We start from the raw sequence: 72,089 nt of genomic DNA, 5'->3' as shown, positions 1-72,089 counted from the left end.
CTAAAAATTTCAAGCCTATCAGATAAAGCGTTCCCAAGTTAATGCACAGAAACACAGAAAAACTGGAAGGGAAAAAGAATAATTTAAACTTAACTAAAGTTTGCAGTGCACTAATATCCAGGCAGAGAAAAATATGTAGGAAGAAACTCAAGCTTTTCTGAAAAAAAGTTCTAAGAATACTCGAAGGTTAGATATTGATAGATATTGATATCAGTTGCATGTCAGTTCCAAATTTTTAGGTCAGTTTTCATATCATTATTCCCGATTTATGCAAGTTATTTCTGTATTCATGCAAGTTATTTTTATATTTATGCAAGTTATTTTTGTATTTATGCAAGTTATTTTTGTATTATGTAAGTTATTTTTTGTATTTATGTAAGTTATTTTTGTATTTATGTAAGTTATTTTTGTATTTATGTAAGTTATTTTTGTATTTATGCAAGTTATTTTTGTATTTATGTAAGTTATTTTTGTATTTATGCAAGTTATTTTCGTATTTGAAGTCAATATTATTTTGTAAACCGATATATGACATCAGAGAGATGCTGATCGAGATACTTGTGCAAAAATTGTGTATCTACATTGTAGAAACGTTTCCCCAACCAGTGGCTTCCTCAGTCCAGTACAAAGAAGAATGGTGGAAAATCAGAAGGAGTTTGAGTGAACCTTGGCCTACTGCCTCTGAAGTATCACCTTTCAGCGAATATATTTAACTCAGATTTGGAAATGTAAATCACACGACTTTTTGGGTCGTTTAGGATTATTATAAAGCCGCTACTTGATAATGGGTCTATATGGCCCGAAAAAGTCATATTGTCATGAGTGCTCTTAGAGCCGTGATTCATGCACGACTAACGATTAAGAATCGTAGCAGTTGTTACACATTAAGCAGCAGGTGTTGCCAGACATTACGTTCGAGACCGAACGAACTCAGGTATTAATAAGTCAATATGTTTATTTTTGCAGGTTTCGAGCGTCAGGTACCGGGGTACCCGAGGTACACCTACTCAGGTGACCCGGCGCTTGGAGAGCATCACCTGGTCATCAGCGGAATCACTATTACTGAGGACGGAGAGTATCAGTGCCAGGTGGGACCCACCCAGACTAACCCACCCATCTGGGCTGCTGCCAACGTTACTGTGTTGGGTGAGTTGTGCTGGAGAGAGATAGATGAAGGGTGGAGAGGGATACTGAGAGCGAGTATCAGTGTCAGGTGGAAACATCATAGATAGACTCATCTATCTGGACAGCACGATCATTCCACCAGTGTACTGTGGTAGAATGGGGGACTATGAGAGTGTCAGCTCGGGAAGATGATTCAGAGTAAGGGAGAGTAATGGAAAGCGAAGGCAAGCATGAGTCAAAGTTAATGTGGTAAGTGCATAAAATCCTTGTAACTAACACACACACACACACACACACACACACATACACATATATATATATATATATATATATATATATATATATATATATATATATATATATATATATATATATATACTATATATATATATATATATATATATATATATATATATATATATATATATATATGTCGTGCCGAATATGTAAAACTGGTCAATTAGCAAGAACTCATTTAGAATTAAGTCGTTTCTAAATTTTCTCTTATACGTTTAAAGATATATTTTTTTCATTAATGTTGATGTAATAATTTATAAGTTTGTACCAAAAGGAACTTAGAAAACTTACCTAACCTTATTATAACAAGCGCAATTTATTTTAGCCTAACCTAACTGAATATATTTTAGATTTGTTTACAGTAATTTAATACTAAACAAACACTGTGAAATATATTTTTTTCGTTAGGTTCAGAATGATTTTGGCGAAATTATTACATACACAAATTTTCACTTGTCCTATATGGCAAGATGAACGTTGCTATTTAAGCCAAGATCGCAAGTTCTGCCTATTCTGCACGACATATATATATATATATATATATATATATATATATATATATATATATATATATATATATATATATATATATATATATATATATATGTCGTGCCGAATATGTAAAACTGGTCAATTACCAAGAACTCATTTAAAATTAAGTCCTTTCTGAAATTTTCTCTTATACGTTGTTTAAAGATATATTTTTTTTCATTAATGTTAATGTAAAAAAAATTAAATTTGCACCAAAAGAATCTTAGAAAACTTACCTAACCTTATTATAACAAGAGCAATTTATTTTAGCCTAACCCAACTAAATATATTTTAAATACGTTTACAGTAATTTAGTACTAAACAAACATAATCAAATATATTTTTTTCGTTAGGTTCAGAATGATTTTGGTGAAATTATTGCATACACAAATTTTCACTTGTCCTATATGGCAAGATGAGCGTTGCTATTTAAGCCAAGATCGCAAGTTCTGCCTATTCGGCACGACATATATATATATATATATATATATATATATATATATATATATATATATATATATATATATATATATATATATATATATATATATATAATGTTGGAGTATCTATCAGTGTAAGGCTGATGAGTCTAGCAGATGGATGCCAACCAGAAGGAAGCAAGCAGCCAGGGAAATGGCACGGCTGGCAATACTAGGAGAGGCAAGTGTCGATCATGCTTACAGCTTCGTTGTCTCAACTCTAATGGTTTCCTCCGCAAACACGTTAGTTGCCCTGGTTCAAGATGTCCTCCTGTGGAAAGTGATGATCCAGAGCCACCTCAGGCACCTGAACCTACTCCAACAGATTTCATCTCATCAGACAATCTCTTGGAATCAATTAAAGCAACAGGTACCAGGACACTCACACATATTCCCAAAGCAGCCCGTCCACACGCAGCTGGGAAACTTACAGACCTCCTGAAAAAAGTAAACGATGGTTCCACTATCTTAAATGCTCCACCAACCATCAAGGCATGGCACAACTTGCTACTTTTTGGCAATGTCTGCTGAGCTGTGCCAGAAAGAAGGGGAAAGAGGCTAGTCTCAATGATAATTAAATCTTTAAGAGATTTTCCTAGAGTTGATAACCTCATTCCTTCCCCGTCAACACAAAAAAGGGAGAGGCAGAACCCCCACTCACTCTATTGACAGTGAAAAAGTCAGAGTCCAGGTGAGCAAGAAAATTGAAGAGGGCAACACAGTGGGGGCAATCAGAATTATTACCAGTGAAGATACAGTTGCTCCCAGGGATGCTTACACAGCTGAAGCACTTAGAGGAAAGCACCCTGCCAGGGAAACCAGTGGCACCAACAGTTCCAACACCTCTGTCCCCACTATGGAACCATTGATTGTGGAAGACTCAGACATTTACAAAGCAATAATGTCATTCCCATCTGGCTCTGCTGGGGGTTACACTGGAATAAGGCCACAGCATTTAAAGGAAATGGTTAGTCCAGTTATTGGGGAAATTGCAGAGACACTGCTTTCAGAGATCACAAGGTTCGTCAACAATTCCTTGGCTGGTCTGATTCCTGATGAAATTAGACCTTTCTTTTTTGGTGCAACACTTTGTGCACTTAAAAAGAAGGATGGAGGAATTCGGCCAATTGCAGTAGGCAACACGTTACGCCTCCTCGTATCCAAAGCTGCTGTCCGAAGTATTCGTGCACAGGCAGCCATGATGCTTCAACCAAACCAGCTTGGCTTTGGGGTCTCTCAAGGAAGTGAAGCAGCGGTTCATGCAACAAGGGCGTATATCAGCAACCTGCCTGAGGACAATGCAGTGGTAAATTTAGATTTCAAGAATGCATTCAATTACCTGAAAAGAGACGTGGTATTAGCAGCAGTACAAGAACATTTCCCTGGTCTCTTCCCTTTTGTTTCAGCTGGGTATAGCAAGGAATCAATGCTTCTCTTTGGAGAGCATGAAATCACATAATCGGAGGGTGTTAAACGAGGAGATCCTCTTGCACCATTTCTCTTCTGTATAGCAGTTAGGGAAATCACAGTCAGACTGACCAGTGAGCTAAACATCTGGTTCCTAGATGATGGCACACTAGCAGGTACAAAGGAGTCCCTCCTACATTACCTTACACAGATAATGACACGGGGACAGGAAATGGGTCTTGTCCTGAATCCATCCAAATGTGAAATCATCTCAGTCAGTCAACAAGTGATAAATGCAGTGAGATCAAAACCACCAGGAGCAGCAGTCATTGCCTCCACAAATAGTATCTTGCTAGGAACACCTCTGGGAAGCAATGCCATTGACACAATTCTCAGGAAGAAATTGGAAGAGTTAAGGAGAATGGAACAACGAATAGGCAATCTGGACACCCACGATGCCTTGTACCTTCTCACAAAGTGCTTGAGTCTGCCCAGGTTGACATATTTCCTAAGATGTGCACCTTCATATAATAACCCTATACTGCATGAATATGACAGTATTCTGAGGCAGATTTTTACGAAAGTACTTAACCTTACTCTAGAAGACGGGCAGTGGAACCAAGCTACACTTCCAGTCAGACTAGGAGGCATTGGTGTCCGCAAGTCATCACAGATTGCGTTACCTGTTTTTCTGTCCTCGTGTATTGCATCCAGAGAGCTTGTAGCAGCGATTCTCCCTGAACATCTTAGGGACAAGATTGGAGTCCAGGACCAAAAATTCATTGACGGAGCAATGATCTGGGATAATCTAACGGGCTCTGAAACCAGACCTGCTCCCCCAACAACTACAAACAATCGCACTGGGATGGTCCAATAGTGGAAAATATAGCCTCAACAATGCTTCAGAGTGTGTCAGGGTAGGATAGAGCCCGCCTCCTGGCAGTGAGAGCCCCTCATGCTGGGGACTTTCTGTTGGCTGTTCCCAACTCCAGCCTTGGCACACGCCTCGACCCACAGACCATCCGCATCGGTGTTGCCCTTCGATATCCGCCCCTATTCTCGCCGAACACAGGTGTATTTGTGGCAGTGAAGCAGCAGACCGATTCGGGTACCATGGTCTTGTGTGCCGTAAATCCGAGGGAAAGATTGCAAGACATGAGGAGGTTAATAACATTATCAAGAGGAGCCTTACAACAGCTGGATGCCCAGCAGTAAGGGAGCCACCCCAACTATGCAGATCTGATGGCAGCCAGAAGCGTCCAGATGGTATCACCCTTCAAGCCTGGACAGGTGGTGTGGGACTATACATGTGCATCTACCTTGGCTGATACCTATCTCCAATACACCAGGGAGGAAAGAGGGGCAGCTGCCAGCTTCAGGGAGTCCCAAAAGTCTAGAAAATATGGAGAACTTGCCCATCATTATATGTTTGTTTCCATAGGCTCAGAGACCCTTGGCTCATGGGGAAAGAGTGCATCTAAATTCCTTAAGGAGCTGGGAAAAAGACACGTCAGGGTAACTAGGGATCCCAGGGCAGCTAGTTTTATGTTCCAGCGGCTCAGTGCGGCTGTTCAAAGGGGTAATGCCTGCTGTATTTTGGGCACACGCCCCAGCTCTGAGTAGCTGGATGAGATTTTCGCCTTATAATCAGTGATACACACATAATAACATGTACCTTATATGCCACCTTTATATCAACAATGTATCTCTTAAATCTTCTGTACCATATTATGTAATAAAATATTCCTATTGGTAAAAAAAAATATATATTAAAAGATGGGGTGGTAGGGGAAGTGGAATATTCAAACGGCTTCAGGAAGAAATCCAAATATTCTTCCTTGAAGCCTTTTTATCCACTTCTCCGAGGCTATGGGTCCCACAATTTACACCAGAGGTGGGCCCCATCATATATATATATATATATATATATATATATATATATATATATATATATATATATATATATATATATATATATGTGTGTGTGTGTGTGTGTGTCGTGCCGAATAGGCAGAACTTGCGATCTTGGCTTAAATAGCAACGCTCATCTTGCCATATAGGACAAGTGAAAATTTGTGTATGCAATAATTTTGCCAAAATCATCCTGAACCTAAAGAAAAAAATATATTTAACTGTGTTTGTTTAGAATTAAATTATTGTAAACAAATCTAAATTATATTTAGTTGGGTTAGGCTAAAATAAATTGCGCTTGTTATAATAAGGTTAGGTAAGTTTTCTAAGTTCCTTTTGGTGCAAAATTATAAATTTTTACATCAACATTAATGAAAAAAATATATCTTTAAACGTACAAGAGAAAATTTTAGAAATGACTTAATTTTAAATGAGTTCTTGCTAATTGACCAGTTTTACATATTCGGCACATGTATATATATATATATATATATATATATATATATATATATATATATATATATATATATATATATATATATACATATATATATATATATATATATATATACATATATATATATATATATATATATATATATATATATATATATATATATATATATATATATATACATATATATATATATATATATATATATATATATATATATATATATATATATATATATATATATATATATATATATATGTCGTGCCGAATATGTAAAACTGGTCAATTAGCAAGAACTCATTTAAAATTAAGTCCTTTCTGAAATTTTCTCTTATACGTTTAAAGATATATTTTTTTCATTAATGTTAATGTAAAAAATTTTAATTTTACTCCAAAAGAATCTTAGAAAACTTACCTAAGCTCATTATAACAAGAACAATTTATTTTAGCCTAACCCAACTAAATATATTTTAGATTTGTTTACAATAATTTAATACAAAACAAACAAAATGAAATATATTTTTTTCTTTAGGTTCATAATGATTTTGGCGAAATTATTGCATACACAAATTTTTGCTTGTCCTATATAGCAAGATGAGCGTTGCTATTAAAGCCAAGATCGCAAGTTCTGCCTATTCGGCACGATATATATATGCTCTAAAGAGTGAGGATAGTGAGGCTCAGGTTAGGGTGTGTAGAAGAGAGGGAGACTACTTCCAGGTAAAAGTAGGTCTTAGACAGGGATGTGTAATGTCATCATGGTTGTTTAATATATTTATAGATGGGGTTGTAAGAGAAGTAAATGCTAGGGTGTTTGGGAGAGGGGTGGGATTAAATTATGGAGAATCAAATACAAAATGGTAAGTGACACAGTTACTTTTTGCTGATGATACTGTGCTTATGGGAGGTTCTAAAGAAAAATTGCAAAGGTTAGTGGACGAATTTGGGAGTGTTTGTAAAGGTAGAAAGTTGAAAGCGAACATAGAAAAGAGTAAGGTGATGAGGGTATCAAATAATTCAGATAAAGAAAAATTGGATATCAAAATCGGTAGGAGGAGTATGGAAGAAGTGAATGTTTTCAGATATTTGGGAATTGACGTGTCATCGGATGGATTTATGAAGGATGAGATTAATCTTAAAATTGATGAAGGAATAAAGGTGAGTGGTGCGTTGAGGTATATGTGGAGGCAAAAAATGCTATCTATGGAGACAAAGAAGGGAATGTATGAAAGTACAGTAGTACCAACACTCTTATATGGGTGTGAAGCTTGAGTTGTAAATGCTGCAGCGACGAGGCGGTTGGAGGCAGTGGAGATGTCCTGTCTAAGGGTAATGTGTGGTGTAAATATTATGCAGAAAATTCGGTGTGGAAATTAGGAGAAGGTGTGGAGTTAATAAAAGTATTAATCAAAGGGCGGAAGAGGGTTTGTTGAGGTGGTTTGGTCATTTAGAGAGAATGGATCAAAGTAGAGTGACATGGAGAGCGTATAAATCTGTAGGGGAAGGAAGGCGGGGTAGGGGTCGTCCTCGAAAAGGTTGGAGGGAGGGGGTGAAGGAGGTGTTGTGGGCGAGGGGTTTGGACTTCCAGCAAGCGTGCGTGAGCGTGTTAGATAGGAGTGAATGGAGACAAATGGTATTTGGGACCTGACGAGCTGTTGGAGTGTGAGCAGGGTAATAATTAGTGAAGGGATTCAGGGAAACCGGTTATTTTATATAACCGGACCTGAGTCCTGGAAATGGGAAGTACAATGCCTGGGCTCTAAAGGAGGCGTTTGGGATATTGGCAGTTTGGAGGGATATATTGTGTATTTTTATACGTATATACTTCTAAACTGTTGTATTCTGGGCACCTCTGCAAAAACAGTGATCATGTGAGAGTGAGGTGAAAGTGTTGAATGATGTTGAAAGTATTTTATTTTTGGGATTTTCTTTCTTTTTGGGTCACTCTGCCTCGGTGGGAGACGGCTGACTTGTTGAAAAAAAATGCCTTGGTGAATAGGTAAAACTGATCAATTAGCAAGAACTCATTTAAAATTAAATCCTTTCTAAAATTTTCTATTATACAATTAAAGATACATTTTTTTAGTTTATGTTCATGTAAAAAATAATGATTTTGTACCAGAAGAACTTTAGGAAACTTACCTAACCTTATTATAACAAACGCAATTTAATTTAGCTTACTCCACTTAAATATATTTTATATAAGTTTACAATAATTTGATAATAAACAAACACATTGATATATATTTTTTTCGTTAGATTCAGAATGATTTTATGTGAAATTATTGCATACACAAATTTTCACTTGCCTTATTCGGCAGGAAGAGTGTTGCCATTTAAACCAAAATCACAAGTTTTACCCATTCGGCACAACATTATAATATATATATTTTTTTATTTTTTATTAACACACTGGCCGATTCCCACCAAGGCAGGGTGGCCCGAAAAAGAAAAACTTTCACCTCATTCACTCTATCACTGTCTTGCCAGAAGGGTGCTTTACACTACAGTTTTTAAACTGCAACATTAACACCCCTCCTTCAGAGTGCAGGCACTGTACTTCCCATCTCCAGGACTCAAGTCCGGCCTGCCGGTTTCCTTGAATCCCTTCATAAATGTTACTTTTCTCACACTCAAACAGCACGTCAAGTATTAAAAACCATTTGTCTCCATTCACTCCTATCAAACACGCTCACGCATGCCTGCTGGAAGTCCAAGCCCCTCGCACACAAAACCTCCTTTACCCCCTCCCTCCAACCTTTCCTAGGCCGACATCTGCCCCGCCTTCCACTACAGACTGATACAATCATGAAGTCATTCTGTTTCGCTCCATTCTCTCTACATGTCCGAACCACCTCAACAACCCTTCCTCAGCTCTCTGGACAACAGTTTTGGCAATCCCCGGACCTCCTCCTAACTTCCAAACTACGAATTCTCTGCATTATATTCACACCACACATTGCCCTCAGACATGACTTCTGCACTGCCTCCAGCCTTCTCCTCGCTGCAACATTCGTCACCCATGCTTCACACCCATATAAGAGCATTGGCAAAACTATACTCTCATACATTCCCCTCTTTGCCTCCAAGGACAAAGTTCTTTGTCTCCACAGACTCCTAAGTGCACCACTCACTCTTTTTCCCTCATCAATTTTATAATTCACCTCATCTTTCATAGACCCAACCGCTGACACATCCACTCCCAAGTATGTGAATACGTTCACCTCCTCCATACTCTCTCCCTCCAATCTGATATCCAATCTTTCATCACCTAATCTTTTTGTTATCCTCATAACCTTACTCTTTCCTGTATTCACTTTTAGTTTTCTTCTTTTGCACACCCTACCAAATTCATCCACCAACCTGTGCAACTTCTCTTCAGAATCTCCCAAGAGCACAGTGTCATCAGCAAAGAGCAGCTGTGACAACTCCCACTTTATGTGTGATTCTTTATCTTTTAACTCCACGCCTCTTGCCAAGACCCTCGCATTTACTTCTCTTTCAACCCCATCTATAAATATATGAAACAACCACGGTTACATCACACATCCTTGTCTAAGGCCTACTTTTAATGGGAAATAATCTCCCTCTTTCCTACATACTCTAACTTGAGCCTCACTGTCCTCGTAAAAACTCTTCACTGCTTTCAGTAACCTACCTCTTATACCATACACCTGCAACATCTGCCACATTGCCCCCATATCCACCATGTCATACGCCTTTTCCAAATCCATAAATGCCACAAAAACCTCTTTAGCCTTATCTAAATACTGTTCACTTATATGTTTCACTGTAAACACCTGGTCCACACACCCTCTACCCTTCCCAAAGCCTCCTTGTTCATTTGCTATCCTATTCTCCGTCTTACTCTTAATTCTTTCAATAATAACTCTACCATACACTTTACCAGGTGTACTCAACAGACTTATCCCCCTATAATTTTTGCACTCTCTTTTGTCCTCTTTGTCTTTATACAAAGGAACTATGCATGCTCTCTGTCAATCCCTAGGTACCTTACCCTCTCCAAAACTATATCTCCACCTGCTTTTAACATTTCTATCTTTATCCCATCAATCCCAGCTGCCTTACACCCTTTCATTTTACCTACTGCCTCACGAACTTCCCCCAAACTCACAACTGGCTCTTCCTCACTCCTACAAGATGTTATTCCTCCTTGGCCTATACACGAAATCACAGCTTCCCTATTTTCATCAACATTTAACAATTCATCAAATTATTCCCTCCATCTTCCCAATACCTCTAACTCTCCATTTAATAACTCTCCTCTCCTATTTTTAACTGACAAATGCATTTGTTCTCTAGGCTTCCTTAACTTGTTAATCTCACTCCAAAACTTTTTCTTATTTTCAACAAAATTTGTTGATAACATCTTTTTTTTTTTTTTTTTTTTTTTTTACACAGGGTTTGACAAGGTTAAGGATCCCTAGCTTTATTGACAGCTATTTACAGGTTAAGGATTCCTAACTTTATTGGCAAGCTAAGAGCTGTTACCTACATCAGCTCATTTGAAAGCATTTTTATTGTTATGAGACATACAAGTAGGGAACAGGATGAAGTTGGAGCCATCTGTGGGCACTCACTCTCTCATTTGCTCTCTTTTTACATTGCTTCACCACTCTCTTAACCTCTCTCTTTTTCTCCATTGCATCACTTCTACTCTGTAAAAACTTCTCATATGTTAACTTTGTCTCCCTTACTACTCTCTTTACATCATCATTCCACCAATTGCTCCTCTTCCCTCCCGCACCCACTTTCCTGTAACCACAAACTTCTGCTGAACACTCTAACACTACATTTTTAAACCTACCCCATACTTCTTCGACCCCATTGCCTATGCTCTCATTAGCCCATCTATCCTCCAATAGCTGTTTATATCTTACTCTAACTGCCTCCTATTTTAGTTTATAAACCTTCACCTCTCTCTTCCCTGATGCTTCTGGGTTTACAAGGTCCCATGTACTTAGTGTCCTCTCTCATATATCGGTCAAACAGGTAAATTTCTGGAAACCAGGATTGCCCAGCATAAATACTCAGTCAGGACAGGGCACGTAATCACCCACCGGGGTGGGATGCTGCCCAGATTAAAGTACCAAACAGCTCTGTCCTGGAAAGAAACATAATTGAATCTTCCCTCTTGAAACATGAAAGGAATATAGTATACAACTCAAATTATGGGTTATACAAGAACAATGCCATACAAAATCACAGGATTGTTCATTATGTCAGGTGGGTTGATGAATTGGTGACGCCCGACCAGTGTCTACGTACCAAAACTTCACACCACGTCAGTATTGATGGTTATATAACTCCTGTAGCTATTAATGTACCATACAGCGACAAGCACACAAGATAACGTGATAACGTAAGATAGATTAAAGGGTATTACTAGAATTTAGATTATAGAAATATTATCGGATAGGCATAGAAGTCCCCATGTATGGCATATTAACAGACACTAAGAAAATAGTAGACAATATTAAGGAAGAGATACTTCTCAGTACATCGGTAGAACTTTCGACCACCCCAGAGCAGGACATTTAAACGGACAAAGAACACATTGTAATTCTTTCTTTCATTATTTGAAAAGGTCACACAGAATAATAGCTGTCCACGTCTACAGTATCTAACGAGAAACTTATTTTCTCAAACCACATGACCTGTTATAAACGATTACAAAAAGCTTAAGGCTGACTTTTTATATCTTCTAATTTCATACTTGACATCTCAGAAACCCTCCTACCCCATATGGGTAGTAGGGGAATGATGGTAGGGTGGGGTTGGCACCGACTACTAACTCAGTCTAAGGGTAACCGTGGCCGGTGACACCTACGCTAGTCTGAGACCTCTCTCCCTGCTTTGGTTGCTCCCTTGCAACATTGTACAGCTCATGATGACTCACTGAGAAGTGTGAAAGTACTTGAGCTAAAGATTTCCACCCCCCGTGGCTTGTCCTGCATAATTAAGATCGCCAGTCTGCGATTGTTTGCATATATATATATATATATATATATATATATATATATATATATATATATATATATATATATATATATATATATATATATATATATATATATATATCAAAGAAAGTAAATAATCCAACTCTTCCTCTAAAAATATGCAAGAAAATTATCATTAATTAAAAACCTCAGGAGAATGAAAGTTCAAGCAAAATATCTTTTATTCAGTCACATATGTATCATTATAGTGGCTTCAATCTGTATATTTTTAACAGCCTTGTGTCCGTCCCTCACCACTATACGTGAATTAAAAACACGTATCGAGAATTGATACAACTAATGAATGTCTTTTTAGGTAGTAGTAGTTATTGGTCTCTCTTATTCGGCTTGCAGTCCAGCAGGAAATCTGATAATGGAGGTAAATCTTATGAAGCCTTATTTATAATGAATATTAGACGTTGAAGCTCAGGCATCTAAATAACCTTCGGTTTCAGGTACTCACTATAATATGAGATTTTCTGAATACTGAGAACAAGTTAGTATTCTAAGTATAAAAATTACATTTTCACGTGTGCTTCTTAATTATTTTTATATAATATTTCCTTTGTTTTATAATAACAACAACAACAACAACACCAATAATAATAATAATAATAATAATAATAATAATAATAATAATAATAATATTAATATTAATATTAATATTAATAATAATACTAATTACTAATTCTTATTTTATATTACCATTATTATAATTGGATTAAGTGGTGTAATGCCAACAATAGTGGAAAAAAATAAAAGCTTGCAGAAACAGCCTTTATAACTCTATTATTATTATTATTATTATTATTATTATTATTATTATTATTATTATTATTATGATTATAGCAGAAAGGGCTGAAATGGGTGAAATTTTAAGACCTTCTTTTCAAATCTGACTGGAAATACGATAAAAGGGGTCGGGAAGGATGATACCGCAACACATTAAATATGATCTGTCTCCACAGTGGCTCCAACTGGCATCACCATTCTTGGGTGGGAGGACGGGGCGGTGGTGGAGATGGTAGCTGGTGCTTCTCTGGTGCTCGAGTGCCTGGTGACCGATGCTCGACCTGCAGCCATCATCATGTGGCACAAGGATGGTCTTCTTCTGGACCAAGGTGTGTGTGTGTACTGACCTATTTATACTAACCTATTTGTGGTTGCAGGGGTCGATTTGTAGCCCCACCTTTTCGCTGGTCGCTACTAGGAGCACTCTCTACCTGCTTCAAGAGTTTTATCGTACCTCTTCATGAAGGTGTGTGTGTGTTTGTGTGTGTGTGTGTGTGTGTGTGTGTGTGTGTGTGTGTGTGTGTGTGTGTGTGTGTGTGTGTGTGACTGTATGTGTAAGATCCTATTTGTGATTACTGTTTGTAGCAACTGGTGCAGAATTAAACTCGTAATTTTTTTTAAATTACCTCTAACTTATTTTAAATTACCAATAATTATAGCAATTACTGCTTCCTCTTTCAGCGCATTCAGTTTGTCACCCATACTAAGAACAAAAAATTTCTAATATCCCTTCCGTTAAATTTTTTTCTTCAGTTTACAACTGTGTCTTCTTGTTATTCCAGTTGCTGGTAGTACGAAATCTTCAATTTACAACTTTGTCTTCTTGTTATTCCAGTTGCTGGTGGTACGAAATCTTCAATTTACAACTGTGTCTTCTTGTTATTCCAGTTGCTGGTGGTACGAAATCTTCAATTTACAACTGTGTCTTCTTGTTATTCCAGTTGCTGGTGGTACGAAATCTTCAATTTACAACTGTGTCTTCTTGTTATTCCAGTTGCTGGTAGTACGAAATCTTCAATTTACAACTGTGTCTTCTTGTTATTCCAGTTGCTGGTGGTACGAAATCTTCAATTTACAACTGTGTCTTCTTGTTATTCCAGTTGCTGGTGGTACGAAATCTTCAATTTACAACTGTGTCTTCTTCTTATTCCAGTTGCTGGTAGTACGAAATCTTCAATTTACAACTGTGTCTTCTTGTTATTCCAGTTGCTGGTAGTACGAAATCTTCAATTTACAACTGTGTCTTCTTGTTATTCAAGTTGCTGGTAGTACGAAATCTTCAATTAACAACTGTGTCTTCTTGTTATTCAAGTTGCTGGTAGTATGAAATCTTCAGTTTACAACTGTGTCTTCTTGTTATTCCAGTTGCTGGTAGTACGAAATCTTCAATTTACAACTGTGTCTTCTTGTTATTCCAGTTGCTGGTAGTACGAAATCTTCAATTTACAACTGTGTCTTCTTGTTATTCAAGTTGCTGGTAGTACGAAATCTTCAGTTTACAACTGTGTCTTCTTGTTATTCCAGTTGCTGGTAGCATGAAATCTTTTCATCTACTCATTAAGATTTTTTTTATCTTAATGTGGTTATCATGTCTCTTCTTTTCCTCGTCTCAGCCAACGAGGAAATCATTTATAATTTTAGCCTGTCATCGTAAATCATCTTTTAAACTCAAATATCAGTTCTGTGGCGCATTCTTTTTTTTCAGATGCGGCACAACGCACCTACTGCACTTTCCAGTTTTGTAACAGTGAAATTTATAAGCACCTTTCTTAGCGTATCACTATAAATATATGTGAAAGCAGTCATATAATTCACCAATGAAGCCTCGAGTTTCGCAAAATTTCATTTATATGATCTGGAGAATTTTTTTCTTGTTAGATCTGCTGCTTAAAATTTTTTGTCACAAAGACTATTAATAATATTACCTGATTTCGTATTCTCCCATTTCCTTTCCACTTACTGGAGGTTCCTTGACGCTGGTGAGGGCTCTTGATCTAGGGAATTGGATCTGTGCTCCGGTTCCCTGAATTGAGCCTGAATGCCTTACACCCCCCCCCACGCGCTCCCCATGATTATAATAATAATAATAATAATAATAATAATAATAATAATAATAATAATCCCATTTCCTTTAGATCACATCTAGTTATATTAAATTTCATCGGTGATCTGTCCCTCCATTACCTCAGTTTACTCAGATCATCTTTTAAGGATTTATTGTACATTCCTTCTTGTAAATCACTCACATAAATTAAAAACATTGTTAGGGCAAGTACAGATCCTTGTGGCATGCCACCACGCACACATTTTACCTGTTATAATTGTTTGAATTTTTTTCTCTCAAATAATGTTGATCATCCAACGTAATAATATAGTATTATTTCTTCTGTAAAGTGCAGTTTCCATATTTGTCTTTCATGGAGAACTCTTTCGAATATTTTCATAGCATATTTTTATTCACTAAATGTTGAATCAACTTTTCGCCAAAACCTTTTTGCAATATTTTTTTTAACAAACTAGTTAACGAAACCAGCTTGTAGTTGAATATGTCTTAACTGTCTCCTTAAATTACTGGCACAATGTTTACTGCCTTTTATTTTTCTTCTGGTTTACCTTCTTGCAATGAAATCTTACAAAATTTCGCAAGTGGGTAGTGTAACTCCTCTACACATTCATTTAATTATCAAGGTGCTGAAACATTTGATTTGATTTTGATTTTTTATCAGCACCTAGTTGCATTTTTACTTCGTTTTCAGTTATTTAATTATCTTACAATTCAACTGGCTGTCAGGTATTAAATTCCACATATTGAAAGTATTCTTTGTTAACACGCTTTGAAACTTTCTATTTAATGCCTCACACACTTCCTTCTCTTTGTCAGTGATTTTTTTTTTACCATCATCGTCCAGCCATTGTACTTTGTCTTTAACGCTTAATTTACTTCTTACAAAAATAAAAGATATGGTTCTGCCTTGCTATTGTCTACCTATCTTTTTCATACTTTCTATCTTTCTCTTCACTGAACATTTGTAAATTCATTTCTGGCATCCATGAAACTGTGATAAGTTTTTTGATTGGCTGGCTTCCTATATTGCTTCCAAGCCTTTAATTTTTTTTTTAAATCTTCATCATTTTTAATTAAATCATTTTTGTACATTCATTGTACAGATTATTTATTTGGTCCTTTGATATAAGATGTTCTATTTAATTTATTTTATATATACTTTTAATACATTATAATTCTCTTCCCTATAATCTTGTCGTTCCTGCTCATAAATTTCTTTTCTTATCTCACATAATTTTCCCTACATATGCTGTCACTTCCTTTATATATTTATAGAGAAAAAACTCACATTATATTAAGGGAATTTATTAACTATTTATTTACAGTTCCTGCTTCTTTTCTTTCATTATAGCTAAAAATTTAAGTTACTAAAGTTTTCTCCTTATCACTATCATTCTTTATCAACTTTATAATACTGAATATTGTTCATAATCTTAAAGCTAAAAATATCTTTCCAAAAATACATTCATAATCACTGTCTTTGCAGAGGACCTCAGATACGACAGTTCAGATGTCCCTCCAAACTTCCAATATCTTAAACTCTTCCTTTAAAGTTCAGGCACTGTATTTCCCATTTCTAGGACTCAAGTTCGGCTAACCGGTTTCCCTAAATCCCTTAAAAAAATATTACCGTGCTCACACTCCAACAGCTCGCCAGGTCTTAAAATCCATTTGTCTTCATTCAGTCCTAACACGCTCAAGCATGCTTGCTGGAAGTCCAAACCCCTCACCCACAAGCTTTCTTTACCCCCTCCCTCCAACCTTTTCGGGGACAACCCCTACCCCGCCTCCCTTCCATAGTAGATTTACATACTCTCCACTTTGATCCACTCTCTCTATATGACCAAACCTCCTCACCAACCCTTCTTCAGCCCTCTGACTAAAACTTTTATTAACTCCACACCTTCTCCTAATTTCCACACTACGAATTCTCTGCATAATATTTACACCACACATTGCCCTTAGACACGACATTTCCACTGCCTCCAACCGCCTCCTCGCCGCAGCATTTACAATCCATGCTTCACACCCATATAAGAGTGTTGGTATCACTATACTCTCGTATATTTCCTTCTTTGTCTCCACAGATACCTCAACACACCACTCACCTTTTTTCCTTCATCAGTTTTATGGTTTACTTTATTCTTCATGAACCCATCCTTCCATCATGTCTATACCTTTCCTAGCATACCTATTCATAAAGCTGTGAATGATGTAGTGGATGAAGCATTTTCAACACTGACTGGTGATCTCCACCACCACAGGACTGGTGGAGGAGAGAGTGGAGGCGTCGTCACAGCCTCGACGCTGGAGCGTCAGGAGTCGCTTATCTGTGACGGCAGCGCCTGAAGACGACGGTAAACTGTACACCTGTGAGGCTGACCACCCCGCTCTTAGGAGGAGCTCCGACCCCCTGTTGGCGTCCATCACTCTCTCGGTCCTTCGTGAGTACTGCTACCTCCTGGCTTCCATTACTCTCTTCGTCCTCCGTGAGTACCTCTACCTCCTGGCTTCCATCATTCTCTCCGTCCTCCTTGAGTACCACTACCTCCTGGCTTCCATCACTATCTCTGTCCTCCATGAGTACGTCTACCTCTTGGCCTCCATCACTCTCCGTTCTCCGTGAGTACCTCTGCCTCATTTAAGGGAGAACCGTGACCTTATGCTGACCTCTGTCACGTTTTCCTCCTTGAATACCTGTACTTTACTCTCAAGAGAGATTTAAAAGATCTTGACCCCCATCGCTGTTCTTCATGAGTACATCAGTACCTCCAGCTCACTCTTAAGGGAAGCTCTGGCCTCCTTACTGGCCTCAATTACCATCTCTGTTCTCCGTTACCCCTTCCTCACTTTCACAGGTCTAACCCGCTCCTTCATCGGTCAGTACCTCTCATACTCTTTTACTGATAATTCAGATATCAATTTATCTCTTGCTTCGTCTCCTGTACCTCTTACCTTCCTGATGTATGTAAGTGGTCACGCTGGCGCCATTCGTCAGGAAGAGGAAACAGTGGCTTACTCCTTGGAAGGAGGATCGAGCCTACACGGTTATTTTCCTTCTTTATGTCTCCATGAATGAAATAATAATATTGTGAGACCCTCTTTGTGCGCCCAGCTAACCTTCACTCTGCTTAAAAGAGATCCGTCCTCAAGATTGTCTCCACTCGTCTAATATTATCCCTAATTTTTAAAGGGGTGGGCGGGTAAGCCAGTGGAAGGCCTTGATCAGATACCTGAAAACTACAGCTGTGGGTCATCATATGAATAAGATCCGCGTCAAGAAATACGTGTCCTGTTTCCTGACATATCATACCTACTTTACGTAACCAATCCTAATCCAACTTAAGATTCTCTCTTACCCTCTCTTTATCTTCTCGGAGTACTTTTACTCCTGTAGAAGGTGAGATTTTTCTCTGGTGAATTTTTTTTCTTCAGGAGATTAGAAGCTCTCCTTCCCTTCCTAGGATCACTCCTGATTACGTTCCTTTCCTCAGGCGCAGTTTCGTTCCTACAGGCTAACAGTAATACTTACCAGTAATTAATGGTCCTTCATTCAACTGTGTAATATCACTTTACCTTCAGCATGAGTGGCCTTATCCTTTGCGTGCTTTAAATGCTCCTATATGTGGGTGAGTGTATGTGCATGTGGGAGTGTGTACCTGATTGTTGATGTTTGTACGTTCATGTAGGAGTATCTTATTACCTTTTGACCCCTCGAGGGAGGTTCCTTGACGCTAGTGAGGGGCTCTTGATGTAGGGAATTGAATCTGTGCTCCGGTTCCCTGAAATGAGTCTGAATGCCTTCCATCCCCCTCCCCCACATGCGCTGTATAATCTTATGGATTTAGCGCTCCCCATAATAATAATAATAATAATGATAATAATAATAATAATAATAATAATAATAATAATAATAATAATAATAATTTGAGATTGAAGGAATTTCCTCTATAGCTCATGATCGGACCTCTTAAATTTCGACTGACTGTTGTGAAATAGACTGAGCACGTGTGTTCTTAAAACACCGCATGATGGTATACAATACTGACGTTCCCAAAATACAACACCGATGAATGAGAGACTCTTGTGTAACATTTGGATATCTTTATTGTGGAAACGTTATGCCAGTTAGTGGTTTTTTTCAGTCCAGTACAGAGAAGAACGGTGGAAGATGAGAAGTTTGAGGTAATCAGTCCCTTAGCCTAGAGGTGATGAGTTCATTTTATTAATCCTGATAAAAGTGCACTATATGCGCGTAGAAGGGACTTAAATACAGCAAACATGTGAAGTGAAGCAGCTGGGGGCGGCGTCACCGGTGGAAAATTCAATTGGTGGAAGCATATCATGTGGTGAAAATTCCCCAGTAAAGGGGGTATCTCTCAGCCCTCTCAGCGCCCCCCTCAGCTTTCTGAGAGATTTAGCCCTCTCAGAAGGGGCTAGTGGACTCTTCCTTCCTCACAAATAGCTTTATTAAACCCACATGTACCATAGCGTCACGAGGCACGTCTTCCTCTCCTTGCTAGTGGTCCTGATGAACTACACAACGATGTTAAAGGAGAGTAATTATTCTTCTCCTTAGCAAGAAAACTAAGGGAAAACGTGCAGCCCACTTTATCTACAAGTTGGGACTATTTAGGAATTCTAGTCTATATCTAGATAACAAGAAACCTACTGTCTTATATTGAATACTGTTGCAATGTGTAGCAAGGAAGAGATATAAAACTAAGTTCAGCATATTCTTTGTGCGGACGATGAGCTGGAGGGTGATGAGGGCGGCAGGCCTCAGAGTGCTTCAAGGACGTACGAGTGACATGTGTGTCATGAGGGCATTGCTTCCTTATCGTTAAAAGACAAAAGAACAGTAGTGACCAGTGCGTTCTTCATTCTTGTTCATTCTGACAATCTCAGGAAACTTGGAAAGTTATACTACTTTCCTCATACGAGTCAGGAAATTCGCGGCAGAACTAATCACGTAGTGTTTATTGCGTCTCCGTGTTCTCCCTGCTGTGGATAATACCACGAAACTATGAACAAATGATGGTACTGAATGGTAAAGTGCAACCGGTACTGCGAGTCATTGCAACGAACATTCTCGACTTAGTGGCGAACATAGTGCAACATTCCCCGAGATTCTCAAGCCTTCAGTGAAGTCACCGTTATCGGCCTTAATGGCGCTGTCAACGCCAAAAGCTCACGTTACACGAGGAAGGTAAGGCTTAGTCTCACTTGTATCGCCATAAAGAACAGCAATCCTTGGGCAGACACAAGGTGATTAGGGCTGTCCTATTTAAGGTCGTAATTAGGGGATTTACGCCCAAATCAAGTGAGTACCACTACGCATTTCAGATGATAGTGAAATGCTGGAGATACGCTCCTTTGGGGCAAATTGGTTTCTAACCCACTTGTTAATCAACAGCTACAGTGGGACCTGGAACGGCACCCCGAAGGGATGGCCAGGAAGAGGCTGCTGGACATCGTACTGTTAACAGATAAGTACGGGTTGCTATATGTTTCATGCAGGAAAGTGTACTTATCTAACCAGTTCTCCACATCGTACATCTTGGCCAGGCAAGCGGAAAATAAATACAAAAAAGATACCCAATTGTTGTACAAATGTTTCATTTATCAACTCATCGATTTTTTAAACCATTTATATAACAATACCGATGTTTCGGCAGTTAAGGCACTCAAGTGTTGCACATGTATCTTATTCTTCAACTAGTTAATATTGTATACCGTTACTAACATAATAACAAAAAAAGGCACAATACCGTGACTGGAACGATACACAAATAACCCGCACATAGAAGAGAGGAGCTACGACGACGTCATCGTAAGCTCCTCTCTTCTACGTGCGGGTTATTTATGTAACTAACATAATACTTATTAATCACGGCAACACCATGGTATCTTGGTATAGAGAAGTCAGTGAATACATGTTACCTTGCTCACACTCTAACAGCATGTCAAGTCATAAAAACGACTTACATCCACTTGCTCCTATCTAACACACTCACAACTGCTGAATGACAAAGCCCCTCGCAAACAAAACTTCTTTTATTCCCTCCTCTCAACTTTTCATAGGCATTCCCTACCCACCTTCCTTCCACTACAGATTTATATACTCTAAGCCATCCACTATAAATATCCAAACAACCACAATAACCCCTCCTCAGCACTCTGAATAATACTTTAGTAACACTGCATCTCCTAATATCCAAACTACGGATCTCTGCATAACATTCACAATAAACTTTACCCTAAGACACATCTTCACTGCCTCCTGGCTGCAACATTCACTACACTCTCATGCATTTCCTTTTTTGCCTCAGTGGATAATATTTTTTTGTCTTCACAGATGCCTCGATGCACCACTCGCCTTTTCTTCCTCTCATCAGTTCTGTTGTTCACTTCGTCTTTCATAGACCTGTCCGCCGATAAGGTTACTCCGAAATACTTCAACACATTCACTTCTTCGATACTCCCTCCCTCAAATCTGATATCCAATCTTTCATTACCTAATTCTTTTTTGTTATCTTTACCATCTTACTCTTTCCGATTTTCACTTTTAATTTCCGTCTTTTACATACTTTCCCAAATTAATTGACCAACCTTAGCAATTTCTTTTCAGAATCTCACAAAAGCACAGTGTCATTAGCAAAAAGCAATTGAGACAACTCATACTTTACATTAGATTATATTTTAATTGAGCACCTCTTCCCGACACCCTAGCATTCATGTCTTTTACAGCTACATCTGCAAACATGCCCTATCCTGAGCCTATCTTCATAAAAACTCTTAACTGCTTTCAGTAACTTACCAGTGGCAAGATGTTGCCACATTGCTTCCCTGTCCATTCTGTCATATACCTTTTCTTAATTCATAAACCCAACGAAAACTTCCTTAGCCTTATCTAAATATTGTTCATTTATATGTTTCATTATAAACACTTTGTTTGCACAATCCTTACCCTTCCTAAAGCCTCCTTGGTCATCTGCGATCCTGCTCTCTGTCTTACTCTTAATTCTTTAAATAGTAACTCTACCATACACTTTACCAGGCATACTCAAGAGGACTGACCCCTTACAATTCAAAAACTCTTCTGCTCCCTTTTCCTTTAAACAAAGGAAATATGCATGCTCTCTGCAAGTCCTTAGGTACCTTCCCCTCTTTCATACATTTATTTAACAAAACTACAAACCACTCCAATACTATATCCCACCTGCTTTTAACATTATTTTCTTGATTTTATCAATCCCAGCTGCTTAACCCCATTCCATTTTATTCACTGCCTCACGCACCTTCCGCACACTCACATCTGGCTCTTTCTTACTCCTAAAAGATGTTATACCTCCCTGGCCAGTGAATGAAATCACTGCTTCCGTTTCTTCATCAAAATTTAACAGCTCTTCAAAATATCCCTTCCATCCTCCCAATACCTCCAAATCCCCGTTTAGTAACTGCCCTTTTCTGCTTTTATTTTTTGCACACAAAACCTGCCTTCCCTTTACTACAGATTTATACACTCTAAAAGTCATTCTGCTTTGTTCCGTCTTCTCAACATGTCCGAACCACCTCAACAACTCCTCCTCAGCCCTCTGGATAATAGTTTTGGTAATCCCACACCTCCTCTTGATTTCCAAACTGTGAATTCTCTGCATTATATTCACACCATACATTGCTCTCACACACGATATTTCCACTGCCTCCAGCCTTCTCCTTGTTGCAACATTCACCATCCATGCTTTGCACCCATATAAGAGTGTTGGTATAACTATACTCTCATACATTTCCCTCTTTGCTTCTCTGTCTCCACAAACTCCTCAGTGCACCACTCACATTTTTCCCCTCGTCAATTCTATGATTCACCTAACCTTTCATAGACCCATCTGCTGACACGTCCACTCCTAAATATGTGAATATATACCTAATTTTTTTGTTATCCTCATCACCTTACTCTTTCTTATATTCACTTTTAATATATATATATATATATATATATATATATATATATATATATATATATATATATATATATATATATATATATATATATATATATATATATATGTCGTGCCGAATATGTAAAACTGGTCAATTAGAATCATTTAAAATTAAGGCATAATGTTGATGTAAAAATTTATAAATTTGCACCAAAAGGAACTTAGCTTACCTAACCTTATTATAACAAGATCCTAACCCATCTAAATATATTTTAGATTTGCTTAAATAGCAACGCTCATCTTAGCAACGCTCATCTTGCCATATAGGACAAGCGAAAATTTGTATATGCAATAATTTCGCCAAAATCATTCTGAACCTAACGAGAAAAATATATTTCACTGTGTTTGTTTAGTATTAAATTATTGTAAACAAATCTAAAATATATTTAGTTGGGTTAGGCTAAAATAAATTGTTCTTGTTATAATAAGGTTAGGTAAGTTTACTAAGATTCTTTTGCTGCAAAATTAAAAATTTTTACATTAGCATTAATGAAAAAAATGTATCTTTAAACGTATAAGAGAAAATTATAGAAAGAACTTAATTTTAAATGAGTTCTTGCTAATTGACCAGTTTTACATATTCGGCACGACACACACACACACACACACACACACATATATATATATATATATATATATATATATATATATATATATATATATATATATATATATATATATATATATATATATATATATATATATCCTAGGTAGTAGGTTGGAAGACAGCAACAGCCCAGGGAGGTACTACCGTCCTGCCAAGTGAGTGTAAAACGCAAACCTGTATTTGTTTTACATGATGGTAGGATTGCTGGCGTCTTTTTTCTGTCTCATAAACATTCAAGATTTCAGGTACGTCTTGCTACTTCTACTTACACTTAGGTCACACTACACATACATGTACAAACATATATATACTCACCCCTCTGGGTTTTCTTCTATTTTCTTTCTAGTTCTTGTTCTTGTTTATTTACTCTTATCTCCATGGGGAGGTGGAGCAGAGTTCTTCCTCCGTAAGCCATGCGTGTTGTAAGAGGCGACTAAAATGCCGGGAGCAAGGGGCATTAACCCCTTCTCCTGTATATATTACTAAATGCAAAAGGAGAAACTTTCGTTTTTCCTTTTGGGCCACTCCGCCTCGGTGGGATACGGCCGGTGTGTTGATATATATATATATATATATATATATATATATATATATATATATATATATATATATATATATATATATATATATATATATATATATATAGGATGGGGTCCACCTCTGGTGTAAATTGTGGGACCCATAGCCTCGGAGAAGTGGATAAAAAGGCTTCAAGGAAAAATATTTGGATTTCAATGAATGTGTTAACAAGAGAATGGATTAAGACTTAAAGTGCGGTCCAGTAATATACTGTAACAGGCTCACTTTTGTAGCTACTGAAGTATATTGTGCGTTACCCAGTATTTAAAGTATCAGAGTATTCTTTATTTTTAATATACATGTTGATGTCATCTTTAACGATCCACGTGTAATCTATAGACTATAAACCTGTTGTTAATAAGATTATCGGATATATCATGAAAAAAGACACTTAACAAAAGCAGTCTTTTATTGTTTCAACGTTTCATCTACAAATGGCTTTATACTGTAATAAGTGAAGGTCGCCTTTTCCCGTGCCTCTCTTTTTCACAGGTTTTAAACCTAACAAACTTACTGACTTTTTTTGCTGCACTCACAGAGAAAGAGAATCGTACCCAGGTATTTACCTACAGTTCTACTGAGTATTGAGTTTCTCTGCCTCCTTTCCTCTCATTGGGCGTTTCACTTGCTTTATGTCCCGGCCAAGCAGTAAGACCTGAGGGCAGCTCACGCATTTGTGCTTGACGGAGCTACACAAGAGTTGCAGATATTGGTGAATAAATCTGAAGCGCTGTGCAAAGAGAGAAAGTTTGAAGTGGCTGTCGAGCAAAAGTGAGTTAGCTGCTGCCGAAAAGAAATGTTTGACTGTGAAGAATTTTGTGAATGGGTGGAGTATGAAAGTGGGCCGGAAGTTTTAAATGCCCTGGAAGGTGCTTCATAGACGACGGAAAACGGGGAGTACCCCTGAAGGGGCCGCAGACGGAGAGAAAAGATCACTTGAGGTACCTAAACGAAAATATATTAAAAAAGACAAAGATCATTGAAACTGTAGAAAGAAGACTCTATGTAATTTTTCTTATGCATTGCAGCACCGCGGAAATATCTTTAATTTTTGTTTGAATGATGGTGGTGGGAAGTACAGTGCCTGCACTTTGAAGGAGGGGTGAGGATGCTACAGTTAGGAGGAGCATCTGAGCTGTAGGATGACCTCAACCGAGGTCATCCTACCTCGGGTGAAGACTGCCGGTGTCTTAAAAAAATATTAACATGATAATAATAGATAAAGAATCTAATACAAAGTTGGAGTTGTCACAGATGTCTGAAGACACATTGTAGAGGTTGGTGGACGAGTTTGGAAGGGTATGTAGGGTACGTAAAAGAAGGAGATTAAAAGGGAACATAGGAAAGAGCAAGCTGATGAGGTTAACAAAGAATTTAGGTAAAGAAAAATTGGATATCAGACTGGGGGGAGGGAGTTTGTAGAGTATTCAGATGTTTGGAAGTGGACGTGTCAGCAGATGGGATCTATGAAAGACAAGGTGAAACATAAAATTGTTGAAGGGAAAGAAGGTGAGTGGAGTACTGAGGAGTCTGCAGAGACAAAGAACGTCATTCATGGAAGCAAAGAGGGAAATGTATAAGAGTATAGCAGTACCAACGCTCTTATATGGGTGTGAAGCATGGGTGGTGAATGTTGCGGCAAGGAGAAAGCTGGAGGCAGTGGAGATGTCGTGTCAGAGGGCGATGAGTGGTGTGAATATTATGCAGAGAAACTGTAGCCCGGAGATTAGAAGGAAGTGCAGGGATGCTAAAAGTATTACCCAGAGGGCACAGGAAGCGTTGTTGAGGTGGTTCGGATATTTAGAGAGGATGGACCGAGACAGATTGACTTGGAGGGCGTACATGTCTTTAGAGGAAGGAAGAAGGGGTAGGGGTCGTCCTAGGAGAGGCTGGAGGAAGAGAGTGAAGGAGGTTTTGTGTGCAAGCATGAGAGAGCGTGTTAGAAGTGAGTGGAAGCATATAATTTTTATGACGACGTGCTGTTGTAGAATGAGCAAAGTAACATTTATGAAGGGATTCAGGGAAACCAGTTTGCCTGAAGGTGGGAAGTACAGTGTCTGCGTTCCGACGGAGTGGTGGAGACATGATGCAGTTTTATAACTGTAGTGTAGGCACTCCTCTCTCGAGACAGTGATGGAGTGAATGATGATGAAAGAATTTCTTCTTTTTTCCGGTCATCCTGCCTTGATGGGAAACGGCCGATGTGTTAATAAAAAAATATAAAACAACAACAACAGCAGCAGCAGCAGCAACAACAACAACAACAACAACAACAACAACAACAACAACAACAACAACAACAACAACAACAACAACAACAACAACAACAACAGCAACAACAACAACAACAACAAAAACAACAACAACAACAACAACAACAATAATGATAATAATAATAATAATAATAATAATAATAATAACAATAATAATAATAATTTAAAATCTATACTAAATATCGGCTATAAGAGCTTTGGATAGTAGAAGCCAAGAAACGTGAAGAGAATACAAAAAAGAAAGACTTCGAGGAAATTTAAAGGAAGTGGAAGAACAGTAAAAGAAGCTTGACTTCGGATTATTAACCCCCTGAGGGTTAATAACCCAAGAAAGCCATGCAATGTGGCTTATTTCCTCTGGTATCCTTCTATCCTCTTCCTTAGGATGCGACGCACAACATCCAGCAAACTGCCCTGTGTCTATTTACTGCTAGGTGAACTTAGGTAGCAGGTGTAAAGAGATATCTTAATGAGTTCTAAAGTATTGATATACGAAAACTAAATAATGATTTTTACTTTACATTCTATTAGTGTATTCCTTGATGTGGTAAACCCTTGTGGGCCCCTCAACACAGTGAGTGGTAGACACGCTCCAACCCCCCAGCCCGCTAATGGCAGCTGGAGTCTGAGCAGTCAGTGTGTTGGGAATGTTACATAAGAACATAAGAGTGAAGGAGCACAACAGTAAACCCTCTGGCCCATACTAGGCAGGTCCTTCTCAAACCAAAACCCTCTAGCAAAATTATTTTCACAACAGCAACGCTACCTAAGGAATAAGCTTCGATTAAGTTATTACTTTATAAGTGTCATAAACTCTGCCTAATCACATGCTACACAGACTCTTCTAATGTGCAATTTTCTACCCTTTGCCTTAGCTTTATTTCCGGTCTCCTAAATCTTAACGACATTCTGTTCTTCAGATATCAAATTAAGTTTCCTCCAAACTAATATTCTTTGTAGAAATCTGGTTCGTACCTCTGCTCCTGCTACTGCTACTCCTGCTACTGCTCCTACTACTACTGCTCCTACTACTGCTCCTCTTACTACTGCTCCTCCTGCTACTGCTTCTCCTACTACTGCTCCTCCCGCTACTGCTCCTACTACTGCTCCTCTTACTACTGCTCCTCCTGCTGCTGCTTCTCCTACTATTGCTCCTACTACTGCTCCTCCTGCTACTGCTCCTACTACTGATCCTCTTACTACTGCTCCTCCTGCTACTGGTTCTCCTACTACTGCTCGTACTATTGCTCCTCCTACTACTGCTCCTCCTGCTACTGCTCCTTCTGCTACTGCTCCTCCTGCTTCTGTTTCTCCTGTCCTTTCCAGTGCCCTGGAGTAAGTGACTGCTCACTTTCTGACAGACTTACATATCACAGAAGAAGTGTTAGCCCTGCCATGTTACAGATCACAGTCACTCTATTAACTGGTCTTCTGCCAAACCAGTCTACCCTTCTTCCGGCCTTCACAGACGCCATCTTGTTGAATCATCCAATATATTTCGTAATATTTCGCATTATATATCTGGATAATGCTTCAAGAAGTCGGGTGCACTGATACTGGTGATGGGCTTTTGATTCAAGGAATTGGATTTATCTTTCCCTTCCGTGCATCGAATCTGAATGCCGTTGCTTAACCCCTACGGGTTTAGCACTGTCCACGGATTAAAATAAAATAATAGTGAACAGCATCACTGTTTAGTGATTAATGCATCGTAGGATAGGGATGAAACTTGTCTGTTTAAAAGAGGGTGCAAGTTTTGTTGAGCTCTGTGCGATAACTGGAGAATGCATCCTCTGGTCGGCTTTAAACTTTTAGTGCTGATATTTTTTTTTTTGTTTTTTTTTTGCAAGGGAAGCTTCACCTTGATTTTATTTTTTTTGTAAGTTTTAATGTAGCAACTTTTCTAATCAAATGGTTTCTGTGAAATTACTAGAGAATGGTTCTTCTGATCAGAAATATGTCTTTTTTTTTTACTTTTTTTTTGTGGGGAGGGGGGTCAGCTAAGTTAAATCAACTTGATATGTTTTTATGTGCCAATATTATCTGTGTGCTTCAGAGATCATTGTAAAAAATACTTTATAGATGTACCTTTAACTTAAAACTTGTCGTGGTACACTGCCATAACAACATACTGGTTCGAGAGATATGGTAGAAAGTGCAAAATAAAGCCAGTGAAAACTAGGAGTACGGTAGTCCCAGATTATTCATTATCTTACCAGAGGAAATCAGAAGCACTGCTGGAACAAGTGCAGGAGTATTCAAGAGGAAACCGGAAAAGGATCTTTACCAGGTGCCAGATCATCCAGATTGTGGTGGATATGTGGGGCAGCGGACCACCAGCAGCAACAGCCTGATTGACTAAGCAAGCATCAGACAACCCTGGCCCATGGCTGGGCTCCGGGAGATGAAAAACTCTCGGAATTTATGGATAATTTTTATTTTTTTACAAAGTGGGAGTTTCACATTTGCTCGTTGTGTATTTTGGACAAATTCTCAGAAGGAGTTTTATTGACAGCGGAGGAATTTCGGAAGGAACGTAAAAGAAGGGAAAAAACATGATGATGAGAGTAAGCAGAAACCTAGGCAATGAAAGTTTGGACATCAGACTGAAGGGAGAGAAAATGGAGGAAGTAAATGTGTTAAGAAAGGACTTGTGGGCAGTTGGGCCTGTGAGAGACGAGGTAGACAATAGAAGTAACCCAGGGGAAAGATGGAAACAAAGAACATTGTATAAGGCAACAAAGATAAATATACCAGAGTACAGTGGTACCAGTACTTTTTACATGGGTGTGAAATATGGATTTTCAATGTTATCACGAGGAGGAGACTGAAGGAAGTGAAGATGCTATGTTTGAGGGTGGAGTGGAATGGACTTTATACAGCGAATTCGGAGGGTGGAGTTTAGAAGTTATTGAGGTAAAAGTAATTTTAAGGTAACTTATGCAAGCGGATAAGAAAAAATAGAATGACTAGAAGGTAAATAAATCCGTGGAGACAAGGAGGGGTAGATGATGTCCCACGAACAGTTGGAAGGAGGAAGTAAAGGAGGCTTTAAGTGTTAGGGGCTTGAACATCTAACAGCCACAACACCTCGAGCTGAACAACGCAAGGCGCATATTACAACTCCAGGCAAGCAAAAATAACGCAAAGCAAGCAGAAATTGGCTAATGTAAGCTTTCTCAACACGAGTCGCCCAGAAGTGGTCGAGTTTGCCGTGTAATACGCTGGGAGGAGTGGAGGCATCACAATCGGCTTTACCACCTAGCCAAGACTGGTTGAGAAGCTCTGAGTAATGTCTTTGAGGGTCTCCAGTCTATGTACTTAGGGCAAGCCCCGCAGCGTCCTCGTGGATAACCGAGAACTTGAACTGGTTTCCGGGTAGGTAGAATACGCCTCCTTTGATGTGTCGATATATTATTGAGCATAATTAGTTCGATACACATAATATATCCATTAATTCGGAAAATTTATTTGATCTTCCGTGTTATATCATGATTATAACTAGATTTTATTTAATTTTTTTATATGTCAAATTTTGGGAGTGTCAAGACCGTTATCCTAATGAATGTATTCCTAAGTTACCTTATCGAACAAAAACCTCACTGCAGCCTATTCTAATCTGGGAGCAAAACTTTTTCCGAGTCTCAGAGTCCAGTTTTGAACGTTCCCTGTAAAGAAGAATTTATATTTTTGTTCTTAGCTTGTTAAGGCTAAAATGTACAGATCCTTTAAAAATGAATTTTAATCCTAAATAAACAAATGAAAAATATAACTCAAGACGTCAGAAAGTGCAATCTTGGCGATCCCAGGGATCGTCACAATCAGAACGCACGTCAAGCGTGATGTGAGCAGAGGTTTTACTAACTGATAGGTCTTGCGGTTCTGCGAGTCCTTATTTATTGTGTTGTTTCTTGTTTTCAACAGTGTGATGCTATATGCGGTATCTTGATGGGTCTGTTGATGTGTTTGTTATTACGTGAAGATTTGATGAAGTTAATTTTGATATTTTTGCTACCTGAAGTGACTGAGTTCCTGTAAGATTGGTGTTAGCTGTTCTGAAGGAGAGTTCTTTCATGGCCTGTCTTATCTGAAGTGATCAAGGGGTTCCAAGGTGGTCTTGTATTACCTGAGGTCATCAAGAGTTCCCTGAAAGACCGATGTTACCTGAGGTGATTACGAGTTCCTTGGAAGACTGGTGTTAAAAGAGGCTGTTATGTGTTTCTTGGAAGACCGGCGTTACGTGAGGTGACAGAGACGTTTCTTAGTAGTCTGGTGTTACCTGCGTTAGTGCAGCAGTTCCTTGATAATACCTGGAGTAACGAAGGTGCTCCTTGATGGATTATTGCTGACTGTGGCGATGATGAGATCCATGTTAGTCTGGGCTTAGCTAAGGGTTAACAGTATTCCCGTGTTGTTACTTGCAGTTTCTCGAGTATTTGTGCGACAATTTCCTCTGTGAGAGGCTCTAAGTAACTAAATCATCTGGAACAGCAGATGCTCCTATAGCAATAATTACATTACAGCCTTGTGGCTGAAACTTAGTCTGCAGAGTCTTGACTGAGGTGCTTCTCGCTTCCAATGGAACTGTTTCCTCCGGGAGGTAATACTGCAATACGTTCCTAAGCCTGCATTAACTATAATTTCAGGCACGTGAATTGCAATGTATTCCTGACATCGATGGATTTCAGTTCACAAAATTCGCATAAATTAACATATGGGACATACTTTCTAAGACAATGAATTCAAGACGATACATCACACGAGACGAAAAAACACACCATGGTAGGTAAACCATTTTTATAACCACGAACAAGTGATATTTCATCAATAACAACATTGTGACTAGCCGGGTGATCGAACCCGTGTTGTTTTAGCGCCTCACGGTTAGCGAAAATTCCACGACGCTCTGACCCACTGGACTATACAATCCTATAAGAATCACGCACGATGAGGCGGGCTAATACAGTACGGGTTCGATCCCCCGGCTAGTCGCAGTGTTGTTATTCATTAAATACCACTCGCTCGTGGTTACAATATATACTGTCTGTGGAGACACCAGACGGGAGTATAATAAAATTAGCTCTGCACCACCCACATCATCACATGTCCTCGGATCACGGGGCAACACCTAGCTCTATTCGGTGCGTGATTCTTGTAGGACTTTATGGTCCCGTTGGTTAGAGCGTCGTGGAATGTTCACTCACCATGAGCCCGGCTAAAACAACATGGGTTCGATCACTCGGCTAGTCACAGTGTTGTTATTAATTAAATACCACTCGTTCGTGGCTACAATATGATATATACCAAACGGGGAGTAGAATGAAATTAGCCCTTAAGCACCCACTCCATGGTATGTCCTAGGATAGCAGTGCAACACCAAGCTCTGCGGGGTGCGTTGTTCTTGTAGGATTGTATGGTCCCGTGGGTTAGAGCATCGTGGAATTTTCGCTCATTATGAGAGGGGCTAAAACAACTCGGGTTCGATCACCCAGTTTATCGCAGTGTTGTTATTGATTAAATACCAGTAGTTCGTGGTTGCAATACGATATGTACTGCTTGTTGATACTCGTACACCAAACGGGGAGTAGAATGAAATTAACTCGGAGGCACCAACACCATCGCAAGTTCTCGGATCACGGTACAACATCTAGCCCTGCTGGGTGCGTCATTCTTGTAGGATTATAAGGTTCTTTGGGTTAGAGTGTTGTGGAATTTTCGTTTACCATAAAGGGGGCTAAAACAACACGGGTTCGATCCTCCGGCAAATCGCATTGTCAATGATTAAATACCACTCGGTCGTGGTTGCAATAAGATGTATCCTGCTTGTGGAGGCTAGTACACCAACCGGGGAGTAGAATGAAATTAGCTTTGAGGGACCCATACCATCGTATGTCCAAAGATCACGGTACAGCGCCTAGCTCTGCTGGGTGTGTGACTATTGTAGGATTGGATGGTCCCGTGGGTTAGAGCGTTGTGGAATTTTCGGTTACCATGCGGCGGGCTAAAAGAACTCGGGTTCGATCCCCCGGCTAGTCGCAGTGTTGGTATTGATTAAATACCACTTATTCGTGGTTACAACACGCTATATATATATATATTTATATATATATATATGTATATATATATATATGTATATGTATATATATATGTATATATATGTATATATATATGTATATTTATTTTTTATTTTTATTATCACACTGGCCGATTCCCACCAAGGCAGGGTGGCCCGAAAAAGAAAAACTTTCACCATCATTCACTCCATCACTGTCTTGCCAGAAGGGTGCTTTACACTACAGTTTTTAAACTGCAACATTAACACCCCTCCTTCAGAGTGCATGCACTGTACTTCCCATCTCCAGGACTCAAGTCCGGCCTGCCGGTTTCCCTGAACCCCTTCATAAATGTTACTTTGCTCACACTCCAACAGCACGTCAAGTATTAAAAACCATTTGTCTCCATTCACTCCTATCAAACACGCTCACGCATGCCTGCTGGAAGTCCAAGCCCCTTGCACACAAAACCTCCTTTACCCCCTCCCTCCAACCTTTCCTAGGCCGACCCCTACCCCGCCTTCCTTCCACTACAGACTGATACACTCTTGAAGTCATTCTGTTTCGCTCCATTCTCTCTACATGTCCGAACCGCCTCAACAACCCTTCCTCAGCCCTCTGGACAACAGTTTTGGTAATCCCGCACCTCCTCCTAACTTCCAAACTACGAATTCTCTGCATTATATTCACACCACACATTGCCCTCAGACATGACATCTCCACTGCCTCCAGCCTTCTTCTCGCTGCAACATTCATCACCCATGCTTCACACCCATATAAGAGCGTTGGTAAAACTATACTCTCATACATTCCCCTCTTTGCCTCCAAGGACAAAGTTCTTTGTCTCCACAGACTCCTAAGTGCACCACTCACTCTTTTCCCCTCATCAATTCTATGATTCACCTCATCTTTCATAGACCCATCCGCTGACACGTCCACTCCCAAATATCTGAATACATTCACCTCCTCCATACTCTCTCCCTCCATTATGATATTCAATCTTTCATCACCTAATCTTTTTGTTATTCTCATAACCTTACTCTTTCCTGTATTCACCTTTAACTTTCTTCCCTTGCACACCCTACCAAATTCATCCACCAATCTCTGCAACTTCTCTTCAGAATCTCCCAAGAGCACAGTGTCATCAGCAAAGAGCAGCTGTGACAACTCCCACTTTGTGTGTGATTCTTTATCTTTTAACTCCACGCCTCTTGCCAAGACCCTCGCATTTACTTCTCTTACAACCCCATCTATAAATATATTAAACAACCACGGTGACATCACACATCCTTGTCTTAGGCCTACTTTTACTGGGAAATAATTTCCCTCTTTCCTACATACTCTAACTTGAGCCTCACTATCCTCGTAAAAACTCTTCACTGCTTTCAGTAACCTACCTCCTACACCATACACTTGCAACATCTGCCACATTGCCCCCCTAGCCACCCTGTCATACGCCTTTTCCAAATCCATAAATGCCACAAAGATCTCTTTAGCCTTATCTAAATACTGTTCACTTATATGTTTCACTGTAAACACCTGGTCCACACACCCCCTACCTTTCCTAAAGCCTCCTTGTTCATCTGCTATCCTATTCTCCGTCTTACTCTTAATTCTTTCAATAATAACTCTACCATACACTTTACCAGGTATACTCAGCAGACTTATCCCCCTATAATTTTTGCACTCTCTTTTATCCCCTTTGCCTTTATACAAAGGAACTATGCATGCTCTCTGCCAATCCCTAGGTACCTTACCCTCTTCCATACATTTATTAAATAATTGCACCAACCACTTCAAAACTATATCCCCATCTGCTTTTAACATTTCTATCTTTATCCCATCAATCCCGGCTGCCTTACCCCCTTTCATTTTACCTACTGCCTCACGAACTTCCCCCACACTCACAACTAGCTCTTCCTCACTCCTACAAGATGTTATTCCTCCTTGTCCTATACACGAAATCACAGCTTCCCTATCTTCATCAACATTTAACAATTCCTCAAAATATTCCCTCCATCTTCCCAATACTTCTAAGTCTCCATTTAATAACTCGCCTCTCCTATTTTTAACTGACAAATCCATTTGTTCTCTAGGCTTTTTTAACTTGTTAATCTCACTCCAAAACTTTTTCTTATTTTCAACAAAATTTGCTGATAACATCTCACCCACTCTCTCATTTGCTCTCTTTTTACATTGCTTCACCACTCTCCTAACCTCTCTCTTTTTCTCCATATACTCTTCCCTCCTTGCATCACTTCTACTTTGTAAAAACTTCTCATATGCTAACTTTTTCTCCCTTACTACTCTCTTTACATCATCATTCCACCAATCGCTCCTCTTCCCTCCCGCACCCACTTTCCTGTAACCACAAACTTCTGCTGAACACTCTAACACTACATTTTTAAACCTACCCCATACCTCTTCGACCCCATTACCTATGCTCTCATTAGCCCATCTATCCTCCAATAGCTGTTTATATCTTACCCTAATTGCCTCCTCTTTTAGTTTATAAACCTTCACCTCTCTCTTCCCTGATGCTTCTATTCTCCTTGTATCCCATCTACCTTTTACTCTCAGTGTAGCTACAACTAGAAAGTGATCTGATATATCTGTGGCCCCTCTATAAACATGTACATCCTGAAGTCTACTCAACAGTCTTTTATCTACCAGTACATAATCCAACAAACTACTGTTATTTCGCCCTACATCATATCTTGTATACTTATTTATCCTCTTTTTCTTAAAATATGTATTACCTATAACTAAACCCCTTTCTATACAAAGTTCAATCAAAGGGCTCCCATTATCATTTACACCTGGCACCCCAAACTTACCTACCACACCCTCTCTAAAAGTTTCTCCTACTTTAGCATTCATGTCCCCTAACACAATCACTCTCTCACTTGGTTCAAAGGCTCCTATACATTCACTTAACATCTCCCAAAATCTCTCTCTCTCTCCTCTGCATTCCTCTCTTCTCCAGGTGCATACACGCTTATAACCCACTTCTCGCATCCAACCTTTACTTTAATCCACATAATTCTTGAATTTACACATTCATATTCTCTTTTCTCCTTCCATAACTGATCATTCAACATTACTGCTACCCCTTCCTTTGCTCTAACTCTCTCAGATACTCCAGATTTAATCCCATTTATTTCCCCCCACTGAAACTCCCCTACCCCTTTCAGCTTTGTTTCGCTTAGGGCCAGGACATCCAACTTCTTTTCATTCATAACATCAGCAATCATCTGTTTCTTGTCATCCGCACTACATCCACGCACATTTAAGCATCCCAGTTTTATATATATATATATATATGTATATATATATATATATATATATATATATATATATATATATATATATATATATATATATAGACAGAGAGAGAGAGAGAGAGAGAGAGAGACAGACAGACAGACAGACAGACAGACAGAGAGAGAGAGAGAGAGAGAGAGAGAGAGAGAGGATTGACACGAAGAATAATTTCTTTTTTTTTCCAGATTCTAGAGATTCCAGACAGTGGCCCTAAAGTTTGAACAAAAATAGTCGATGTGACTATTGGCTTTCTTCGAAGAAGGTTCTCCAAGGACAAAATCTTTAATGAGATTAATTTCCAGTTTTTTTTTATACTTCTAGTAATTTTCCGACTTTCGAGAAAGCACCAGATACAGAATCAAAAGATGAAATGTTGAAGAAAAAAAATGAGATGCAATTTTACCCGATCGTAAATTAATAACATCTTTTTCTCAATGCATCCTCTATCGCCTTACACATTTCCATTACTGAGACTTTTAAATCTGGATGATTTATGGATGTTCATTTTGCGATAAGTGGAGGAAATATCGATACTATTTTAAAGGTTTAAATATAAAGACAGAAGCCGGTGTAGGTACAACTGCTGGTGTGAAGCTGTGAGTGTGGAGGTGTAGGGAGGCGAGTGGAAGTGTGAGAGGTGACGTGTCTCTGACACCAAGCTCCTGCCAGCTGTCGCAAATATAGAGAGGTGTCTGGCAAAGGCTGGCAGTGGGAGGCTACAGCTGCAGTGAGTGTGAGACTCGCTGACTGGGAGAGGGAAACTACAGCTACAGTGAGTGGGTACCTCGCTGAATGGGAGAGGGAGACTATAGCTGCAGCGAGTGGGAGGGAGCCTTGCTGAATGAGAGAGAGAGGGGTGAAAAGCTAATCACCAGCCAGGTGCCAGCTACTCTGCATTAAACGCCTAGCTTCACTAGGCGCCAGAGTATTGTTTAGTCTGGCATATACTGCATACTGTCACTCTGCTCTTTGGGTCGAATCTCCTCAGGCCTGAGATAAATGTGTGTAAATATTTCACTTATGGTGCGAAATCTAAACATCCTAATATTTTTGGATGGCTGGTGTATGTGCAAAAGAAAAACTAATCTCTCTCTCTCTCTCTCTCTCTCTCTCTCTCTCTCTTCACACACATACACACACACACACACACACACACACACACACACACACACACACACACACACACACACACACACACACACACACACACAGGAACCATACATAGCTTTAAGCAGACGTATAATATAGCGCATGGTTCAGGGAGAGTGACCCAGTAGCGACCAGTGAAGAGGCGGGGCCAGGAGCTATGACTCGACCCCCTTCAACTACAACTAGATGAGTACACACACACACATCAGGAGCATCAGGAGCAATCTGATGGGGAGTTCACAAGAAACGACCAAGAGGTATGTGAGGAGCTCAACATGAGATTTAAAGAAGTATTTACAGTGGAAACTGGTAGGACTCCAGGAAATCAGAACAGGGAGGTACACCAACAAGTGCTGGATGAGGTACACATTCCGAGGAGTAGGTGAAGAAGCTGCTATGTGAACTTGATACCTCAAAGGCGGTGAGACCAGACAACATCTCTCCGTGGGTCCTTAGAGAGGGAGCAGAGATGCAGTGTGTATTACTAACAAAGATCTTCAACACATCCATTGATACTGGGCAACTACCTGAGGCAAATGTAGTCTCATTTTTTTAAAAAAGGAGACAGACACGAGGCATTAAACTACAGACCAGTGTCACTAACGTGTATAGCATGCAAAGTCATGGAGGTCAACAGGAGGAGAGTGGTGGAGCACCTGGAAAGAAACAAGCATATAATAGACAACCAGCACGGTTTAAGGGAAGGAAAAACCTGTGTCACAAACCTACTGGAGTTTTATGACAAGGTGACAGAAACAAAAAAAGAGAGAGAGGGGTGGATAGACTGCATTTTCTTGGACTGCAAGAAGGCCTTCGACACAGTTCCTCACAAGAGGTTAATGCAAAAGCTAGAGGATCAGGCACACATAAAAGGAAAGACACTGCAGTGGATCAGAGAATATCTGACAGGAAGGCAACAACGAGTCATGGTACGTGACGAGGTGTCAGAGTGGGCGCCTGTGGCAAGTGGGGTTCCACAGGGGTTAGTCCTAGGACCTGTGCAGTTTTTGGTATATGCGAATGACATAACGGAAGGGATTGACTCAATAGTGTCCTTGTTTGCAGATGATGTGAAGTTAATGAGGAGAATCTAACGGTCGAGGATCAGGCAGGAGTACGAAGAGACCTGGACAGGCTACAAGCCTGGTCCTGCAACTGGCTCCTTGAATTTAACCCTGCCAAATGCAAAGTCATGAAGATCGGGGAAGGGCAAAGAAGACCACAGACAGAGTATAGTCTAGGTGGCCAAAGACTGCATACCTTACTCAAGGAACAAGATCTTGGGGTGAGTATAATACCGAGCACATCTCCTGAGGCGCACATCAATCAGATAACTGCTGCAGCATACGGACGTCTGGCAAACCTAAGTATAGCGTTCCGATACCTCAGGAAGGACTCATTCAGCATTCTGTATACCACATGCTACAGACCCATACTGGAGTATGCAGCACCAATTTCGAAACCACATCTCGTCAAGCACGTCAAAAAATTCGAGAAGCGCAAACGTTTGCAACAAGACTAGTCCCAGAGCTAAGGGGATTGTCCTACGATGAAAGGTTAAGGGAAATTGGCCTGACGACACTGGAGGACAGGAGGGTCAGGGGAGACATGATAACAACATATAAAATACTGCGCGGAATAGACAAGGTGGACAAAGACAGGATGTTCCAGAGATGGAACACAGACACAAGGAGAAGTGGAAGTTGAAGACTCAGATGAGTCAAAGGGATGTTATTAAGTAATTCTTCAGTCACAGAGTTGTCAGGCAGTGGAATAGCCTAGAAAGTGACGTAGTGGAGGCGGGAACCATACATAGTTTTAAGGCGAGGTTTGATAAAGCTCATGGAGCAGAGAGAGAGAGGACATAGTAGCATTCAGTGAAGAGGCGGGGCCAGGATCTATGAATCGACCCCTGCAATCACAAATAGGTGAGTACACACACACACACACACACACACACACACACACACATACACGAATGCAGAGAATTCAAAAGGGACCTGGAAACGCTATAAGCCTGGTCCAACAACTTTGGCAAATCCAATGTTATGAAGATTGGGGAAGGTCAAAGAAGGCCGCAGACTGAGTACAGGCTAGGGAGTCAAAGGCTGCAAACATCACTCAAGAAAAAGGTGTGAATATCTTGCTGAGCACATTTCGTGAGGCGCACATCACCCAAATAACGGCTGCAGCATATGGGCGTTTGGCAAACCTATGAATTGCGTTTCGACACCTGAGTAAGGAATCATTCAAATACTGTACACCGTGTACGTCAGACTAATATTGGAGTATGCAGCACCATTCTAGAACCCACACCTGGTCAAGCACGTCAAGAAATTAGAGAAAGTACGAACGTTTGCAACAAGACTAGTACCTGAGCTAAGGGGTATATCCTACGAGGAGAGGTTAAGGGACATCAACTTGACGACACCGGAGGAAAGGAGGGATAGGGAGGACATGATAACGACATATAAAATACTGAGAGGAATTGATAAGATGGATAGGGGCTGAATGTTTCAGAGATGGAACGCAGGAACGAGGGGTCATATCTATCTATATATATATATATATATATCTATATATATATATATATATATATATATATATATATATATAAATATATATATATATATATATATATATATATATATATATATATATATATATATATATATATATATGTCGTGCCGAATAGGCAGAACTTGCGATCTTGGCTTAAATAGCAACGCTCATCTTGCCATATAGGACAAGTGAAAATTTGTGTATGCAATAATTTCGCCAAAATCATTCTGAACATAACGGAAAAAATATATTTCACTGTGTTTGTTTAGTATTAAATTATTGTAAACAAATCTAAAATATATTTAGTTGGGTTAGGCTAAAATAAATTGTTCTTGTTATAATAAGGTTAGGTAAGTTTTCTAAGATTCTTTTGGAGCAAAATTAAAATTTTTTACACTAACATTAATAAAAAAAATATATCTTTAAACGTATAAGAGAAAATTTTAGAAAGGACTTAATTTTAAATGAGTTCTTGCTAACTGACCAGTTTTACATATTCGGCACGACATATATATATATATATATATATATATATATATATATATATATATATATATATATATATATATATATATATATATATATATATATATATATATATATATATGCAATAAGATCACAGTAAACAGGTGATTTCAAAATATGCAAAACAACCACTCTGAAAGAAGAGAGAAATTCCAAGCGCTTTCGTGACTACTCACATTATCAAGGAACTATGAAAGTAAAGCATCCAAGGAAGCTATATAAGGGGTCCGGCCAGCACCTCACTATCACATCCCACAACGGTTAAACACGTGACGCGCGGCGACCCAACTTGGATAGGTCCCTTGCACAACTCACCCCCAAGCTATTCTACCCAAGAAAATTTAAAAATTATTATTTGTCCAGTGTATTATTAAATTCTTCCCAAATTCTATTAATTATAAATGGATCTAATTTATGTAAACCAAAGGAAATATTCATATTATTGTCAAAACTGCTTTTTATGAAACAAGATTCAATTATATTCCTGTCGACCATGGACTTGCTTGATACTACTTTCTCAACTTTTTGAAAATCAATTGGATGGTTAAAATCTCTTACATGAATAAATAGAGCATTGGAATCTTGTCCAGTTCTAATGCTATATTTATGTTGTTTTAATCGTAGTTCGAGATTTTTACCAGTTTGACCGTAATAAACTTTATCGCAAATTTTACAAGGAATCTTATAGACACATCCATCAGCATTTTGGGGGGAATTCTTTATCAAAAGTTTTTTCACTGTATCAAGATTTTTGAATACAACTTTAATATTAAAAGTCTTAAGAAGAGAAGGCATATCAACCAAGTTTTCATGGTAAGGGAGAACCAACATATTTTTAGTTGAATAAGGCTGGTTGTCCCTTTCTGGATTATAAAAAGTGTTTCTAGCAACTTTAAAAGATTTATCAATTACATTTCTTGGGTATTTTAAATCATTACCTATTTCATAAATTTTGGATATTTCCTCATCTATGAACTCAGGACTACAAATTCGTAAAGCTCTCAAAAACATTGATGAGAAAACAGACAGTTTGACTCTATCTTGATGCGAGGAATAATAGTGGACATAGGGTAATAATGAATTCAAATTTAAAATTTAAAGAAAACCTACAAATAACTGTTCCTATGTCCACTATTATTCCTCGCATCAAGATAGAGTCAAACTGTCTGTTTTCTCATCAATGTTTTTGAGAGCTTTACGAATTTGTAGTCCTGAGTTCATAGATGAGGAAATATCCAAAATTTATGAAATAGGTAATGATTTAAAATACCCAAGAAATGTAATTGATAAATCTTTTAAAGTTGCTAGAAACACTTTTTATAATCCAAAAAGGGACAACCAGCCTTATTCAACTAAAAATATGTTGGTTCTCCCTTACCATGAAAACTTGGTTGATATGCCTTCTCTTCTTAAGACTTTTAATATTAAAGTTGTATTCAAAAATCTTGATACAGTGAAAAAACTTTTGATAAAGAATTCCCCCAAAATGCTGATGGATGTGTCTATAAGATTCCTTGTAAAATTTGCGATAAAGTTTATTACTGTCAAACTGGTAAAAATCTCGAACTACGATTAAAACAACATAAATATAGCATTAGAACTGGACAAGATTCAAATGCTCTATTTATTCATGTAAGAGATTTTAACCATCCAATTGATTTTCAAAAAGTTGAGAAAGTAGTATCAAGCAAGTCCATGGTCGACAGGAATATAATTGAATCTTGTTTCATAAAAAGCAGTTTTGACAATAATATGAATATTTCCTTTGGTTTATATAAATTAGATCCATTTATAATTAATAGAATTTGGGAAGAATTTAATAATACACTGGACAAATAATAATTTTTAAATTTTCTTGGGTAGGATAGCTTGGGGGTGAGTTGTGCAAGGGACCTATCCAAGTTGGGTCGCCGCGCGTTACGTGTTTAACCATTGTGGGATCTGATAGTGAGGTGCTGGTCGGACCCCTTATATAGCTTCCTTTTATGCTTTACTTTCATAGTTCCTTGATAATGTGAGTAGTCACGAAAGCGCTTGGAATTTCTCTATTCTTTCAGAGTGGTTGTTTTGCATATATATATATATATATATATATATATATATATATATATATATATATATATATATATATATATATATATCCTAGGTACTAAGTTGGTAAACAGCAACTGCCCAGGGAGGTGCTACCGCCCTGCCAAGTAAGGGTACAACGAAAACCTGTAATTGTTTTACGTGATGGTAGGATTGCTGGTGTCTTTTGTCTGTCTCATAAACATGCAAGATTTGAGGTACGTCTTGCTACTTCTACTTGCACTTAGGTCACACTACACATACATGTTCAAGCAAATATATATACACACCCCTCTGGGTATTCTATTTTCTTTCTAGTTCTTGTTCATGTCTATTTCCTCTTATCTCCATGGGGAAGTGGAACAAAATTCTCCCTTCGTAAGCCATGCGTGTTGTAAGAGGCGACTAAAATACCGGGAGGAAGGGGCTAGTAACCCCTTCTCCCGTATAAATTACTAAATTTAAAAGAGAAACTTTCGTTTTTCTTTTTGGGCCACTCTGCCTTGGTGGGATACGGCCGGTGTGTTGAAAGATATATATATATATATATATATATATATATATATATATATATATATATATATATATATATATATATATATATATATATTTTATATATATATATATATATATATATATATATATATATATATATATATATATATATATATATATATATATATATATGTATGCAAACAGGCGATCTTAACTATGCAGGGCAAGCCACGGATGGGGGGGTGGAAATCTTTAGCTCAAGTACTTTCACACTTCTCAGTGCGTCATCAGGAGCTGTGCAATGTTGCAAGAAAGCATCCAAAGCAGGGAGAGAGGTGTCAGAGTAGCGTAGGTGTCACCGGCCACGTTTGCCCTTAAACTCTAAGGGTAACCGTGGCCGGTGACACTTACGCTATTCTGAGACCTCTCTCCCTGCTTTGGATGCTTTCTTGCAACATTGCACAGCTCCTGATGACGCACTGAGAAGTGTGAAAGAAATTGAGCTTAAGATTTCCACCCCCCGTGGCTTGCCCTGTCCTGCATATATATATATATATATATATATATATATATATCTATATATATATATATATATATATCTATATATCTATATATATATATATATATATATATATATATATATATATATATATATAATATTGCAAGGTACCACTTCAGCCTCGGAGAAGAGAATAAACGTACTTCAGGGAAAAATCTAGAGGTTTCGTGTTGGAGAAATATATATACTGAGACATGTGCCTCTCCTTGTATATATACTACTGTTCTCAGTGCATACATGTCATTAGACAATTCATAGGACAATTCAGGAAGGAAAAATGCATCCAAATTATTTCTGCCGCATCCTCTTGTAACAGACATTTTCGATTTAATTTTCTTCTGCTTCATGAAACAGATGAAGCCTATGGGCTCTTGACTCAAGGAATTGGAACTACTTTCCTTTTTTGTGTGTATCAACCTTAATCTCCTTTCATTCCCCAAATTCTATATTATCCTAGCTGGTTAAACTCTTTCAAATGAATATGTTTTAAAATAATGTAACATTGGGTTATAGCAGATGTGATGATGTGACCTGAAATATGCCATCATGTAAAAAGAATCAGATTATATTTCAAAATTGTAATTGTTTCTCGAAAACTTAAAGCCGATTACTATAGTTGCTGTCTTCTCGTAACTTTTCTTCTTTGAATTTATATACAATTTCTCCTTCGTTTCAGCCTTTATTCCATTACCTGCCCTTCCTTAACACCTTTTACTATATCATTTATTCTCCCAATTTCTAAATTTGTGTGGAGCTGTGTAGCATCATTGTCAGCTTTCCAAACAAATTATATTATCTGTAAGCCATTTTCTTGCAGAATTTCATCGGTATTTTCCACAGATCGGCAAAAATTTCTTTTTCATAATATATTATGTATTGCATTCTCTCCATTAAATCATTTCGTATGCATATTTAATCCAAGTGCATTTAAATCATTTTAATTGAATATTTTTCTTGTAGTAAACACTACAATCAAGCATACGTTGAAGCTTACACATTGGCACATACACTGTCACCCATACTAACATCAACAGACTCTCTCACACTGACACCCCACACTGTCACCATAGTAACACCCACATTGACACACTACCGCCCACGGTGCCGCCCAGAATGATACCCATTCTTCCTCAGACGAGCCAGGAAGGCCGAGCATCAGTGGCTACAGGACTGGTGAGGTGCTGGTGGCCGGGGAGAGACGAACGCTTGTGTGTCGTGTGTCAGGTGGCAATCCTCGTCCCTGGCTCACCTGGCACCGTCGTGGCCTCCTCCTCGATGACACCACCACTGCAGATGCTACCGGTGTCATCAACACTCACCAACTGACAGCCACTGCTGGTGATGACGGTGCTGTCTACGAGTGTCGCGTCAACAGTGACCTGCTACAACAGCCACTGCTAGCCAATGTCTCTCTTACCGTCTACTGTGAGTATTATCAGGCTCTTGGAGGAGGGAAGGAGGGAGGAAAGGATTCAGGAAGAAGGGGGGAGGGCGAAGATAGAGAAAGAGGACAAGGGAAAAGAAGACTTTAGATTAACGGATGGAAAATAAAGTAATGGCGGGAAAGAAAGAAGAGAAGGAGGGAGAGGAAGAGAGAGTTGGGAAAAGCTGGAGTACTGGAGGGAGGCAGAGAAGAATAAACGAAAATTAAATTTAAGTCTTCCAGCTCAGGTTGACAGATTTCATTACCTGTTGTACAAATTCCATCCTGTTTGATGGAATACGACATATAAAGGATGGAAGGCAGAGTGACATCAGACCTGGAGAATATTAATAAAGGTTTACTCAAAGAATATTTACATTTCTACAAAAAAAGCAACGAAGCTCTTTGTCGGGCAGCAGTACATTTCTTGTGTTCCCACTATGTAACTATCATATAGAGTCGGGTAGCAGTACACTTCTGGTGTTCCCACTATGTAACTATCATATAGAGTCGGGTAGCAGTACACTTCTGGTGTTCCCACTATGTAACTATCATATAGAGTCGGGTAGCAGTACACTTCTGGTGTTCCCACTATGTTACCATCATATAGAGTCGGGTAGCAGTACACTTCTCATGTGTCCAATATTATTAAAAACAATTAAAAGATTCAGGTAATCTGGACACTCACTCAAGAATGCCTTAATTCCTTTAAAAAAGATTAAAGTAAACTTTTAGGTAAATCTCCTCGATTAAAATACACGAGAAGTCAAGTATTACGTAATCAAACTGACGTCCCGAAATGGAAGAAGCGATATAATTATTGAAAATAAAATTATCACACGTAATGCTTTGGAATAAGTCAGTTATATAATCTATGAGGTAAGTTATAATAAGGTTACTAATTTATACATTTAGAAAGGACTTAATTTTAAGTGAGTTCTTGCTAATTGACCAGTTTTATCTATTCGGCACGACACATATTATCCACGGCACACAAGAGCGTTGATAGCACCAGCAAAACGAACATTTCTTTTGAGTTCTTTAATACTATCAGAAAGACACGTATGTGTATTTCTTCCATTTCTGTTTGAAGAGGACAGGAGGAGCAGGAAATGGAGCAGACACAGGAAGAAATAGCGACAATTACGAACCGTTTTAGATTGTTGAAATATATGTTTGATATCTAAGGGATGAGTGGTGTTATTAATATTCATGTCTACGTGTGGGTTATTTAATAATAATAATAATAATAATAATAATAATAATAATAATAATAATAATAATAATAATAGTAATAATAATAAAAATAATAATAATATCTAAAAAATAATAATAGTAATAATAGTGATAATAATTATAATAAACAATAATAATAATAATAATAATAATAATAATAATAATAATAATAATAATAATATCTAAAAAATAATAATAGTAATAATAGTGATAATAATTATAATAAACATAATAATCATAATAATAATAATAATAATAATAATAATAATAATAAAATACGTTTTGGTGAAAACCTTCTTCACTGACTGGAAATATTACCGAATTCTTTATTATATTTTCCCCTCTTCGATAGAACTTTTTTTTTTTTCACTGTGTTTAGGGTCACAGCTTTTGAAAAATATCTTCATGTTGAATTTTCACTGCGCCATCATGATTGTTACTGTTTGTATGCTGTTGCAGAATAGTAGGACATGATAGCACTGTTGTCCTGTTTCTGTTGCAACTGTTGTCGCTGGGAAAGAATGTAAGGAGCAGAAAAAAGCAGGAGGGAGAGAAAATGAAAGAACAAAGAGGGGAAAAATGGTTTGTAGGAGGGAGACAACACGGGATGGTTAATGGAGAGAGAGAGGGAGAAGAGGAAGTAATGAGAGGAGGGACGATAATTGAGAATAAAGGAGGGAGGAAGCGATAGAAAGAAGCAGGGGGAGAAACGGATGGAAGCAATAAGAGAGGAGAGGAAGCAGTGAGGAAGGGAATGAAACAGTGAGAAAGGAAAAGAAGCGGAATAGAAGGGAAAATAAGGAAAATAGTAAGGGGAAAGAAATTACGACGAAGGGAATGGATAACAAGACAGGGCTGATAAGAAGCGAGGATAAAGGTAGGAAACATGGGAAGACATTGCAATGAAAAGGAAGAAGGTGAGGAATAGATGGGACGAAAGAATAAAAGAGAACAAGAAGACAGAGAAGAAAGATGGAAGAGACGGAGAAAATCCGAAGGTATTTTCATTACTTCATGAGGAAACAAGCAAGACGAAGGAAGGGCGGGAGAAGATGGAGAGAAGGAGAGAGGGAGAAGGAAGAGAGGCAATGTTCTCACTATGTGCTGTTGGTATTGAGCGATCACGGAAATAACGAAGTAGCTAGCAGGTGTGTGTGTGTGTGTGTGTGTGTGTGTGTGTGTGTGTGTGTGTGTGTGTGTGTGTGTGTGTGTATGTGTGTGTGTATGTGTGTGTGTGTATGAAATTTTGAGTCATGTTTATTCTGTCCTATTTTCAGTTATTTATTAATCATCAAACTTCATCAAATATTCATTGGTCGTAGCACTTGCCACTTCGTCAGCACAATCGTTCCATTGGTCAACCATAATACGTTCCCTCAAGTTTTCATTCATCCTGACGATCCAGTCAGTGGTCAACACATCTGGATCCTTTTTAGTAACATCAGCTGTGCCTCACCAAGGGGCAGGGTGACGTAAAGAAAAAAGAGTCACCATCATTTGAGCAACACCAGTATTTCAGGAAATACACGGATATCATAGATCAAATGAATAGTCTGTTTAGCAAAGTAACAAAATCCAGTATCGCTTAGTCTTAATTTTTTTTTTCAATTTGCAAATGTGACGTCTTGAAGTCTCTTTAATTATTATTTCAAGTCCTTTTATGACCTTCTATGTGATCATCATGTCTCCTATTTTTCTCGTATCATTCAGCGTGAACATTTTAGCGCTTTCAGTTTACATTATACCTCAAATTTTTGTAACCTTGATATGACTTTTTATCTCTTCTAAACACCTTTTCTAATTAATCCACGTTATTTGTTTTCATGGAGAAAACCTCACGACCGTTGTTTATTCCAATTTTGGGCGTAAAACAGCATAATATATATATACTATATATATATATGTATATGTATATATGTATATATATATATATGTATATGTCAGCATAGTTGCTGATCCCTGTATTCCCAGTATTATATAGCATAGCATATTAGTATCATCCCTGTGCTTTAGACACGAGATCCCTCGTAGGCCTGTGGCTTGGTGTGACGTCACGGGTTGCTCACGAGGAGTCCCATTCCTCTGTCCCGGTCTCACTCGGCGGCAGACCTACAAGACGTGAACAGGCTTGGCACCGGGCTCCATCTCTCATCTCAGTCTGACAATATATCTACCATCCTACAAGTGTGTCTACTTTCAACCTGTGATATCTCCATTCAAGAACCCTTACGATAAATGGTGACAGCGGTGAGCCTGTAATTCTGACGATTACAGCGATTTCTGGAGATAAAGTTGTCGACCAGCAAGACGGCCATTTCGTGTGACCAGTAGGCCTACCGACTACCGAGGTTCACCCCAGCCAGCTACCTCAAGCCAGCTACTCTACCAGCTTCTACATTATTCACTGGTCAGTCTCTTTGTATTAGTGTTTCCTGCTTTTTTGCATTACTCCCGAGGGGTTGACCCGAGTTTGCAAAATAAGCCAGCTTCCAGTCTGTGGTGGGGGAGTCAGAACACCCGAGTCCAGTCCAGCCTAGCCTACTCCATCCAATTATTTTGCCTGCCAAGCCAGCTTCCACCCCTGCTGTGCTCATCGTGTGAAGTTATCAAGCTATTCTGTGTGAAGGGTTAAGATAAGCCAGCTAGCAACTAACCCAGGTGTCTTACCCCAGTACTCAAGCAAGCCACATGAGTAGCCTTCATCGCTTGTGATTCAAGTTCCAAGCATTCTGAGTGCTCCTTGTCATCCTTGTGGTGTTGTAGTATTTCGTGGGTTTCTTCTAAGCCAGCCGGCTTAGAATTATCTTCGCGGCAGTGTGGGTTTTCTCAGTGAGGCTTACGACGTTCAACCCATAAGCCCAGCCACTCACGATCACGTGTGTCGCACCATTGCCGGTCTCAGACGCCTCGCTCAGCCATTACCCACAAACCCAACTACAGTCGGCCATTACAACTCACCTACCTCATCAGTGTTTTGGTGCACTGCTAAGGGTTGTAGCACCATATTTTAAGGACCACATAGGGGGTCAAGAGCTAGAGTGTGTTCGCGCCATCTTTATAAAGCCTCCTGTGTGTTGTCTCTCGCCGATTTAAGCGCAATTCTACGATCATCTGTGCAGAGGACAGCAGCAAGACGATATAAACAATCCATCAGTCTCATTCTTCAAGTTGTTACAGCTATAATATTTTTTTTTTAGAGACATTTGCGAGTGTTGAGACATTTCTTTTGTGTTCCCAGTGAATTTTTCTCTTAGTGACATTCAGTGACTCTTGATCAGACTCAGTGTTTATCATGTACTGATTGCATTAATTTCTTTTAATCTCCTTAATTCAGTGTTAATTTTCGTGCATTATTTTATATCTGTTGTGTTGTGTATCTTTTTATACACTTGAAGTAAGTACTTAGTGTTTCCTTTGTTGTGTGTGCAACATATGAGCAATATAGAACTTGTGTTTAAACTTCAGAATTCCAGTGTATTAACTCAGTAAATTTTTCACCTCATATTCTGCATCACAACTCAGTGTTGTCTGTTATTTTTTTTTCTTCCCAGCATTTGTGTAATTTTTGTTTTGTTCCCTGTGTGTTGAACATTCTTGTGTTCATATTCTTTCCATTTAGCCAGTGTCTAATTTGTCTTATTTCCACAGACAATAGTGCCATTTTTAAAGCTCCAGCAAGAAATCTGTTTACAAAATTTTTTAAAACATCAAGTTTCATTGCAAGAAAATTCTAGTATTGTGTTTATGTTGATGTGTTCTGCATCACTGTAAGTGTTCAACCCTCTGTTTTGTTATGTATTTTTTGCACCTATTATTTTTTTCATGTTTTATTGAACAAATTCACTCTTAGTGCAATTTTTAAATTCTCCTTCTAAAGTAAATTGTTCTTTTGCTTGTTGTTTAAGTGCAGTTAAGAGTTAAAGTGTTCATTCCTTGATATATTTCTTTTCTTGTGTGTTATAATTTTTATTATTGCACATTGACTCATTTTGCAATAATTCTTGTGCAAATATTGTGTTGCTATTAAAGTTTTTCTTGCAGAAAATTTTATGCAGTGTTGTGCAATACAGTTTATTACAGTGCAGTTTCTTATGCTCTGTTCTGTGCATAGTATTTTATTCTGTCTGTCATTTTAATTTTTATTTCAGTGAATTGTGTGTTTGTTTTAATTTTTGCACAAGTTTATTGAGTCCATTTTATTATTTTATTGTGTATTTTCCTTGTTGCATTGAAAGTAAAGACAACTCACTGTGCCATTTATTCAATTTAAAGTAAAAGTTGAGCATATTAGATTTGAGCAAAGTACAAGTTCTCTTGATTTTCAGTGTTTGTTAAGTTGCATATTATTCTTGTGTGAGTTCTTTGCTTACTGTGTAACTTGTCAATTTTTAATTACTTATGCAGAATAGTTAAGCATTTTTTTCCATTTAAGCTTATTGTGTCATTCTCTCCATTTTTCTTGACTTATGCCCTTCAGTATTTTCACTGAGAAGATGTCCCAGTCACTTTTGAACGTTCACTTAGTGTATCATTCCAGTCAAAGTCAATATGAATCAGTCCACAGTACCAACATTCCCTTACTGACTGAAAGACAATACCTAGCCCTTGAGCAATGTGTTTGTTCTCACAGCTTGTATCTGAGATTTGTTAAAGTGCTGCGAAATGTGAAGTTCAGATTAAGTTCCTATAGATCCACGAATTACTTATTAACGTAGCCGAGCGGTCAGGCACTAGTAATTCTGTCACTCCCATCTGTGTTCCACCTATACCTTCAGACTTGCAGGATAGTGTTCCGTTGCCTCAAGTGTCCGGGGACACTCAGACTGCCTTGAGTGCACAGCCTATCCCTGCAATGACTGCTAGTTCGAGTAGTAGTTTCTCCACAGGGGATGCCTTGTCAGAAAACGATTACTTGCAACTAGTAATGCCATCTCTTGTTGATGTGACATGCTGTCTGCAGAAAGACGTCTCTGTTACAGCTAGTGTTCTCACTAGAGTGTCTGTTGTTGTTCCTAATGTTCCAGATGGTGATCCCATCCTAGTTGACAGTAATCAGTGCATTGTAAGAAGTTATTTCTCGAATAACTTTCACATGTTAACGTTGTAAGTGTAGTTTCTTTATAGCTGATACCTCGTGTCACTGTGTGCGACTCAGATTGAATATCAGCATTGTTCACCGTGTTCATTTCTTTTCTCCTGTGCTTGCAGTTGAGATAGTAGATTCGTTCTCCCTTGCTCATATTGCGTGTTATAGCGTTAATTTTTTCAACCGGGGGGAGTCATCCACTCCACCGAGTTTGTTCTTTCCTCCAGTAAGGAAGAACTGTTACCTTTATTCCAGAACAAACAGCCTACTGGAAGGTTAGCCAGATGGACCTTGACTATCCAAGAGTTCAATCCCACTTTTGAAAATTTACCTGGCAAGTCAAATGTAGTCGCAGATGCTTTATCGCGACACGTTAGTGTAGTTACTGCAGATCCTCCATTTACTGTCGAGGATGTCAAAACTGCCCAAAGAATAGATCCCTTGTGTTCTGGTGTGATTCGATTCCTGCTCCAGGAAGATCTTATTCTTACTGTGAAGCCACCAGTCCATTAGTGACTTTGTAATGAGCCAAGAATTACTGTATCGAATAGTCGAGTTGAGTACTCCTAGCAGACGAATTAGTAATTCCACAGTCACTAGTGATTGTAGTTGTATCTTTTGTAGATACTCGTTCAGATCTCTCTCAGTCAAGGCATGTGTTAGCCATTGCAGAGGAATTCGATCCTCCCAGAGATGATAACCATTCTGCATACGTAAACCTCACCCTCGCAGAATTGGGTTTAAGTGTAAACAGCCTGCATAATTAGATGTCCGAGATGAATGAAATTGTCAACTGTGTGTTTATTATTAGCTGATCAGTTTGTCAGAAATTTTCGTGTTCACGTTCCCTCCGTATTCTGAGAATTAACAGTCTAGATTTGAGTGCACCGAATCTGCCTTTCTGTTAAACACTTCTTTGTATATAATTATTCTTCCTCAGAATCCGTAGAGTGCATGAATACAGATCGATCGATCAATTCCATCCATATTGTATAATGATTTGTTCTTATAGTTTGTAATGATTACGTTAACACCCATTACGTCAAAATCATGTTGTACCATCCATTAGTTCTAAGTTATATATGAATTTGTTATTGTATAGAATCAGCCCAGATCCGCCTGCCTGTTCAGCCTATAGTATAGTAGTGTATGTCGGGACGACATACGTAACATGACCGAGCTGTCAGCATAGTTGCTGATCCCTGTATTCCCAGTATTATATAGCATAGCATATTAGTATCATCCCTGTGCTTTAGACACGAGATCCCTCGTAGGCCTGTGGCTTGGTGTGACGTCACGGGTTGCTCACGAGGAGTGATTCCTCTGTCCCGCTCTCACTCGGCGGCAGACCTACAGAACGTGAACAGGCTTGGCACCGGGCTCCATCTCCCATCTCAGTCTGACAATATATCTACCATCCTACAAGTGTGTCTACTTTCAACCTGTGATATCTCCATTCAAGAACCCTTTACGATATATATATATATGTATAATATATATATATATATATATATATATATGTATAATATATATATATATATATATATATATATGTATAATATATATATATATATATATATATATATATATATATATATATATATATATATATATATATATATATATATATATATATATATATATATATGTGTGTGTGTGTGTGTGTGTGTGTGTGAGTGTGTGTGTGTGTGTGTGTGTGTGAGTGTGTGTGTGTGAGTGTGTGTGTGAGTGTGTGTGTGTGTGTGTGTGTGTGTGTGTGTGTGTGTGTGTGTGTGTGTGTGTGTGTGTGTGTGTGTGTGTGTGTGTGTGTGTGTGTGTGTGTGTGTGTGTGTGTGTGTGTGTGTGCTACAACCCATCCCATCCTCACTTGACTGCCCAACCTCCTCTCTCGTGGCAACCCAACCCATCCTCACGTGACATCTCAATTCGTCTTAACGTGGCAACCCAACCCACCCTCACATTGGAAAAGTAAAGACATGTACAGTATAATGTGATCCTTTATTGACAATGTTTCGCCCACACAGTGGCTTTATCAAGTCACAAACAGATCGTTGTCAATACATGATCACACATACTGCTTATGTGTTTATTTTTCCATTGTGTCGGTATTTTATGCCATTTACTTCCACCGTCCTGACATGATAAACCCAACTGTTTTTGCAGCAATAAGGAAGCACAACATACCTGAAACTCATAATCGGAGATCAACACAGTGTGCACTTACCATCATAGATCAATATAGCGAATGTACACTCATAATTATAAATCAACATAGTGTACTCTTACAATCAGGATAAACACAGAGCATGTGGACTTTCAGAGTTCAGAGATTCAGACAGCGTGCACTTTTAACGCAATGTACAGTAACATGGATTAACACATTATACTCTTACAGAAATCAACAGTGTAAACTTATAGTCAGACATTAACACAGTGTTCACTTGTGGTCAGAGATCAACACAGTGTACAAACTTATTTTCAGATACCAACACAATACACCTACAGACATACATAAATTCATGTCATAATCAACACAGCACACTACTGACACACAGTCTTTAAGTAATCAACATAAACATTGCAGACTAACAATCAGAGATCGAAACAACACTACAGACTCACGACAATTGATCATCAAAACACTACAGGCTCACAGTCGGAGATTAATACACGCCTCACTTATAAAAGCAATTGATGCTCTGTGACTTGCAGAATTAACGGACATTTTCGGGAAGACTAGTAGAACACACTGGCTCTCCCTTATCCTATGTAATGTGCTAACCTTCGTAGATTTTCAGAACACTCAAAATTCCCTGGGGATAAATAAAGCTCTTTTCTCCTTCGTCAAGCACATTGATATCCATATATTAATAGAATACGGAAATCTTTGTAGATGAATGGTTCAGAGAACCGACATGTTGATAAATTAGACACATGTGCAACTCTTGGGTATCTTTATTGAGGAAACGTTTTGCCACACAGTGGCTTCATCAGTCCATACATAGGAGAAACTTGAAGAACAGGAGGAGACAGGTTGAGGGACTGATTACCTCATTCTCCTCCTGTTCTTCAAGTTTCTCCTATGTATGGACTGATGAAGCCACTGTGTGGCGAAACGTTTCCTCAATAAAGATACCCAAGAGTTGCACATGTGTCTAATTTATCAACGGAAATCTTTAACTTAAAAAGAATTCATAAATCTCCATTGATTTACAATAAACTAACATTTCTAAAAACTTATAGAAAATGATTATCTCCCTAATCTCATTTTTCATATAAAACACTCGAAATTCTACGTTTTCAGAGCACTTTAATCTTTTTTTTTACAGATGCCCCTTCCTCAGTCAGTGTTTCGGGGCCATCCCAGGTGCAGGAAGGTGCAGTTGTTTCTCTTACCTGTGAGACCAGTGAATCGAATCCTCCTGCCTCTCTCACTTGGCTGGTTAATGGTAAGTGATGGCTTGTTCCTTTAACCGTCCACCCAAGCACACATTTATGAGTCTCACGAATTTCCTAGAGATATATGACAAAGTGATGGAAACAGAGAATTTGACACAGCACACACGAGACGCTTACAAGCTTAGAGCAGCCTGGGGTAGCAGGGTATGAACTCAAGTTGCTACAGAAATACTTGGTGAATAGAAGGCAGAAAGTAATGGTAAGAAAAGTACCAGAATGGGCACTGATGATGAGCGGAGTTCCCCAAGAACCAAAGCTTGGACCCCAGCAGCTTTTCATACAGGTTAAATGACCTGTCAGAGGAAATTAAATCATATACATTCCTGTTATGTTTGTGAGCATAATATGAATGATTACAATCCAAGATGGCAGGGAAAGACTAAAGACGGATTGAAGGTTATTACTTGAATTCAGTCCATATATGTAAAAAAATAATGAATATACAAGCAGCAACTTGAGAGGAGAGAAGCTGTAGACAACGTGCAAGGAGAGAGAACTTCTTGTAAGCAATGCACCAAGCATATCACTAGTAGTACATGAGAATTACTTAACATAAGCAGCAATATGCAAGACTAGGTAACCTAAGAACTGCTTTTAGGAACCTGAACGAGGTTTCATTTAGGACAAATAACACAATGTACGTTTTATCCATCGATAAGTATACTGCACAAGCATAAAACTATAACCTGATGGAACATACAGAAATTAGAAAAAAAAAGTTCTACGAAATTGGTGCTATAAACGAGGATAACAGATTGAAAAGAGACTTGATGCACTCACCCTAACAACAGTAGAAAAGAGAAGAACCAGCGAGAACATGATCTTGATCAAAATATTTAGAGAATTAGATGAAATGGCGAGAAACGGGTTATTTGAGATGCGCGAAGAGATAGCAAGGAGCACAGACAGCAGCTAAAGAAACAGAATAGTTATAGGGACGTCGGGAAGTACTTTGTTAGTTGTAGCGTGGTCAGTGGTGGGAGAGGAAAACACTATACACAGAGTGGATATAATCGGGCCACAGAGACGAGGTGTTTCCTCTTAGGAAGGGCCACGAGCGACGAATCGACCCTTAAACCAAACTATATGAATACAGCTAAGTAGGTAAACAAAAATATATACACGCATGCACGCATATATATACACAGAAGAATCACAGAAATGTCAGGAAATACTTTTTCAGTCCCAGAGTGGTCAGGAACGGAACTACCTGCACAAGAACGTTACAGATGCGGGATTCATACATAGCTTTAAGAATAGGTATGGTAGGACTCTTCAAGTGATGAAGAACGTATTTAATGGCAACCAGCGGAGAGTCGAGGCCAAAAATAAGTACATATACTTGAGTCTAAACACACACACACACACACACACACACACACACACACACACACACACACACACACACACACACACACACACACACACACACACACACGCACACACATACATATTCACAAAAATGACTACAGATTATATATATAACTGTGAAAAGCAAGAAACAAAAGATTACTATAGATAATGGAAATGTAAAGATAAAAACCATTTTAGGCTGTATAAAAATGTAGAGAGAGAGAGAGAGAGAGAGAGAGAGAGACAGGGAGAGAGAGAGAGAGAGAGAGAGAGAGAGAGACAGAGAGAGAGAGAGAGAGAGAGAGAGAGAGAGAGAGAAAGAGAGAGAGAGAGAGAGAGAGAGAGAGAGAGAGAGAGAGAGAGAGAGAGAGAGAGAGAGAGAGAGAGAGAGAGAGAGAGAGAGAGAGAGAGAGAGAGAGAGAGAGAGAGAGAGAGAGAGAGAGAGAGTAGAGAATAATATTGACCAGGAAACCGTACCTCAGGGAAACAAAAAGGTACAATTAAATTTTTATACATAGCGCCTGAGGTTTAAAAACAGGTAAATGGTAGACCACGAAAAAGAGTAGTGTAAAAGAGTAGGTGAGGATAAGGACTGGAGACCACAGCCGTAGAAGAGAAAGATGCACAGATTGAATGGAGTCTCTAAAATTTTGGAGGCCCGAGTCCAAGAGATCATAGCAGCAGATACTGCAAAAATATTTGAGGAATAGACACTAAGACAAGAAACAATCACGTTCTTCAGCCTGGCCCCCAGACCATAACTTACCTGCCCCTTCTGTCTCTAGCTCATGATGACAGATTCTCTTTACCTTGTGAATCAAATCCATCCTGAATCATACAATAAAATATTGAAACATGGCTAGATTTTTTTCACACTGTATGCATCATATCGAGTTGGGTAGCATCATATTTCCGATGTATCAAAATTTATTTTACAGAAAGGAAAAAAAAATTCCTCTCACCCACATTTACCCCTAGCCTATTCCTTTAATTCTAACCCCCCTTCCCCCAGCATCAACATTTCCACACTTCACAAAGAATCTCAAAATATACATCCACACCCCACTAAAGCCTTATTATATTTCTTTTAAATCTAGCTTTACACTTGCTTAAAAAAAAATATTAACTTTTGTGTGATGCAGAGTTCAGCTCAGGTTATATTCCTCGGTTGTCTCACAGATTTTACATGATATTCTGGCTTCCCCAAAGTAGCACTGTAAATAATACATAAGTTTTCCGAGGTTGGTTCTGTTTCCTGATACGTAAGCTTCTCCAAGGTAGCATTGAGGTATGACGCAGGCACCAACAAGAGTGCATTTTTGCACGATATACTAATCTACCAGAGAATACTAGAAGGTCTGCCTTTTGAAAGCTTTCCAGCATGTATCCTGTTTCTGAGTTGTAACAAATTTGCTAGTTCCTGTCCATTTCATGGAAGCAGGTCCACTTATATCAGTAAAACTATTATTAGGCACGGCTTTAATAAATATATAAATGGGAAGACAAATAACAGCTATTACATGAATAAAAAGGCATAATACCTTGTTTGGAACCAAACAACGATGTCTAGGGTTAACATAATTCATAATCAACGTATATATATATATATATATATATATATATATATATATATATATATATATATATATATATATATATATATATATATATATATGGTGCTAAATATATTAAACAAATAATAATATAAGCCAAATATTTTTTTCATTAGCTACTAACGAAAGAGTAACATTTGATATTATAACATTAAATAATATACATGTATAGACAATATTTGCTTCTCCAAAGTGGTACTGATGAATGATACGTAGGCCTCTCCAGTATGTCTCTGTTCATTGATACATAAGCCTCTCTAAGGTGGAAATATTTCATGGTTTTTCAAGGTGGTACAGTTGTGTGATACATAGGCCAACCTAATGTGACACTGGTGTCTGCTGTGTACCTTTGTTAACAATAATTTATGACACTAGATTTCCTTGGTATCGATACTACCTCCAGTCCACTTCAATATAGACAATAAGATATTCTGCTGTCCTATTCTTCCATGTACTTCATCCTCCTTTCATTCCTTCTCTCCCTAGTCTCCTAATCTTCCTATTTTCCATATGCCCCACTGGAGAAATGACTCATTTAGACGACTACTGTTGCTTTCCCAGGGGAGGAAATGAGCTCTTCGCGTGAGATCATGAGCCGAGTGAGCACGGGTGGGTGGGCTACCTCCTCCGAGCTGACTTACGTCGTCAGCAAGTCAGCTCAGGACAACCAGGTAGCTGCAGCAAGCAGCGAGCTCAAGGTGGAGTGTCGCGCCATCAACCCTTCCATCGAGCAACGGGTGTCCAAAACCATCACCATGACCATTACTAGTGAGTGCTCAGCCTTCCTTCCCCTCAAGGACGGTTCCTTGATGCTGGTGAGGGGCTCTTGATCTAGGGAATTGGATCTGTGCTCCAGTTCCCCGAATTAAGCCTAAATACCTTCCACAGCCCCTCCGAACAGGCGCTGTATAATCCTCCGGATTATACAGCGTTTTCATATGCAATGATTAGTGGTATTTGAATTATCTTACTACGTTGACCTCTTATTATACATAATAAAGTGCTAGCATGTATTACAAGATTTGACTTTTGCATCATCTAAAAAATAATTTAAATATGATTTTTAAGTTAGCCCCGCTTTATCAATATATTTTTCACATCCTTAATTTTTTTTAGGGACATACCAAATTTATATAAACCAAAGCCAATCAAGCAAACCAGATGCCATATTTCGAATCATCACCTCAAATTTTCCCTAGAATCGGTGCAATTTCATTGACCAGAAAGTGAGTGTTGACTATAGCATTCCTTACTTTATTTTCATTTTACTTACATATTTATCAAATATACTGAGTGAGCAGAACGACTCAGAACAAGCGCGAAGTTAAAAAAAACAAGTATTTATCTTTTTTTTGTTTACCTCAATCGACAGACTGACAATGCAGGAGAAAAAAAGTGATGAACCTTGAATCACAAACCAGGTGTGCATGACAGAGTGTGTTTGGTACCCACAGAGCCAGCAGGGCCTCCAGTCTTCGAAGGCAGCCCGCAGGAGGAAGTGGTAGCGGGAACCATGGTTGAGCTCACCTGCAGTAGCCGTGGAGGGCAGCCACCTCCCACCATCAGGTTGGTGTTCCTTAATGTTATGTTACTTTCTTACTCCCTCTGTGTTCCTTGATGCTGTGTTACTTTCATACGTCCTCTGTAGTCACAGTTTGTCATTACAGGTCCGAACTTGGACATATACTCTCACCACAAGACACTTATAAATTTTTCCTCACTAGCTGGACATACAACATTTCCTCACCACAAGATCCAAGTTAAAAAACAATCCTCACTAGCTGGACACAACATTCTTTCACGAAATCGTAATGACACGATTGCAAACAAAACACAGTACGGGTTGGGATCGAACTCACGGCAAGTGAGTTGTAAAACTCCAGGCCAGCACGTAAGCCAGTGGATCAGCTGGCTACAAAAATAGCTATCCAACTAGGTATGTTTATACACCATCGGGAGGTTAACATGGGCTCCACTGTGACCAGCTGGCCCAGTGGTTTACGCAATGGCCTGAAATTTTACAACTCACTTGCCGTGAGTTCGAACCCCACCGTACCCCACCCGTGGTTTATTCCCTCACCAACTGATATTCCTTCACAATTTGGTATTATAAAATATTCTAATCACCTTTTATTATAATATTCCCGCAACCTGGTGTCATAATATTCCCTCACCACCTGGTCTTATAATATTCCCCCATCACCCAGTCATAAAATCCCCTTACCTGCTCATATAATATTCCCTCACCACATCCTATTATAATATTCCCCCACTACCTGGTCTTATAAAATTGAGTCTTGTTAAGTAGCAGCATGAAAAGTATCTACCACACAGTTTATTTTAGAGCACACTTTGGCTTGTATAGTATTTTTGAAATATATTCAAATTATCAATGTTCTGTAAAAGATTATTATATAAACTGAGCCTCACATATAAACCCAACCCGTCCATCGAAATTATGCTTCACGTGAGGAAATATGGATGATATATGACGATTACTGACCTGTCAACAAGAGACTTTCCGAACAATATATTCAGTCACCTTTTAAAATGATTTTTATGGTTTTACGATTTTTGATGTAATAATCGAACTGTAATTATTTTGTGTCTGCATTCACAAATCTGCTTTTGTATAGATGTACAGAAAGTAAAGGCAATTAAATCTGTAAATCAAATACCATCGTCGTTACAAGCTCCTTTAATTCTTTTATGAAAATAGTCTTCACTCCTCTGTGTACTAAGGGTGAGTTGTTAGATATCACATCTGCCCAGCAGTGAGTGTCCAGAAACTTTCTTCCCCAACTGTACATGTACGTATATTATGAATTAGATGTAGGTAGAATAAGCAAGATGTACCTATCATATTACGTGTTTATGAGATAGAAACAAAAAACAGCGTTCCTGCCATTGTGTAAAATATTTACAATTTTCCGTTTCACACTAAATTTGGCAGGGTGGTAGTACCTCCATGGGTCGTTGCTGTTTATCATATACAAATATATTATTAAAGAGAAAGGTAGGAGAAAAATAGCAAGACAGATTCAAGCTGACAGAAAGGCGACAGTAGCTTTAATAACCATGCATTACAGCAGTGGTATGATGAAGAGCATCTCTGGACGCACAACACATCAAACCTTTAAGTGGATGGGTTACAACAACAGAATACCACACCTGGATCCACTCCTCTCAGCTAAGAACATCAAACTGAGGTTAGAGTGGCCACTGACTAACGAAAACTTGAGAGTTGAAGATTGTAAAAACGCTTCCTAGTCTGACGAATCGAGATTCCTGCAGCGATTTCCAAATGGTAGGGACAGAATTTGGTGTAGGCTTTTGGGATGTGGTGGAACGGGAGACTCGCAGCATAAATGTGCAAAAGAAAAATCTGCAGCAACTGCGTGAAACTATTTTATCAATTAGGACCAGGATCTCTATGGAATGTTTCCAGCACTTTGTTGAATCCAAGTCGCAAAGAATTCCGGCTGTTCTGAGGGCAAAAGGTGGCCCTTCCCAGTAATAATAAAGTATATATATATATATATATATTTATATATATATATATATATAATTTCCACTTCCTGAAAAAATCAAATTAACAAAATTTGTTCCCATTCAGATAATACTGAAGTTACTTCAGGAGGACCTGTGGGTCTTTTTCTGGTGGTTATCAACAGCTTACAATAGATTTTGGAGTTCCTCTTCATTCTGTTGTGCGTTACGCTCTACTCCTGAATGAAAAGAACCCTGCATTATGCATAGTCGTTAACGACCTTGATATTTCTTACCTATCAGGGAGCCTTTTGGAAGTCCTCAGCTGAGTCACAAATCGACGTATTTTTTGGGCGCAGGATGGCATAGAGAAGCTTGCGGGAGTTCGTCGCGGCCAAGGAATCCAACCTTGAAAAGGGGACCCTGTGGAAGACTTACGCTTCGGACAGTCGCGATCGCCTTCCCTCTCTTCCATTGTCTTTAGATTTGTTCTTTTTAGTGTCAGTAGAACTGGAAAATTCAAACAGAGACTCTCCACCATTTGCTCCGACAAGTTCCACAAGCGGGCTTCGAATTCTGACAACGTAGCTTTAACACTTTCACTATGGTACTGACGAAGTTTTTTGTAGGAGCTGCAGATCGTTGAAAGGCGCTGCTACTGAAATCGGAGTTGTATTCCAGGCTGTCAGGTAAATGTTTACTGCAAACACGCTCACATCTTTTAGGCAAGTTTTCTCAGGTGCATCAGAAGCATCCAGATGTTCCGGCAGTGCAAGGCTTTCGCCATCCACTGTGCTTAATGCATTCCTCCTGGACGCTTGAAACTGTACCTGAGAAGTTTTTCTCAAAATTAGAGGATAGACAACTCAATGAATTCTCCACAGTCTTCTCTATTTTTCTGATTCCAGAACCTCGTGAGCAAACTGACGCACTTCTCTGTCATCTTTGTCGACGACCTGCAGGTTATCTTTATTTTCGAGACATGTAGCAAAGTCGACCTCTTCATTAATTCCATTTTATCTTGAACCTTTTGAACAATATAATATCAGGGCCTGAAGTGGGTTTATAGCAAGCGCTGAAGATCCCAATCATTATCCATTTCCATCACCTGAAGGTTCGTTTCCAATGATCTTCTGCCTTCTGTTCTCTTCCTGGAGTTCCATATTTTTTACCGATTCTTCCTTCCTTTCTGTTATTCTTATCCACGGATCCCATGGTACCTCGCCCTCCCGCTTTCCCCTGAGCCAGCAGGAAGTCCTTTTCTTTCTCCATGATGGACAGAGCACTCGCATGGATAAATTAGACACATGTGCAACTCTTGGGTATCTTTATTGAGGAAACGTTTCCTCAATAAAGATACCCAAGAGTTGCACATGTGTCTAATTTATCAACATGTCGGTTCTCTGAACCATTCATCTACAAATCTGTCAGACACTGCAACTTCTTGGGATCTTAATACTTAGGAATTCTTCGTTTGCCTAATTCTTGGGCACGACCTACTTCCACATTGAACAAATGTGACACGACCTATGACTGCTGCACCTCTCCTGCCATACGGTTTATAAGCTGCTTCTCCGCTGATATGCCGTATTCTATTCAAGATTGATGGACTGAACACATCGACTCAAGGTTGAGGGACTGATTACCTCATTCTCCTCCTGTTCTTCAAGTTTCTCCTACGTATGGACTGATGAAGCCACTGTGTGGCGAAACGTTTCCTCAATAAAGATACCCAAGAGTTGTACATGTGTCTAATTTATCAACATATCGGTTCTCTGAACCATTCATCTACAAAACTCGCATGGACCACGTTAAACAGACTCGTAAGCTTGTTCCTGAATGACTCCTTTCTCTGCGCATGGCTGTTCTTGTTGTTTTCTTCAAAACTTTCCGGTCATTGTGACGATATTCTCGATTGCATGGTCCTTCCTTAATGGTCCTTTCTTCATGGTCTTCCTTTCATGGTTCTTCCTTCATGGTCTTTCCTTCATGATCATTCCTTCATGATCCTTAACGGTCCTTCCTTCATAATCCTTCCTTCATGATCCATCCTTCATGGTCCTTCCTCCACTTCCTTTCTTCAAGGTCCTTCCTTCATGGTTCTTCCTTCATGGTTTTTCACTCATGGTCTTTCCTTTATGGTACTTCCCTCTGGTTGGAATTCTGGCTATTCCCCAAAACCATCAAGGAGTTGAACATAAGCGCTTCAGCACTTGTCTTCGGCTCCTCTAGATCAACATGGTGAAAAAAAAAAATAAGCACATGGCAAGAAGAGCGCAGATTCGACTAGAGAATCCTCTCTTCAGGCTCGTAAGCGAGATAAAATCCGCGATTTTATTCCATACCCTGAGATTTAAGATCCTAGACGCTATGGCTACTTAACATGAAAATATCATCTTAAACAAAATAATAAACATGATCTGATTAACGCATTGCAAATAAAAAATTATCCTTGCTTAAACCATACCCCCGGCCGGGATTGAACCCGCGGTCATAGAGTCTCAAAACTCCAGCCCGTCGCGTTAGCCACTAGACCAGCTAGCCACAATAAGATTCATCCAACTAGGTATATTTCTACACCATAGGAAGGTTAGCACAGGCACCTCTGTGACCACAAATGCAAGTTTTTACAGACGAATCTCCAGCTAACCTTCCTATGGTGTAGAAATATACCTAGTTGGATGAATCTTAGTGTGGCTAGCTGGTCTAGTGGCTAACGCGACGGGCTGGAGTTTTGAGACTCTATGACCGCGGGTTCAATCCCGGCCGGGGGTATGGTTTATTTGCAATCGTGTCATTACGATTTCTTAAGTCAAGTTATCCTTGCTTCTGACATTTTTTCGAACATTCCTACGAAAGAAGATTGAACAACATAATAAAACGGTAATTCCTTTGCTAAAGCAATGAGCATAAAATCTCAATCTCAATCGATTCCAAGCAATTGAGGCAGATACCCAAATACCGGACACTCATAAGTTGATTCCCCTCAAGGGAGATTCCTTAACGCTGGTGAGGGGCTTTTGATCTAGGGAATTGGATCTGTGTTCCGGTTCCTTGAATTGAGCGAGTACCTTTCATTCCCCCCCTCATGTGCGCTGTATAATCCTACGGGTTTAGCGCTTCCCCGTGTTTATAATAATAATAATAATCAAGCCTCCAGTACCATCCCTAAATATTAAACGATCTGGCTCAGATTTAAATAGAGTTATTTTCACATAAAGTGGAAACGTATAAGCTGCTGTAAGTGGTAGAAATCGAGTCCATTTTCTAGACACCGAAATATACCTATAAAAAAATATCACTATTGCAAACCACGGAACAGGTGGCGTTTGAATCCATAGTGAGTGAGTCATAAAACTAGTCATTATTGCAAGCTCTCTAGACCTTGATTTCAACTCTTATGCTAATAACAGGTACTGAATATACAAGGACATACCCTGGACCTTTGTTTTGTCATGTGGTAACAGTATGGAGTCGTTAAGAGCCGCTGATTGGTGGAATCAGCAAATAATTGTCGTGACATCACAAGTCAGTCCTAAGGTATCGATGTTTATGAATTACGTTCCAGTTATTTGAGTGGAGTGTATTATTTAATATTAATATTATTATGACCCAACTAGTACATGCTACTCTAATTCTCAAGAAAAGTGAGAATTAAAAAACTAGAGAGCTATTAGCGTGTCATTTGGCTTAAACGAAATTGTCTTAATATTTGATGTCGCCTTGTTGGTGACAAAATGCATTCTTTACCGCGAAAGCTTTCTTACTAGTAAATCAGAATTTAACATGAAATTGGCAAGTAAGACGCTTTCTTAACATTATTTAGACACTCGAGAAACTGTTTCCGAGTCACTTATTACGAAATTTGTACCAAATTAACTCCCACACACCGAAGAATATGCACGCCGAAGCGAAGGGTCTTCCCTGTAAAGGATCTCAGTGTTATCTGTCTTATTATGAACATTTCGAACCCCCATCCCTCCTCCACAAAATGGATAGAATCAATCTCGTGGTGTCGTCCTCAAATTTAACCATATGGTGGATGCTAGCGGTCTTACATCGGCAAGTGCTCATGAGGCTAATCGGATATTTTTTGGACTTGAGGATTTTACTGTATATCTTACCATGTAGTCGATTTTCTAGATTTACTTCAGAGGTTTACTATTTTGTGAACGATTTATGATGTACTTTTATAAATAGTTGTACAACTGCTTTCTTGGAACTTTTTATAGTTACCTGTCGACTGTTGCCACTGTTTCACATGACATTAAGTAAATATTTCAGTCCAGCACATTCCTGCTGACAACAGCTGGAATCTTGTCCGAGAATTATTATTATTATTATTATTAATATTATTATTATTATTATTATACTTACATTCATATGAACTACTTAACACGTGTGGGTCATACAACATAATGTGTAGTGAAGGCTAGTTCCTCCGTCAGCTACGCTTGAGAAATACGTCCTGTCTGGTTCAGTACTCCGTAAATAATGCGCATGTAAGCCTGGCTGCAGGATCAATCTGTCTGGCATGTGATTCACATGATGGAGCAACAAGCGTCCATTGTTCTTTGAGGTGAATAATCCGCAAGGGTTTCATGATTCCCAGGACCTTCCCAGCATGGGTCAGCAGGCCTGCCTCAGTGCTCGTCTATTCTTATGTCCCTAATGTGTATAATTCGCTGGTTTGTCCTTCCACCCCTACAGAATCTACAAGGAGAACGCTGCTATTCCTTCTCAGATGAGCCAAGGCCACAACGTCACGAGGGCTACGTCCACGGTGGAGGTCACTCCTGTGGACAACGGCGCTAAAGTCACTTGTGAAGTTACCAACCCCGCGAGCACAATGCCACTCACCACCTCCTTCAGACTCGCCGTCAGATGTGAGATTCCTCAATTGTTGTCTGTTGTCAAATTGTTCGCTGTTACTTATTCCATAGCATGAATTCCTATTATGAACTCCATCTTCCGTTGTAAAATGTCACGTTATATCTTTCTGTTTGATGATATCCAAATATCAGATTCTCTCTGGTATAATGCTTCAGAGTCGCATTCTGCCATCGTAAAGTGTTCTGATGTCTTCTTGTAAGTAAGACGTCCCAATGTCTCCTTCCAAGTAAGACGTCCCAATATCTCCTTCCAAGTAAGACATCCCAGTGTTTCCATTTGCCACAATAAGATGGCCCTGGAATTCATCTTCACTGTGAAAGGGCGAGGTAAGTACAAATAGTAAACGTATCTGTCTGGTACTCAGCAGTCGGAGGATTAAGCCTGCACTACGTCTTGCACAGAATGACTCACATGGGTTTAGCACCTAACGTGAATTATACAAAAAAAAATATTCTTACTGTGAGATTTTCTAATGCTCGATTCTCCTTGTAAGATGTCCCAGTGTGTCCCACTCTTCCTGGAAGGAATCCCATTGTTTCTTACCACTGTAATATGTTCTGGTGTTTTCTTCTGCTGCTCTAATATATTTCGTAGTGCCGTCATCTACCGACAAAATGCAACATTCACTCAGTGTTTAATTTTTTGGCACATGATTTTGACAAGTTTATATGCTTGTTAGAGCAATAAAAGTGGAAAGTCGAAATCAACTAAGGCATAAAAAGAGACATCAAGAAGGAATAAACATGGCTCGTAAACATTTTTAAAATGCATTTTGGCATTTTGCGAGGTGAATGGAAGGGGCAAAATTTTGTCAGGAAGTTGTATAGCAACTACGTAAGTTCTGCAAGAAGGGACCTTATTACCCTCTCCCCGGTGTGGAAATATGTTCTTTAAGTTTTATGCACGTCTCTCCTCCATTGGTTATGATTTTAAAAAACACAGAAATAAGTACTTAATGAAATTACTAATTGCTAACCTGTATGTGAACTGCGTTTTAGCTAATTTCTTCTAAATTTATACTCCATGCAAAATGAGAAGTATATCTTGCCATAGAGGCGACGAGGTAAAGGTGACAAAATCAGTTCATCAACCTTGCAGGGTTGATGGACTGATTACATAATCTTTAACTCGTCACTGCTAGTGCATCAATTCTCTGTATTTGACTGAAGAAGTCTACCGTGAAGGTGAAACTTTTCAATAATACAAATACCCAACTGCTGTATATGCGTCATACTCATCAACCTTGTCTTAGCTGAAGGTGAATTCCAACAGCTACTTGTAAGACAATTTCTGTAGTTTGCTAAAGCAACATAGTCTGTCCATTGTATACATAGGTCGCTTAGGAAACACGCACGCGCCTGCACACACACACACACACACACACACACACACACACACACACACACACACACACACACACACACACACACGCAAGCTTTCGAACTGGATATCAGATCGTGAGGAAAGATACTGGGAATAGATTTGTCGGAGGAGTTGCACTGCTCATCAAAAACCAGTGGAGCTTTGAGGAGCTGGAAGGAATTGGCAGAAGGGATGCAACGAACTGGGGGTCCCAATGTGATTGCAGTGATGTACAACCCACCACAGAATAGCAGCAGCTCAAGACAAGAATATGAGAGCAACAGAACAATGGTTGATACAGTAGCTGAGGTGGCCAAAAGGACCCACATGGAGAGGGCAAAATTTCTTATTGTGGGTGATTTCTGTGTGTATCGTTCAAGAATCTGTACACCGTGTACGCCAGGCCTATATTGGAGTATGCAGCACCAGTATGGAACCCATTCCTGCTCAAGCACGTTAAGAAATTAGTGAAAGTGCAAAGGTTTGCAACAAGACTGGTCCCAGAGCTAAGGGGTATGTCCTACGAGGAGAGGTTAAGGGAAATCAACCAGATGGCACTGGAGAACAGGAGGGATAGGGGGGACATAATAACGACATATAAAATACTGAGGGGAATTGACACGGTGAATAGGGACAGGATATTTTAGGGATGGGGCACAACAACAAGGAGTCACAACTGGAAGTTGAAGAATCAGATGAGTCACAGGGATGTTAGGTAGTATTTCTTCAGTCATAGAGTGGTCAGTAAGTGGAACAATCTTGAGAATGATGTAGTAGAGGCAGGATCCATACACAGCTTTAAGAAGAGATACTATAAAGAGAGAGTGGACCTAGTAGCGACCAGTGAAGACGCGGGGCCAGAAACTGACTCGACCCCTAGTACTGCTTGTACACAAACATGTGTGCTCTACGCCCGAGATCAGTCCAATGTCAATTATTTGTTCACTTAATCTTTAATAACTAATATTTCTCATATATATCAACGAAGGACTTAGTTACTGTAACATAACTGTTTAAAATAACATTAATAGCACTGAACGTACTCTTCTTTTTATATAGTCAATTTTACAAGCAATGAGTTGTTATCCTGCCTCAGCTCATTTCAAAACCTTAATCTGTAAATGCTTAATATAAAATAACAGTTATCAGTAATTTATAGAGTAAAACGAAACCATTTTAGAGGAATTTTCAAGTTGGCATTCACTAGCAAAACTTAGAAATGAGCCCATCCAACTTTTTTCCTCTCGTTTACTGCCTCTCTGCATATTGCATACCAACTTGGTCCGAAGATTCTGCCGGATCTGATCCCAGTTTTCAACTTCTTTTCAGTATTATCATGTTTAAAGATTATCTTTAAAACATCCATCTCTGGTTATCTTCTATCTGATTTTCTCTTTGTATATATTTCCGTGTATCCGCCAGTCCGTCATACTGACTAGTTATTTTGCCACAAACTTAGTTACACATACAGACGCACACTGACCTGGTCTTTACTCTCGTACAGTTGCACCGTGGGAAGTGACAGGCTTGGTACTGCCAGCCACAGTGGAGGAGGGAGCAATAGTGAGACTCTCGTGTGAGTCTTCCTCCAGTATTCCGTCCTCCAACATCACCTGGACATCTGACGGCATCACCATAGATAGTGCCACCATCACTACCACTCAGGCTGCCTTCGGTGGCACCTCGACCAGGTAGGTAGCTTGTGTGTGATGTTCAGACACATTATGTACATTACTGGTCACCGTGCTAGATGAGAGCACTGTAAGGAGTGTTCGACATTATGGAATAACTGCCCCTTTATAGAGAATGATTATTATTATGGTTGACAGCACTCTCTATAGCGCTTGTTTCTCTCTTGAACTAGCCCACTGTGTGGAATGTTAGTAACGGCAGTGGACAATCCCTCTCACTACTGATTTGTCAAAGTGGCACTCTGTGAAGGGTTTATCCTGGAACAGGATCAGTTCACTGAGTAGCGTATATCAAGCTGTGTCACCAGTTACAAGTCTCATTTTTTCTAGCTGATATGATAACACTATTGCCTTCCTTAAGCGTATGATCTTTCGACTTAGTTACCTTATGCTTCATAAAATTTTCATTCCCCTCTATTGAGTGACTTGATTGCATGTTATATTCTGTAAAATAATCTACGGAGTACCATACCGGTGGACGAATATATGATATAGAATGTTTATTATGGGTAAAGACCAGAACAATGTGTCATTGATGTTAACACTCGGTGTGAGGTACTTTCTGTAGAGTTGAAAAAGCACACTGTGTGGAGTGTTTGCCACTTAAGTGAACTAGCGTACTTTGAAGGATTAGCCAAAGTAATTGGTCTTCACACCGCGAGGGTGAGAACCAATTACTGGTGAGGGCTCAGCGCATTATGTGGAGTGGTTGTCATACATTTGGATCAGCACGCTGTGTGGATTACCTCTCACATATAGGTCGGGATACTGTGTGATGTGTTTACCTGGGTTGGGTATCAGCGTATAAAGTGCTTACTGTTATTGTCAACAGTACTCTTCGTATGATTTACGTAATGGTGTTGAACAAACACACTGTACAGAATAACTGTCATTATACTGTGCCTGAAATAGAGAACATTCGGAGACTTTCAAACAGAAACAATACACAGCTTAGAAATATTGAGATAATTTAAATTAAAGTAAATCATCTTAAAGGTGAAAGACTATCTCAAGAGATTCTACCGTAAATCGTTAAAGCCAGATAAACAACATGCGTAAGTCAGTGCCTAGTGATCATGTCTGAATGAATAGGAACAGTTCCTGATGATGATGGTATGAGCACTCAGTAAAGTAAATTTTAAAGGACGTTTCATCCCGTTTTCATAATGGTCTAGAACAGGCCGAAATGTTATCTAAGTTTCCTCTCCAAAACGTTTCACACCGTTGCTAATAAGCAAAGTGTGGTGTAAAATGTATTCCATAATAATTGGTTAATGACACTGCGTGCAGTGTTTGTCAAAGTTGTGGTCCAGTTTAATGTGAGGATTTTTTTTCTCGGTGGTGTCCCAGAACACTGCTTCGAGTAGTGTATTGTGGTCGTGGAGAACACTCTGTAGTGGAACAACATATTGTGGTCGTAGAGAACACTCTGTAGTGGAACAACATATTGTGGTCGTGGAGAACACTCTGTAGTGGAACAACATATTGTGGTCGTGGAGAACACTCTGTAGTGGAACAACATATTGTGGTCGTGGAGAACACTCTGTAGTGGAACAACATATTGTGGTCGTGGAGAACACTCTGCAGTGGAACAACATATTCTCTGTAGTACTCATAAAGCTATTGGAACAACATTCAATATAAATTATTTATAGTTGTGGTGTTTCAGTATTCGACAGCGCTTATTGCTGTAGTGTTCCAGAGAAATTTGTTGAGTGCTGGCTGGTTGGCTGGCTGGCCGGCTGGCTGGCTGGCTGGCTGGCTGGCTGGCTGGCTGGCTGGCTGGCTGGCTAGCCAGCCACGCTCAGCATGCTGAGTCAGGTGTAAGGTCATATGTGAGGTGACATCTCAGCCTTATAAGCCTTCTGCTATCCTATTATTTACAAGATGGGTCATCGCAAGATTAGGACACTTTCCAGGACACTAGTCTTGGTGAACATTATACATATTATTTGTACACTTCCTTGATAATGTGAGAAATCACGAAAGCTTGGATATTCACTATTTTTCACAGTGATGATTTTGCTTGTACTACGCCGAGATTCGAACCCAGGCATCTCGCCGTTAATGCTAGCCTCGACGAGCAGCACTGGAGTAAGCACATCCAGTAGTATCTCTAGCTGACAGGGTCAGGCTTCGTGTGTGTGTTTGTGTGTGTACTCACCTATTTGTGGTTGCAGGGGTCGAGTCATAACTCCTGGCCCACCTTTTTCATTGATCGTTATTTGGTCTTCTCTCTCCATGCCCCATATGCTTTATCAAACCTTGTCTTAAAGCTATGTATGGTTCCTGCCTCCACTACGTCACTTCCCAGACTATCCCACTTCCTGACAACTCTATGACTGAAGAAATACTTCCTAACATCTCTTTGACTCATCGGAGTCTTCAACTGCCAATTGTGACTCCTTGTTTCTGTGTCCCATCTTCGGAACACCCTGTCTCTATCCACCTTCTCAATCCCTCGCAGTATTTTATATGTCGTTTCATTTCTCCTCTAAGCCTCCTATCCTCCTGTGTCGTCAGGCCGATTTCCCTTAACCTTTCTTCGTAGGACATTCCCCTTAGCTCTGGGACTAGTCTTATTGCAAACCTTTGCACTTTCTCTAATTTCTTGACGTGCTTGACCTGGTGTGGGTTCCAAACTGGTGCTGCATACTGCAATATGGGCCTGATGTACACTGTGTAAAGAGACTTGAACGATTCCTTACTGAGGTATCAGAACGCTATTCTCAGGTTTGCAGAAGTTACCTAGTTGATGTGCGCCTCAGATGTGCTCGGTATTATACTCACCCCAAGGGCCTTTTCCTTCCCTAAGTTAGCCCTACCAGATTTCTACATTCAAATTTCACTCCAGCTTTTTATTTTAAATAGATAAACCACTGGATTAGGGTCGTGAGAGCGGGTGATGTTATTGCACTAGGTAGTGAGGAAAAAATGTAGTGTGAATAACACGGTGTGGAGCTTTATCGTTCCATTCTTGATTAATCTCCATACAGAGTGCCTTCCCAATTAAAACTTATTCTGTAATACAGTATACCTTTCCTACAATATTGTGAAGGTAATAATAAAAATAATAATACTAATACTAATTTTAATCATAACTAATCGCTAAACCCACAAGGTTCATAAGGAATAATAATAGTAGTATTATTACTAATATTAATAATAGGTCATGAGGATAACAAAAAAAATTAGGTAACGATA

The 72,089-nt window shown here is 39.0% G+C and overlaps 2 protein-coding genes across 2 annotated transcripts in view; both read left to right on the top strand.

The window, feature by feature from the left end:
* Positions 1–18,494, top strand: part of LOC128702053 (nephrin) — a 25,083-nt gene extending 6,589 nt beyond the window's left edge. The window contains exons 2-4 of the mRNA XM_053796062.2: positions 967–1,146; positions 13,193–13,345; positions 17,346–18,494. Of these exons, the coding sequence (XP_053652037.1) occupies positions 967–1,146; positions 13,193–13,345; positions 17,346–17,707 (695 nt within the window). The 3' untranslated portion in view covers positions 17,708–18,494. The remainder of the gene's footprint in view (positions 1–966; positions 1,147–13,192; positions 13,346–17,345) is intronic.
* Positions 18,495–29,339: 10,845 nt separating this feature from the next.
* On the top strand, positions 29,340–58,425 carry LOC138854986 (synaptogenesis protein syg-2-like). The gene is made up of 4 exons (XM_070101418.1): positions 29,340–29,459; positions 44,393–44,705; positions 54,355–54,474; positions 58,012–58,425. The coding sequence occupies exons 1-4, from the start codon at positions 29,340–29,342 to the stop codon at positions 58,278–58,280; spliced, it is 822 nt and encodes a 273-aa protein (XP_069957519.1). The 3' UTR covers positions 58,281–58,425.
* Positions 58,426–72,089: the final 13,664 nt, after the last annotated feature.

This window comes from Cherax quadricarinatus, chromosome 77 (assembly GCF_038502225.1).
Source record: "Cherax quadricarinatus isolate ZL_2023a chromosome 77, ASM3850222v1, whole genome shotgun sequence".
NCBI classification, from domain to species: domain Eukaryota; kingdom Metazoa; phylum Arthropoda; class Malacostraca; order Decapoda; family Parastacidae; genus Cherax; species Cherax quadricarinatus.
Note: the sequence above shows the minus strand (reverse complement) of the source record. Positions and strands in the feature narration are given on the sequence as shown.

What these genes read in the sequence shown, in the direction of transcription:
- LOC138854986 (XM_070101418.1), top strand. Translation starts at nt 29,340, where the DNA reads ATGGATTTTCAATGTTATCACGAGGAGGAGACTGAAGGAAGTGAAGAT. An exon ending in GGAGTTTAGAAGTTATTGAG is followed by an intron (nt 29,460 to 44,392) that starts GTAAAAGTAATT and finishes GGTGCCGCCCAG; the next exon opens with AATGATACCCATTCTTCCTC. An exon ending in TGTCTCTCTTACCGTCTACT is followed by an intron (nt 44,706 to 54,354) that starts GTGAGTATTATC and finishes TTTTTTTTACAG; the next exon opens with ATGCCCCTTCCTCAGTCAGT.